The sequence below is a fragment of the Taurulus bubalis genome (assembly GCF_910589615.1).
Source record: "Taurulus bubalis genome assembly, chromosome: 11".
In the NCBI taxonomy this organism is placed as follows: domain Eukaryota; kingdom Metazoa; phylum Chordata; class Actinopteri; order Perciformes; family Cottidae; genus Taurulus; species Taurulus bubalis.
In genome coordinates this window covers 16,555,731-16,620,030 of record NC_136599.1, presented here as the reverse complement: position 1 = coordinate 16,620,030, position 64,300 = coordinate 16,555,731, and the positions used below count along the sequence as shown (strand labels likewise).

Here is a 64,300-nt window from a genome sequence, read left to right as displayed (position 1 = left end):
AGAGGCTGCCAAAGTGCTCCGGCCCAGTCACACATAGCCCAGTCCACTTGGCAGGTTTGTTAATGGTTCTCGAATCAGCGGTTCACATAATGCACAATGTCTGATTGCTTAAGAAATGAAATCCCCCCCCTCCCACCCCCCCACAAACAAACAAAAACCAAACCTCTAAGTTGACAGACAAACCAAGTTTAGCTTTACACAAATGCTGCTAAAAGCCTGAGCTCTGAGAGGTCAATAGCCTCCGGCCAACACCGAGATGGAAAAATAACTAAGAAGTCAACCATTGGCTGCGCCAACATCCCAAACAAATGTGTGAGAAACTTCAGTAAGCTAGAAGTCTGCCAACAACCTGGCCTGGTTCTGCAGCTGTGTCACTGCAAGTACACACGCACGCAGTTTATCTTGTGACTTAAAGAAATCGTGTAACGAAAAAATTGGGGTTTTAAGTAATGATTATTTTGATTATAACTGTATCTGTCACATATTTAAGCAATCAATCAATTATTTAGTTTTCAAACAGTCCGAAATAAATTGACATTGCTGTAAAACAGATAAAGACTTAAGTTAGAACCACTAAATGACTATTTTGCTTGATAAATGATTTCTGAAGAACGATAGACAATCAAAATTGTTGACAATTTATTTCTGTCAATCGACTAAATGTTCAAGCACAAGACAAAATACAATCCTACGATAGTGATGTAGGTCCTATCACATAGTCTCTACCCATCCAAACCTGCAGGAGACAGAATGAAACCATTTGACCAGCTGGACACCCGGCAGATTGTTTTCCTCTGGGGTCGGGGCAGCTTGGGGTCTGGAAACAGTGCGAGCCAGACGGGTGGACGTAGCGGACCAGAAGCGCTCTGGCTTGGACTTGTTGAATATCGGCATGCTGTCTTTGTGTGAAGCCATCTCCTCACATGTACAGTGACCTCAACAATGCCTACAGTATTTGGGGACAATGGTGATGAACTGGATTGTGAAAACATGATTGATAAGTAGGTCATGTCTTGTTGCCACCACGTGAGGCATGAACTCAAACAATCCTGCTTAACTCTACAGGCTTAGTTCATAGACGGGTTTCTGGGTGTGCTTAACTGCCCTTTGACTATTTATGTGCCACATTATGTAGATACAAGGCCACATTACACTAGGCAGGACGTGACATTTGACAAATTTGTACTGTAAGCCACTCGGTAAACTTTTCCCCACACAGCAAAACAAGATTGTGCTCATTATTAAGTTTCCATTAGGCTACACATAATAATCAGTATATTTGTAATGCTACCGTTCAATTAAGAACATGCATGACATTTAACCAAAGAAATTGATTTGATCCAGGCAACCTGATCTTGCAAATGTTTCCACAATACCAATTTTGATACAGAGTTTTTCCCACGCCCATGGATGCTATATACACCATAATTAAATCTGCTCTATGATCTCATAACATCTTCGCTCACTCCTCAGGGTCCCTCAAAGGAATTGAAACAGAAGCTGCTGCCTTAAGCTGGTCCCTTGGGGGTGCGGCTGCAAGATTTCAAAAGCGCCAACGTCAGGGCAGTGAATTCAATTCTTAAAGTTATAGGATTTGTGTTATGGAACAATACAACGCGTTGCAAATTTGCACAAAAAGACAAAGAACTGTGAACAGAAAAGATGGCTATGCACTTAAGTTTGATTCTTTAAAACAGTTTGAAAGACTCTGTGGTCATCTGGAGGATTTGGACTAGGTGCGTGAGCCACAAATGGATCCAAGGAGCTCTGGTATCATCATGTCAGGCCACAACAGGCCACTATGTGGACTGAGTAAATGCTGACATACTGACAAGCGTGTGTGCCAAACACAGAGCAAGAGGTTGTGAGATGAATCAGCACTCCCTCCCAAACTTTGCTTGCAGGCAGCTGATGAGGTCCCCTTGGGACTCAAGCAGCCGCTGAAGAGCACCTGCTCTGACTGTGAGGAGGCGATGGACGCAGGGCCAGGGGTCCTAATCTCTCTCCAAAATCCACCCAGTGAGGGGGAATGTGCAAACTAAGGCAGCCTTGACATACTGTGGTCCGTGACCAACTCCGCGAGTTGCCAGGAGGATTCAGAACGCTCGCCTGTGGCCAAACCCTGAAACCCACTGACTGCAGCACTCATCAATGCCCCGCTGCCGGCAGGGTGCCATCTTCACCACTCACAGGGTTGTCAGCTATCTGACATACGGGGAAAGCAGACACTGTGAAAGGCAGCGTGGCACAATGCATCCATGGGTGATCCAAAAATAGAAAACCAATGAATGAGTTATGTGGAAAGAAAACTTGAACATGAAAACCAAATTTAAAAGAGAGTGACCACATAGTACAGTAGCTTCTGTGTCTGGGCAGCAGTGGATTGTCCTCCCTAATCATTACCTTGGCGGGCTGGGAGGTGTTAGGTGAGAGGGACGAGTGGGTCTGCAATTTGTATTGAACACTACATAAAGAATCATGTACACGAAGTCTGCTACATCTGTTATGGTGTCGTCATTTAAGAAGCGTACAATGTTACCACGATACTGTTGGTAACGTTACAAGTAGACCAAACTAACACGGTGACGTTTGTCTGCGAAACGTTAGTTGAGCTTTTCCGAGTTTTATTTTTTATGGGGGGGTGGAGGGGGGTCACGTTAGTTTTCTTCAAAGTCTTCTTCTTTTCTTCATTTTTTTTTTTTTTTTTTTAAACCTCCTACTTGAAAAATAACCCCGCAAACAAACACATCCGGACGCCCAAACGAAAGCCAGACCCGCTGGTTCCCTCGGAGATGGACACACATCTCGACCGAGCGGATCCTGTTCGTGTTGCGGGACGCAGACGGTTCCAACTGTAGCAGCGCTCGTGCTAGCGAGCAGCAAGCCTTCAACGGATTTTCGACATGAATCCTAATCGATATCCGTCGTGGTGAAATATATGGACGGTACACTCAATGACCTTATAAGTCACGTTGATTTTGCCCTGACACTAATTTAATTTCGTCTCCACCAAACCTTACATTTGGGCAAAAGCAGCCGATGCTAACCAGCCGAGCTAGCTCGCTAGCACGCCCGAGACAAAAGCCTGAATGAAGTTCCTATGGGTGCAAACACCATCCAGGTACCGCTGCGCTCTGCCAGGAGTGGAGACGCCGGGAATCAAACACACGGACCGTCTCAAAACCCCCCCAGACAGTGTGCGCCTCGTCTAGAAAACGGCCCATGTACGCTTACCCCTCCTGGTCCAGCTTTTCTTTCTTCTATGCTCTGTTTGAATGGTGTGTTGTTGTAGGAGGGCGTCCTGTTCCGGGGTCACATCCCTCCAGTCGGCAGAGCCTTGCAGAACTACGGACTCAACGCAGCGAGAGTCCTGCTGGGGGCTCAGTACCGCTGCCGGCCACAGGGGGCGCCACCGGTTAGGCAACACGCTGCATGAGCTCCATTTACTAATTACAGAGTATACGTCGTTCAAAGTCCTACACAGGTACAAGTACCATATACGAGCAGAAGTAGAAATATTCATTACACAGAATGGCCCTTTTCAGAATACTATAGTTCATATCACTGGATTATAATTGGTAATGCCTTAATGTGTATAGACATTGGTAATGCCTTAATGTGTATAGGCATTACTAATGGTCCTGCAAGTGAAGGTTATGGGGCTAACTTGCTTTTTTGCATTTTCTTTATTATTTAATTTTCTTAAATGTAATATGTTCTGCTCTGCTATTTTATTGTATTGTATATATTGAGTATTTTTCATACTTAATATTTGTATGTTTACTCTGTAACCTTTCTTGCTGCTGCTACAAACAAATGCCCCCCTGGGGATGAATAAAGTATCTATCTATCTATCTATCTATCTATCTATCTATCAAACTACTATCATGTCTGCTCCATCCATAATAATACAGTATTGTATTCATAATCTGAATCTGCAGAGTAACTACTTGTACAATAAATGTAGTGAAGTAAAAAGTACAACATTGCATCTAAAACACAGTGAAAGTAGTAATATAAAGTAGATTAAAATGGAAATACCCAAGTACCTTACAGTACAGTACTCCACCACAGCAAAAATGTTCCTGTTACTTTCTTTATTGAACTGACTCATTGGATTGGTACACTCTGCTGTCTGGGGGAAATGGTACTTATACACCTACTCCCTTACTTGTCAAATATTCATCTCCAATTTAAAACGTTTTTGTGAAAGAAGATTCTTCTCCTACCCTGCAGGAATATATAATGACGAAGTGGTTCTGTGTTCAATAAAGAGAAAGAAAACTGCACCAAAAACAATGACAGTATTATACAGTCCATACGATATTGGCCAAAACCACCCTGCGTTCACTTTATTTAATAAACATGTTTTTGTGAAGTGTAAACTCCCAGACTCGTACAAAAGGCCATTGCTCTAAAACACTGGCGTTACTCAGGAAACAAATGTAAATGATTGAGTGGATATGGTGGCTCTTGCCTTCATCCACGATCAGCCTTTTTTTTAGGCTGTATTAAATTAAGTTTATGGCTTAGATCCTAGAAAGCCAGTGAGCTCTGCTGTTGCAAACTGTTTATTGGGTGTATGTTTCCCTTCCAACAGCAAGTGAAGCAAATGTACAAACAGGATGCAGATAAAGGACAGGTCTCCATCGGACATATCATGAAAGGATGATTTATCAGCTTTAGCTGCGTGTAAACAATACCTGAATGTTATAATAATTGTACCATTTGATGGTTTTCATGAATTACAACCAATGCAAAAGGCAACAGCAGAATATTTTACAATTTGCAAAAGTAGCTCATACACTCAATAGACGCCTGGCTTAAAGCAGATCGATGACCCATATTTAAAACCCATTCCAGTGTTTTAATTCCCTTCAGCGCCTGAAGGGAATTAAAACACCTTGCTGTGTAATCTACAGCTACACTTGCTCTTCTTCTTCTTCTTCTACAATGATGACATCATCATTGTAGATCATTTGAACTGTTATGTAAAATAAAAAGGCGATGAGAAGCACATCTTCTTTGCATGACTGACAGCGAGATATACAGCATGTAAAGCATCCTGAAAGCACCATAACATGAGATCAGACAGCACACCAGTGGAGGTGTTTGACAATACAAGCATGAAATTCTCTTTCAAGGCACCTGGCACATCAGTTCAAAAATGCAATGGAAATCCCAGTGCAGTACTTAAATATCAGAAAAGAACACAGGCACATCATCTGAGAGAGATCACATTGTCAAGATTTACAAGTCGGTGGCTAGAACAAGATTCCTATTTGGGTTGTAATGCCTCATGTTTTTAATATTATGCTTCTGATCCTTGACCAAACAATGATATCTTGGCCTAGCACCTGAGATCTTTTTTCGCCTTCTTTTTCCCATACTCATGGAAATTGAAATTAAAGGAATCATTTAAAATGTTGGGACATTTGCCATTTGACTTTCCTGCAGAGAGTTAGATGAGAAAAGCAATGTCGCTCTAATATCTGTCTTGTTAAATATTAAGCTGGAACTAAGAGACAGTCAGCCAGTTCAGGATAAAGACCATCTGTTTCCGGTCTTTAAGCTATAAACTAAAGGCTACTTGCTCCAGTTTCACAATTAATGAACGAGAGTGGTGTAGACAGCTTATCTAACGCTATGCTAGAAAGCCTATTTGTCAAAATGTCAAACTTTTCCTTTAATGTGTAGTAGCTGTTTAGTAAGGGTCTGCTGGGTCACACACTTTATCAAAATAAAGGTCCTATTATTTAAAGTTATTTTCTCATCTTACAATGAATTGTAAATGTTACAATGCTTTGTGTCTACTGGCACTCCAGAGGCAACATACTGCACTTCAAGGCAATATTACACATCAAAACAGCAGTAAAACAAAAAATCCTTCATGACTTTGTATAAGTACTTCAAAGCTACCGAATTAAATAAAATACAATAAAATTAAAAAACAAGACATTTGCAAGGAGGCAGTTGAAATGAGAGGAAATGACTCCACTGTCATTGCTCGTAACCGTGGAAAAGACTTGAGATTAAACTGCCGCCCTGTTATTGAACTCCTTGACTGAGCGGTGTCGTCTGAAGTTGTCATAAAGTTGGTTTGCAGTTTGCTCCCTGCTAAGCGATGCAGTCGGGGGATGAACTTTCAGTTTCTGATTCTGTTTCAGTGATTCATGACACTTTTGCACGTGCAGGTGTTTTTTTAGGTAGCACTCTAACACATCTATAAAGCTTGTTTATTATTGTTGTCGACATGTCCTTGAGTCTGATGGGACAAATATGAGTGTGATGGATTTCCTTCATTGTGAAAATATATGTGTGTTGAGATTGTGCCCCATGGTCGTATCATCTTTTGGATGCCTCCACGTCATTATTTACCACAGACAGGCCAGTCCAATGTAAACATATGCTGAGCGTTTTTGAATGCAATCAATACAGTCAAATATTTGATTGAGTTTTCTTTCCTTTTATCTTCGTACATTAAAATCCATATTTGTTGGTCTCTCTTCAGGTGTCCTTGGTGCAGTGTTCTTCATGGTCTATTATCTTTGGCCAGGGAGTGCATCATCCAGTTAACTTTCGTCTTCCAGCTTTCCCGCAGAGCTTCGTCGAACTTCACCTTAAAATTCTTCAGTGCCTCTTCCTCCGTTTTGCCCAAAGCTAGAGAGTCCTTTTGAGAATAAAATAAAAAAACAAATTAATGATAATTTGTTTTTAGATTTTATATTTTATATTTATCATCATCATCATCATCATCATCATCATCATCATCATCATCATGATTCGCAGCAGTATCCTCATTGTTGCATACCTTGAGATACTGGATGTCTTTGCAGGAGGTGAGCTCTGGCAGTCCTGCAGCCTTCATCATAGCAAAGAGGTTGACGAACAGCGTCCCGTTGCGACAAAGAATCTTATAGGCCCGCTCGCAGTACTCCCTGAACCTGACAGCATGATGGGGCAATCAGTCTCAGGTTATCCAATAAGCACACAGAATTCCAGATTGGTAAACAGGCTGACACACAATAATGTACCTCTCAAACTTCTCACTGTTGTTGGTCCTTCCTTGTTGGATCACATGGACAAAGTCATAAGTCAAGATGAAAGGCACACGCTCCCTGTTGATCCCCAGTTTCCGCTTGAAGTTGCCCAAGAAATGCCCAAAGTCGATGTGGAAGAGCTGAGGAGCAAAGGTGAAAGTGACTTCTGGGTTCTGAATCACTGATTAAAGTCACATTTGTTAAAGACTCACTAACTGGTGATGATTGACCTGAAGGATTTCACTCCAAAGTGACCAAATCAGACACACAGTTAAATAAAACATTTAAATTAAAAGTCACCCTGTCTTGGAACAATATTTTTTTCTGCTACATATTGTTATGAAGTAGATCACATTTAATTCCCACTTTATGTCTAATCACCCCTTTGTGGTAGATTTCAGTGTTGTAATGTGATGAAAAAATATCACAGTGGTGAACTCCACCTGTCCAGTTTCCCTGATCATGATGTTGTCGTTGTGACGATCTCCGATGCCGAGCACATACGTAGCTACACAGTAGCCAGCGCAGGACAGTGTGAACTCTTCTATTGCTGGATCCAGTTTGTCCCTGGTGACAAAAAAAGATCATAGAAATAAGGAAGCAAAGCATGAGGGTTTTGTTCTTACAGTACATTTACACTACTTCATCATATAACCTGCATAACTACTATACACACGCAGAATTCTTCACTGCTATATGAAATATTGACAGCAGGGGTTCCTGTGGCCGATTAATGATTGACATGTCCTTTCACAGTCTAGACAGGCACTGAGGTTCACTGTGTTAAGCTTGTATTAATTTTCTCCGCTCCCTTGCGGGCGCTGCAGCATTTCAAGCTAATTACCTTTCTGGTCTGTCGTGCAGTCAGCTGAGCCTGTCTTGTCAACGTGACGTACAAAGGCTTATTCATTGCATTGAATGGTTCTCTCTCTTCAAGGAGCTTTTAGAATAGACAAGACCTTCAGACTGTCTGCCACTAAATAAAGAAAATATAAACCCATAGTCACAGGCTGCACTTTGTGTTGCTCTGTCATGATTTTAAAAGGCTGCACTGAATACATACTTTGAAGTAAACTCTTCAAATCACACACAGAGACATGGGCATTTCTGAAAACATAACGTTTAAATGAAAAAAAAAAAAATCTGGAGATTTTTTTCTCCATACTGTCAGGAAAAACATCTTGATACATAGATTGTTTCAGTTAATAATATAATATTTATTATTAAGTGAAATTTAAAATGTTTACCTATTTCTGAATTACATAACAGAGAAAAAATAATCCCCAAACTGTAAAAGTACATTGAGATTTTGATTAGAATCTTAAACTAGTCCTATATAATGTTTTTTTTCAATAAGCATATCATTACAACCACCACCCCCTTAGTATATTTTAATAACAATGTAATAAATGGCTTAAAACACTCTATAATGTTGTTTTAAGCCGATATTAGAACTTTTAAATGTTAACTAATGTACAGTATTTCTCACTTAATTATAACATAACCTCTTCTATGAAGACGTACAGTATACTAGTTATAGTTAATGACAAATACATTAATCAACAATTAAAATGACCTTGCATCTGTTTACACCAGGGTGTGTGTTATAAACTTGCTTTTATACTGTTATAAATAATATAAAAGGGGGAGGGGTGTTACTGACGCAACTAAAAATGTTTGTACAACACAGAGCCAGCGGATGTGACACATTTCACACTTCACTGTGTTTCAATTTCCTATACTATGAAAAAAAAAATTGGGTCGTATTGTTGTTGCACTTTTAGGGTATGTCTTTCACACATATTGCGACGCACTTATCATCTGTGGTGTAGTTGTTGAGAAGAAAACAAAATACTTTAACATTTTCAATTAACAAGAAGTAATACAAGTTGTGCTTCGAGGGACGTCAACAAAAATGCACAAACAGGAAGTAGAAAATGTGTTTGTGTTTGTACACTACATAAAACCAAAACATGATTAGAACTAATATCAGTATATATATATTTTGTGATACAGCTTATGACAGAGCTGGCCTGGCAGCAGTTGGGGAATCCCCCCATAAAGAGGAAAGTTATTGGATAAAAAGGCCATTTGGGTGTTTTTTGCTGATCATGACAAACAATTTGAAACTGGATGGAGGGTTTAAACTCTGTGGCTCTAAACAGCGTTAGTGTTGTTTTCATGTGGTTAAAGAGGGTCATCACTCCTGGAGTATCTAGATCATGGAAGATGCAAGGCGTGTACCCATTATGTCAAAGTCGTTCATCCTACTCACTCAGGATTCTTAGATTTGAGCCAGTTGAGCAGGGCATCCTTGTTGAAAGCAGCGGTGGCGGCACTGTTACTGTTGTTGCGCTGGATGTTGGCGATGGTGTCGGAGTTCTTCACGACCTCAATGAGCCCCATCTTGTTCCCAGTGGACAAGCAGCCATAAGGGATCATCCTGTGAGTGCGTGACAGTATTAGGTTGGTCTAGCGGCGCTCATTGTTAAAAAGCATCAACAGCTGCTGCAAACAGCTGCTTCCACTGTACCTGAGATCGAGGCCCTCTCTCTTCCATAAATTCTCCATGAGCTGGATCATCTGGAGGGTCAACATGTCTTGTCGAAGATCTTAAGGTGATGAGTGAAAAAAGGTCACAAAGATGTATCACATTTATGTTTCATGGGAAGTTCTACCCTGGTATTGTTTGACTTTCAAACATCCTCGTTATTATTAAAAGGACATATTTTTTTAAACCTGCTGGGTATGTTTTTCTACAAGTGCATTTTAAAATAAGACCCTCCCTGCATTTTAACGCTTCAGTGTATTCCCTTTGTGCTCAACTAAAGTGAACTACAGCATAAGTCTTGGCACTATCGGCTACTGCATGATGTGTACTGAATGTGTGCTGCCAGGTCGTCATATTTTCTTGTATCTCACCATCTCCCTTCTTGAAGATGATGCCCACCGTGCCTTCTTGAGCCCTGGGGTTGTACATCAGCCAGAGCGGCTTCATCTTGGAGTCCATAAATCTGCACTTGTCTGCACTGCAACAGTAAACACAGTCAGTACAAACACATAATCATCAAGGTTCATAGACTGAGGACTAAGGAAAATGCCTGTTTTACAAAATACATTGCTATTTTTAGGTTTTCACCCTGTTGCCATTTTACTTATTGAGTTGTTAAATGTTTATGTTAGAAATGGGAAAAGTCTGCCCAAGACAAAATCAATGCTACAAGGTAAATAAAAAAAGTCCAAGTAAGGACTAAGGGTTAATTTGTCAATATGCTACGCAAAAGTATTATTTTGTGATTCAGTAAACCTAGAGAGCGACCAAAACTGCCCCTGAGAATCCAATTAGGGAGTCAAAAAATGTAATTCGCTGTGTGTGTGTGGCACTAACCAGATCTTATCCAAGATGATGCTGGGGTTAAGTGGTGACAGCAGGTCAGACAGGGCTTCCAGGTAGGACTCCTGTCTGATACACATCTTCAGGTCGTCTGCTGTCATCTTCTGGGAGCCTGACTTGACAAAGTCACTCAGGGCCTTCATTTTGCCCAGAGCCTCATTCTGTGTGGGAGAGGTAAGGCCGGGATTTAGCACAAAACCAAAACACATCATTTCAGATCCTGATGTCAGTGTGTATCAGTGTGACGAGATTACCTGTTTGGTTAAAAGCCTGATGTGGTGGATGCTTCCCCTGCAGTAGGCCTCCAGAATCAGGCCAAAACGCAAACTCACAGATGCCACGTGAATCTCTGACCTACAATAAACACAAATTTTCCTGTCAAGAAAAACAGGCTGCAGGTGCACATGTGCTAATCTTGTGTTTTCTGCTGGACTGCGTCTCACCTGAGATGCCAAAACAAAAAGTGTCCTATCCTCCAGTTGGACAAAGCCCGTTCAAGCAGGAAAGTGGTGAGGCCACAGTCTAGGTAGGACTCGTACTTCAGCACCTGGACCAGCTGGATTAAGTACTGGAGCAGTTCATTGTCACTGTGTGCAGAGAAAATGGTCCATACGTGATTATGCAGATAAATGCGCAATGTTCCATGGATGCAAGTAAAAACCTGAACACGTGTTTACCTGAGCTTCCTGAGGCATCTGATTGTGAAAGAACGGACCGCTGGGTCGGGAAAACTGTAGTCTAAGAGCTCCAAGGCGTGGATGCCTGGGAGGTCCCGCCAGTTCTTCAGTAAACTAACCATCTGAGGAGAATCAGATTACCAATTTATACCATGATGAGAAAAGATGAAATGTGTTTGATGACAAATATCTCTGCATTTTGGGCTGATGGTTGGATGAAATGAGTACGACAGACTCTGGTGATTCCCTGACTTTAACTTTATGACAAAATATGTGCAAAAGTAACAACATTATTCCCATCAGCCTCAGCTGTACTTGTGTTCAGTACTAATCGAACAAATGTTAGCATACTGGCAGGCTAAACTTAGAAGGTGAACATAATACACATCATCTGCAGCATGTTAGCATTGTCATTGGGAACATGGTAGCATGCTGAAGTTAGTATTCAGCTAAAAGCACTAGCATGGCTGTACACACACACAGTCTTGTTATAACATTTTACACACTAAATCAATTAAACCAATCAGCTACAAAACTGTCGAACTAATTGCTCCAATTAAATAATATAATTAGCTATAGTCCAACTTGTTGGATAGTTTGCCATGACACACTATGTTTATAGTGGTTATTCAGTAAAAAAAGAACGATATTAGAATCAACACATATACAAATATAAGTGAAATGTGTGAAATTACTGATAAACAAGCAGGTCAAGTCATTTATCAGGGACAATACAGATACTATTTTTGTATATAGTGAGGATTAAAATATATGTTGGGCATGTTTAGAACTCTAAGTGAACCTCTACATTTTCTTAAAAATTAAGACAAACAAATTCAAGATGATTAAAAAGTAAATTATTGTCCCGAACTCTCCATTTATACCTGAACTACGTCCTCGTGCCGATTCCACTTGGTGACGAGGAGCAGCTTGGACAGACTTTCATGATAATGGTCACGGACGTCTGTGCGGAGCTTCCACAGGAGCTCTTTTTCATCCTCGAAAAACTCAGTGTGGTTTTTGTTGTCCATGATTTCTTTTAGTTTCATGTGCTGTAGAGAGCAAAAGAACCCAAAACATATTCATAAAAATATGTGGTCAGCAAGTAACAGCAACTGTTTTTATGTTTTACCTTTAACTGTGTGAGAATTGCAAAATGTGAAATTTAGAGTCTTACCTCCTCTTTTGTGGCAATAGTTGCATCACCATTCTTCTCCATGTCGCCACTTACCTGAGAACAGATGAGGATATTTTCACTGACTGTAATACAAATGAAAATGTCCCCATGTACTCAAATATAGCCTTTTGGGAATAGGTACCTTATCCAGTGGTGGGTAGTAGAGAGGATGAGGCCGGATATTAGGGAAGCGAATGAGAAGCCCGGCGGCACTGTCCACATTGGGGTTCTTCTCAACGGTTCCCATTGGGTTCAACAAGTCGCTTTTGTCTGTGATGGAACAAATTGTACATGAATTGTGCCATTTGGTAGATGCTTTAATCTACTTAGTAAGAATATTTTCATATTCAAATAACTCCCATATATCTAAAAGCGACAGTGCGTGTTATACTTACTGCTCTTCCAAACCGCAGAGAAATATATAATCAATTTAGTAAGAAAAATGGCGCCATAATTGACAACAACAGACATCTGTGGTTTCCAAATCTTGTGCAACAGAAAACGCATAATGTGTAAATATGTGGGGTTTTGACGGCGCCACGTGTCATTTTCAATGTGGAGGAGGCCGTTAGCATGTGAGGTGTTTTTGAAGAGGAGGAAATGTAAGAATAGAGAAGGCCTGAACGTACCAGGAACAGATGGCCATGTGGACAACAGGAACTCCCCAGTCTTCAGCTGGTCCTTGTAGTCGAACACCATGGTGTTCACCCAGGCTATCGGACAGTCCTGAAGAGAGGGACAGGGAGGATCAGATCTGTTGACATCTTGAAGACCATCTGCAGGCAGTAAAACCATGTGGAGGCAGCAGAAGAGCGACACAGGGAGTACTCGATTGTTCAATCAAAGTTACATTAAGATTTGATCATCGGATCAATAAAAGTAGGCTTTTTTTTTTTTTTTTTTTTCATCAATAAATCTAAAAAGTGTTTTAATTATTAAACCTCTGTTGTATAACCTCTGTTGTAGAACATCTGCTTCATTTTAGGCGTTTAGTTTATTTGAATTTAAATCAAATAGCATTAAAAAAAAATTAATATTTTATCGATATAAAAAAAGAGTGTTTGTGGCAACTTTTTACATAATTTATCCTGTTAAATTATAAAGCGAAGCAAGGGGTACATTTTACATTTATAGGGTCTAAAGTTGGAATATAAAACAGCAAAAGGGGAAATAACATTCAAGCATAAAAACTACTTGGCCATTCAATGTGTTAAAAACAAAACACATTTACGCTGAAAGCAGCCAGCTAAAAAAAGAGAGACGATACACACGTACAAGAGTGGCTAAAATAGCTCAACTTCTGTCTGTCTGCAGAACTTCTCTTCCAGGCAAAAGAAGTGAGAAGTGGCTCAGAAAGCAGAAGTGGCCTTGATACCCATAAACACACCTGGGAACCTCCAAAACATGTTGCCCACAGTTTCTGCAACGCTTTTACACAAGAGAGGCTGAATAAAGGGGATTTGTTGTTCACTGTACTTGTTAGTGTACAATGAGTTGGTGTGTGCAGTCGTCCTCTCCTCTCTCAGTGGCATGATGTAGCATATTCCATTTTAAATGTATGACTGTAATTATGGCTGCAACTGACAGTAAACTCTTATTAATGATTAATGATCCAATTATGTTCTCTGAAAGGTCAAACAGTTGGGAAATTTCCCCATAGCCCAACATAAAAAAATCGAGATAAGCAGTAAATGTTTGTAATTTGTGCTAAAGAAATGCTGATTTATATATGATTAAAATAGTTCCACATTTTTCAGGCTTCTACTCCCACCTGTCCCCATGACAGGCCTTAAAGACGAGGAGCGCATTTATAGGTAAAATGCTCAATGAGTGGCAGAGTTGTAACTACGAATGGTGACTGTGAACATGCATTTAGAATTCCTTGAAAATGTCCCTTCCTTCCTTGGTGTGATGTGCAGATAAAAGCGTTGAAGCGGATGAAATGCTAACCACAGCATTGCCACTGAACACACTTGCACAACCAGACGCAGCAGCAAAACACACCCACACAGCACACACTACACAACAGAGAGGAAACAGATCTGTTTGTGCTTGCTAACAAATTATCACCGTAAAACGGCTTGAGTTTCTGACAAACTCACCGCTTTCTTATTCTTCTTTTTAGTGCCGCGGGGTTTCTTGGCTTTCTCAAGGACTGCATAGAGTGCGAAGCACAGGCGGCTCATGCGAGGCAGGTCAGCCACGTTTATGTCGAACTCCAGCTTTTGATCCCACAGCGGCTCAGAGCACACCGTCACCTCCGAGGTTGTCACCACCTTACAGAGGAGTTCGCTACCATGGAACAGACCGGCCTGCACCACGAGCTGGGGGGAAACACACATACAATGTTGTGATTAGAAGAGTTTGTGAGGTAGATTGTTTGTGAAAGATTTACAGACTTCAACAGAGGATTCAGAGTTTCCTGCTTCACTCAGGCTATGAGTCAAAGGGTCGACACATTCAAAACGCAAGCAGGTCGCGACACCTTTCAATGCAGAGTCTGTCCAAAAATGATAAACAACCACCGGAGGCTAAATTCAATACTGTGCGGCTGTTAAGCTCCTGCCTTTTGCCAAATCAAGATAGTCTGAATCTATATTCACAAAATATACGAGTGGCTATTCTCCCCAAGGGTGTTTTCAAACCTCTGCCTGCCAGCTGCAGACATGACTGATAATTATGTCACAGGACAAATTTGCCATGAGTCATGCTGCGCTCTAAGGCAGCCGCCGGAAGTGCACTTACACTTAATAACCCATCTAAGTAACATAGTTAGTTATGAAACTGAATCACAAACAGAGACACACATTTACAGACTACCGTACTTCAAATTGGTTGAGGAAAAGAAAAAGAAAATTGACAGAAAAAGTGAATATGGAGTTTTAGTGGATATTTCTATACGCTTTTGCCAGTCATTTACTGAGAAACATCCCTTCACAAACATTTTAACAAACATCTACCTGCAATAGTAACTACATGCATGCACCGTCTTCAAAAAAAGAGGTGTGCTGAAAGCGAGGAAGGGAAAGACAGCATGCAGTCTGTCAGTTTTCTTAGAATCTAGGCCTCAGAATGAGATGTCAAAAGCAGATAGTCCCTCCCCACTTCCTGTTTTGAAGTTTCAACCAACCGCCTTGATGAGTTATGGGAAACGTGTGGTCTGGACCATGTGACCCCCTGTCATTTTCATGTCAACCCTGCTGTTTCTACAACTGAAATTGAGATATTGGGAAACAAGTGAATGTCACATTTCATTGAGCATCAAACCCACGCAAAACCACACCAACCTTCATTCCTTCGCCTGCATTGACTCGGCTGCCCTGCAGCAGGTGAATGTAAAAAGGCTCGCTGATGGCCCACAGAGAGGAGGTATTTTGCTGTGAGGAGACAGAAGAGAGAGCATCTTATTTATTTGTTTACCCCCATTTCTTTCCATAAAAAATATTCATCTATAACATTCACCAAAGTCTAAAGTCATGAAACTGTTGCTACAATTTCCTGTTGGTCAGCATGTCAAAAGATAGATACACGAGAATGTGCACTTAAACAAAAAGTTAAAAAGGGGAACAAACTGAAAAACAGTCCATCGGGTACTTTGATTAAGTCTAAAAATGTTATTGTTCTAATAATAGATTAATTTTGCCAGTGCAGTTTCAAAGTAGTAAATAATATGTGCTCTATGTTAAACTACAGTAAATGCAAGCAAAGACGTAAATTATCAACATTTGTTGCACTGCATGTTTCAAGTGCTACAAAGTCTGCAGTCTGGTTGAGGAACAACTGTGATGAGCAGAGAGAAAGAAAGACTTTCGGCTCTGTTAATGAGAGACAACAGTCGTCCGCTGAACTCTCACCTTCTTCAGAGGCAGTGGAGGAGGTCTGGACAAGGAGCGACTCTTATAGACCTGGCTGCACATACTGTCCTGCTCCTCCTGATACTTGTGGATGGTGGAGTGGTGCACCATGGTTAGGAACGGGTTTTGTCCGTTTCTCAAACACGAGAATATGTACTGTAAAAGAGGACAGAGATAGATAACAGGAGGGGGGCAGAGTGTTTTATTTTTGTGCAGCCATCAGCTCACCCACAGATATTTCCCAGTGGTCTGATAGCACTGGTTAACTCCTGGAGGCTGTTCATTTGCTGTAGGTTAATGCAACCGAAATCTCATTATGTGTGGATAGATGCAGTTCCTTTCTGCGGGGCTGCTAGACAGATATGAGTCACTGCTGCAGGTAGTCAACAGTGGAGTCTCCTGCCACCAAAACCTTGACTCACCCCACTCTTGATCTGACAATCATTTGAGCTTGTATGGATCACCCGCACAGACAGAATGTAGACAAACAACATGGAAAATGAATAGTAATGAAGACAAAGGAAGATTGTAAACACCCCAACAGTTTGGTTATTTTCTTAAAATTAACCAGGGGGAAGAAAGAAAATTTTCAACACACTGAGTATTCTAAAGTTGACCAATTGCTTAGCGAGTGACAGCTTTGCGGTAAAAAGAAAGCAATTGTGTGTAAAAATGGAGGAATATTTTTTTTGGTCTGATAATCGTAGCATTTAGCTTTTTGTTCATCATCCTAATTACTGTAGAAGCATTATGTTGCATGGATGCTTCTCCGTAACAGGTCCAGAAGGTTTGTGAGGGAAAAGTGGGAAAAGAATGAGGCAAAATATAAAACTATCATGCAGGAAAATATGCATCAGCCTGAATGAGAACTGGGAAAAAAAAATAAAAATGAACAATTTAATAAAATGTGAAAAAGACACTGACGCCGCTGCTGCGGTCACTCACTTTAAACTGGCACAAGGGATGCTTCCCATAGAGGAAATCCCACCTCCCGTTGACCTGCAGGGTGTAGTCTTCGGGTTCCTGTCGCAGCGAGCGGAAGACTGTGGCCTTCTTCTTCAGAGCGCTCCTCATCAGAGCCACTGGGAGGTCTTGAGGGTCCTGCTGCAGCATGAAGCTTTCCTGTGAGAGATACATTAATGCCAATAAAGGTACCCGCACAAATGTAGCTATCATGTCAATGGCTGTTGTTCCTGAGAGATGTTTTGAGGGTGGTGTTTGTGGTGTGGGAGCGGGATTTCCAAAGGTGCTCACATTGACTTAAAATCCTCCTTTGATTTGTCTCAACCTTTACAAATATGACTCATACAAACTACAGATCAGATCAACTCACATCACAAGCCTCAAACTTGACATTGATGAAAATCTTCTTGTTGTTTTTTGACTTCACACTCCCACACGGCGGAGAGCAGCAAGGCTCCAGGTCACACGGGAAGCTGTACTCCATCCACTGCTGCCATGGCAACATCTGTCTCTCCTGCGCCTTCTCTTCACAAAACATACGCATCTTTGTCCGAAACTCATTCACTTCGTGGTTCTTCTGGGCCTCGAACTCAAGCAGACCTGAAAAAGCATGATGAAAGCGTAAACAAATACAAATACAAGTCTTTCAGAGTGAGAGGAACGCTTCGCTTGATGGATCACCCTGAGAGCCGGCCATGTTTTTATTAATAGAAGTTAAAGAAGCATCAACCTGCAGATTTACTGGCTGAAGCCCAGTGAATAAGGCAAAAGACAATCTGTTATGAAGTCAAAAATGTTACTGGAACTGGAAAATAGAATTAGCATTAGTTAGTCTAGCTGTGCTCTATTTTCAAATTAGCTACATCTGCTCATAGCCAGCGAGTAATTTGTCGACCTTCCAAGATGTTGAACATCAAGAACCGACCGTCATCAGGATGCCTCTGTTCTGAACCGTCTCTGATGATGGATATGTCACCACTGATTGTTTAATGTCACACAGAGAACTGCTGACATAAACACAATAATGTCAAACTGAATAATGTAGTAAATTGGCAATTGGGTTAGAAGTTGCCGGATTGTTTCATTTCATTTTTGTATTCAATATATTTTATATTGTAATATTATAATTTCATAAACTATTCATTCTATTAATATAATCTGTTTGCATCAATGACAGAAGGCTGGAACAAGGCGAGACAAAACTCCCCTCTTCTTTTTGATGATGACCGAGGACTGCTTCTGATCTAATACTTAGCAAACCACACAAAACCTCCTTATAGCACCCGCTCAGCAGGGTGCTGCTCACCTTTGCCAATTAACAGGCTGATCTGGGTGTTGGTGAGTTTCTCCACTCGGTCGCCCTCCCTCGCCACCAGCCTCAAAACGCCCATGAAGGGCCGCACGTCGCTTATGCGCCTCGATTCCTCTTCCAGTTCCTCCCTCTCTGCCGCCTGGTTGATGCAGGTGAAGACGTATGCGTCGGGCTCACCCAGTGCGCCGAACAGGGCCTCGCTGCTGGCATTCCTCCAAACCATCTGAAACAAAATACACCAGCAGTACATGAGGCTGGGCGTGCAGCGCTGATGTCCTGACGTGTACACCGCGTTCTCGGGGCCTGTAAAACTATCATGTAAAACAGTTATTCAAAACCCATCGACCAGCGTCATTCCTATTTTCAGAAGAGCTGTGGAAGAATAACACTCTGATTTCTCTCATTTTTCAGATGATGATGATGATGATGATGATGATATCCAAGTGTGCAAACAATGACCCTGGCAGTTTTTGTAGAGAAAAACAATTGGAGACACATTTAATCTCTTAATCATTTTAAATGCCTCCAATAGTGTCATTACTTAACACCGCTAAATCAAACAGCCTGAAGAGGCAGAGCTGTTGGCATAGAAACTGGCATATTCACGTTTAACAGCAGATCTGCTCCAGCAGAGAGCTGGCCGTGTATACCAAGGAGGAAAGCCGCAGCTCCTTCTCTAATAGTTGCATCAAAACTTCAAGATGCATCAAAGCCAGAAGCGAGGATTGTTCAGATTGTGTCATGTTTTAATTAGCTTAATGGCTAAAGTCGACCAATTTGCTTTTAAGCATATTGAGTAAATATTGTAACAACAGCGTTTTGCAATTGTGGTCACCAGAACTACTGCAGCGCTGTACTGCAGCCAATCAAATGTACGCTATCAGAAACACAGATAAAATGCAAAGCATGAGTACAATACACATTATGCGTCAGTGGCGAAAAATATTCTATGACGTGTTTTATGATCTCCAGAAGCAGCTACTGATAATTAACTAAAGGGGGATGTGATGGGACTTACGCTTTTGATGCTTTTGATGGTATCGTTTGGCGATACAGGGAATTTGAGGAAGATCCCAGTAGGCAGCAGGAAGTCCATCACTATCTCCTGGTCCCCCTCCTTCTCCCATTCCTCCTGCATCCCATACTTCCCCGGGGGCATGGTGACGGCCTCTCATTTACCGTCAGCTCCTCTGCTGCTCACCGGAACACAAGCCAGCCGTCCAAGCAGAGGAAACACAGCCGGGGTTAATATGTCTACTATTAACACGCTACTTTGCAGTGTGTTTTTTGTCGGTTCCTAAAACCCTGAATGATCTATCTTTACAAGGTTGTTTATGGGGACCAGAAAACACATGCAGAGTGTGTATGACATGAATGAATGATCAACAGTAGCTTGTTTCCTCCACCTCTTCAATGGTAAGAATTTCAATATAAGATATAATGGTAAACCGTGGCGACGGTATTGAGATTTTTTCATGTGTTTTGGGAATGCTATCATTTATGATCTGCAGTCTAATAACATTAGTACTTAATTCATACATCTTCACCTTAACAGACTGAATGTTCTGTCAGAAAAAGGTCAAATAAGGTGAACACACACTACAAAGAAAATTCAACCCACTGAATTATTTGGATTATATGTCCTGCTTCCTGTAAATCTATTCATCTTACTGTGCAGACAGAAAACATTGCATTTTGAGTGTAATTTCCAATAGTTTGCCATAAAGTAATTCTACACTATCGATTGTGGTAAGAGGAAACTTGCCCTGCATGAGCTGAATTGTCTGTATCTTAACGACAGATGTAGGCTGATTTACGCCTTTGCATAACATATATTGTAATGTGTATACCCACAGTATATATATATATATATGTGGATAATTTAACATTTTATGTTTATATTTAAGAAAAAAATGTTTAAATCAGCGACGGGAAAGAAAACAACAGGTGCACAGACAAAGTCCGATAACAAAAAACGTGATATTTAGCTCATTGAGTAAAACTTGACAACATATCCGTGCCGTGCCAACCTGCTAGCGCAAACACTTGCCTGTCAGCTCTACAAGCCGGTTATCTCCTCATGGTTTACTTCCAGCGAAGATGGAGGCTGTAACATCACCGTGACATGTCGCGCTCAGGCGGCTGCGTATCCGTGAAGTTCACGCGAGGTGAGGTGTCGTGAATCCAGCTGCAAAGGGACGAGGCGCTCGCGCACGGCTCGCGCCAAGCGGTGAAGTGTTTCCCTACGTCGGCCAAGAGCGCCGTCATTCATGCAGTGATGGTGTTGCACTGACCCGCGCCGAGCGGCTGCGCTCTGCCTCTCCAGCTCTCCCCCGGGGGCCAAGGGACCGTCCGACAAAACTTTAGTTCCTGCGAAGTGAAAGTGAATATTTCTCTCTAACTCCCGCCCTCCGCCACTGTTTGTTGTGCCAGATCCAGCTTCTCAAACGCGGCGAGCTGCTTTCACGTTGTATTGTCTTAATCTTTTTAAAAAAATTTTTTTATTGTATTTATTAATCTTTTACTCACACAGTTCAACACAGCAAGCAAACAACCTGTAACAGTTGCTCTTTATATGACGGTTGCTTGAATATCTCTGGGTTTCGGAATCGTTTAGATTTTGAGTAAAACTCTGTCAGTTGTTCTCAAATGGGGGAAGTATACCTGGGGGTACTTGAGATTTGAAAATACATATATTTAAAATTAGCATAAATTCGTAATTTAAAAATAGTTACCGGTATTTAATAAATATTAAACAATATAAGTGTAAGTTCTTAAACTGAATTGTATATATTCTATATTAAATCACACTGATGGCACTGTGTATAACATGGTTTTTTTTTCTGCTGGAAAAAAATTCCACAGGGGTACAGCACTGAAAAAAGGTTGAGACCCACTGGTTTAGATCCTTTTGAGTAAAAGTAAAAGTTATGTTTTGAACAGGTCACCAGGTCAAGTAAAAAAAAACTCAATGCAGAAAACATAGCCCCTGTGATGTTATTTTATTATATATTAATACATGTACATTATTATTACTGATACTTTCATGTAATGCAATGTGCTGCTGTATTCTCGAGGTGGAACTTCAGTTTTTAATCTATTCACAAACACATCAAATATAATGAGTCATATTCTATAAGCTCATATGTTCTGTATGTACAATATTTATAGCTGAAAAAATATATATGCAGAGAGAAGTGTAATTAAACACAAGTATAAAGTGGCATCTAATGGAAATACTCAGGTAAAGTACCTCAAATTTTAAGAACAGTACTTGAGTTAAGTACTTTCTTAGACTTTATTTGGACTGTTTTTCAGATGAAATAAGAATTGTGTCAGTTTGGAAACTGGGAAATTAGAATCGGTCTTGTCACTTAATATAAACAAAATGATTAATAGATGAACCAATAAAAAGCTTCATAATCAATATTGAAATTGTTTGTTAGAGCACTCATTTTATGTTGTCACTTTATTTCCAATTCAAGGACACCAACGTCGAGCCCTTTGTAACATGACTGTTTTTAAATCAATAAAAGAAGGTTGATTTGTGCAACCTCTTGTGCATAAGAAAATGCACAAGAGAGAGAAAAAAAATATTTTATTGTCTTTTTCAAATGTTAGTTATAAAATCCAAACAGTAGATTTACTAAATATAAATACGCTTTTGTTGTGAAAGATTAAAATGCTCAATAACAAAATAGTTTGCGAGTTACTGCTAACGTTCGTAGTTAACCTCAGTGCACTTTACTTGTATGACAGCCTTCATTTATCTGGAGTTTTCCAGGAGTGGATGTCTGTAATCAAACAAACTCTTCGACGGTAAAACCTGCCTTCCTTTTTCACATTTCCATGTGGTAATAAGACCAGGGACAATTTTAGTTTTGCAGCAAATGGTGAGCAATATCACCACTCTCATGGAAGTGGAACACAAACCACAGTAGTACTATCGTAGAAATGGGGAAATGCAGGTACCAACATCAACAGCATGACATTACAAATATTTACTCTCAGCTATTTGATGCACAAAGTACATCATTCCGTGACTTGAAATCTACGCCAGAGAAACACACATCCCAGTAAACAAAAATATGCGTGATATTTGTCTATTTGGTTTGCAGGTGTTAATCCTTCATGTGAACACTAGACTCTTGGTGGTCTAGTAGCTCTGGTGAAAACAGGAAGTGAGTGTACAGAAGAGAAACTTTTGGCTCGAGCTGCAGACTGAAAGCATGAACCAGCTGCTTCCCATCCTTCAGTCAGTGAACCTATTGTCAACAATAAAACCCTGTCAGTAAACACGTTTTGCCAGTTAAGTGTGTCAACTCTTCCTGCTTTGATAAATACTCTGAAACCACAATACTGCTTTTATATGGGTCAGTGTTCAGATCACTTGTGCATAGGTGAGGCATAACTGCAATAAACACAGGTAAACTGGAAACAAGCTGTATTGTAACACAGCAATACAACCATCACTAGAGTAACGCTCATCAGTGCAGGAAAACACCAGATATTTAAAACAATATTTATATTTACCCTGACAATAAGTGAATAACATTAATAGGTTGGTCATGTGATATTTAGATGTGCAACCTATTTATTCTTTGAGCTCACCGCACTGCTGTGGGGTGATTCCTGGATGAGCAGCGGTCTCACAGCCACACAGAAAAACCGTCAAAGGTTATTTTTTTAAAGTACTTTTTTTTTTTTACATTTTATTTCTTCTGACCATGATTGAAAAAAATGATCCTCGATTAAAGGAAACTGGACCTGACAGATAATTTGAGACCCACATAAGCGCTGATTGACATTCCCTAAATCCATGCTGTGAAATGTATCAAAGACTGGGACTTTCTCTGAAAATAGGAGAATGAACCAAACAAATTTAGTATATTGCAAAGTCACGTGGCTTTTTAGCCATGCTGCTACCACTGTGGTTTCAGGAAGGACAGTATCAGTCTGTCGGTCCATTGCTTTAGAGATATCTTTAGTTTTTTACAACTAAACTTACCAAAGGACGATCTTTCATAAAATGTTGTACATACATTTGTTCCAGAGAGTGAAACCTAATGAGCTTTGTTGATCCTCAATATTTCAATTATTCCAAACAAAAAGGACCAAATGGTTGAAAACTGAAGACATTCCCACTCGCCTCAGCTGTACTTGGTGTTTAGTGCCAACAAGCTAAACTCAGATGGTGACAATGGTTATATTCATCATTGTACACATGTACCATTGAGCTCAAAGCACCGCTGTGGCCGAGCACATCCTCACTGAGCTGCTAGCGGGGCTGTAAATTCAAGTCAACTTTATTTATACGGCCCAATACCACAAATCATAAATATGCATATTGTTCAGCTAATGCTGAGTCTGAGGTTTCCGCCTCCCCTTGAGAAGGACAACGTGGTTAAGAGCGGTCAAGCTGGAATTTCCCAGCACAAAGTTACAAAACAAACTGAACAGAGTTGCGTTTGGAAACTTAGTCAGAGACGTGGCGGAGGGCATTAGAGGGCGCAAATCTGTGACAATGTGTGAAAGCACCTCAACAGTTTTGTTTTTAAAAACGTAATAATTGTGTAATTTATCCAACAGAAGCCGTTGGTTTGTCCTTAACCGTTCGGTCCGCAATGCACTGATAGTTGCTCTCTCATCATCTGTGTCAAATTCCGTCCACTATTGCTATGGAAACGGTTTAGATGTCCGACTTCCCTAAAGGCTTCAATGTGAGCTCGATAATGCAAACTTTTAGATTACAAAACCAGCCATTCGACTGAAATGTTCAACAAGGACGCTCATCGTCGCACTTAGCACAAACGTAAAGGCGAGGACATTTCACAAAGCTTGCAGAGCATCACATCTAGTTTTCACACATCATCTGGTAATAATAGACTTATGTACCTGGATGAATAGTAAACACTTTATTTAAAAAGTATGGGTCCAGATGAAACAAGCCGATGCTGCTCCTTTACATTCACACAGACTAAACAGCTGCTGCAGACAAACATTTGCTTTTCTGAACAGTGACAAACATTAGTGAGAGAATCGACATATATACTTCTTGTTACAGAGTCTGAAATGGACAACTTTTGATTTGACATAAAAGTGATGTGAAGCCTGGAGAAAAGTCACAATATACTTTCAAAATAAATACATTTTAACTTAAACAAAGTTTTGTCTCGTTCAGGAAACTCCATTTTGTTGAAAGAACATTTACATTTCAATATACACACGGTGGTTCAATGAATGAACCTTCTTCAGAGGAAATACACACACACACACACACACACACAGACACACACACACACACACACACACTCATTAAGTGGAAATGCACCAGTCTGTACACAGAATGTCAAATGGTTACAATACTAGAGACAGTTTTCTTAACCAGACAATTAGAGTTCTTTCAGTAGCACATTTTGTTTTCTTTGAAACTTAACGGTTACATTAGTCTAATTAATTATTGTCCAGAAATAGCCTGAGCAATGTGACAGCCGTGCTCAAAAACAATATTCCCATGTCTTTCTCCCAGATAGTCAGATGATTTGGCATTCCATAATAGAACAATTTTCACTGTTTTTAATTTTTTAACCTCAGCTTCACTTGCATTCAGAGATATTTAGTGACATTGTTTAGGTAAAATAGGCCTTCATCAGGTTACTTTACAAAACAATAGGAGAGCTTTTCTTAAATATGTTGGTAGACCCACGCAGACCAATCAGGTCACACTACAAAATGGCATCACTCAATCAGGAATCATAACCATCACATCATAGCACCAAGGGCCTACATATAAGCATGAAAACACAATTTCATATAGAAAGAGCATCTTGAAAGAAAAAAAAAAGATCAAAATGCAAATACACATAATGAAGGAAACCTAACCCTAACCTTCATTTAAAAAAGAAAAATGCCATGCTCTTCTCTAACTCCTAACTGGCTGGAGGACTGTTTTCATAAAGGCCCTAATGAGCAACTCCAGAAGTCAGATGTATGATGCATTACTGCCGGTGGCGTCACCCTCCTTGGAGCATCTCAAATGAAAATGGGAGGAAGACCTTGGTGAGAAGATCTCGGATGAAATCTGGATATCATCTAATGTGATGATCTACAAAACCTCCATAAATGTCAGACACAGTTTGAGCCAGGATTGGGCTTTCCTAACTTGTCAATGTTGCAACCAAGACCCAGCCGTTTTCATTCATTTTGGGCTCAAGACTTTGAAAACCTCTCCAACATGCCCGACAAGGCCATGGACCCAGAGCAACGTTGTTTTTTTTAGAGATTTGAGTCCCTCCAGGCGGTTGCTTTCTATTAGCTTTAAGACATCTCATTATATACTACAAGAATTATAACTGGATGCCTGTAACTTGCAACCTTTCTATTCCATCGATTTATTTAATTTTACCATGAGTTTTGTTTTCTTCATTAATGTCTAGTCTTACATTACGAGTATGTCTTTCCATTTATTTTATTTCCATTTGTTACTATTGTTACTACTAATATTTGTGGGTGTGTTGGCCGAACTCCCAGGGGGTGAGGATGTTGACATACCGTATATTGTGTTAATGTTTGAATGAAACCCAAAATCATTTGAGTATAGTTTAATTATTACTTTAGCTCAAGGTAAGAACTTCAAATACACACTTTAAATGACCACAAATTCAAATTAGACATTGTCTGAGAAAAAAACAAAAAAAACACATAACCTAGTAATTCTGCAGTGGCCAAAATGATTCCTGTCTAAAATCAAGTGCATGGTCATTCAACAATACAATACTTAACAAGTAAAAATAAAGACTTGAAAGCCAGACACGTTTACACGAGAAGCAAGACAAGCCAACTAACGTGATTAGAAACATCTTAAAATGTACAACTTTTTTGTAACTCATGTTTCTCTCTCACTCACACACACACCTGTTCTTCAAATGTAAAAGAACAATTTCAAATCATCAAAACACAACCTAACACAAAAAGTGGACATTGAATTCAGATGTTTGATTACAAAGTTGTCTCTATAAATTAGTTCACAGCTCAGTTAGGAGTAAAACTTTAATCTAAACCTCTGTGCCATTTCAATGGAAACATTGTGTAAATGTGAATGTGTTTTAAAAAAAAAAAACCCTTACAACCTGGGAACCATCAGAGAGAACTGCAAAATAAATGGTTTGGTGAAAGAGAACCACTTATGTAGTGAATGATTGTGACACGCGTCACCTTGGAATGAGACATAAAAGACCATAAAATAATTGACTGTAAACTGTATTTAAAAAAAAAACAGGATAGTTCCACACACTCTTTGACAATGGCAAACATCAGTACTGTGAAATGACAATGTTCCAAAGTAAAAATGTGCATACAAATTTCCAAATTGCGGCAGAAACACAACATGCTTTTTAATGTTGAGTTTTGGCTATTGTAGAGAACCAAACATGTTATTCAGTTTGGAGAGGTAATGCACTCATCACAATCAGCATCAGTAGGTAAGACATGAACCTCTGCGTCCAAGCAGCATCAACTAAACAGCACATGTTTATTGCACATTTTTTTAGCATCAGTGCAAGAATTAAGCCTTTTAAAATCAATTACACATGTGCCTTCGTTCATGTGAGAGGAAACCAAACCAAACCAAAAGACAAAACACAAAACAAGGCCAGATCTCTCCCTCTCTCCCTCCCCCCCCCAAAAAAAGCAGTCTTTAATAACATTAAATCAAAAGGCGTAAGACTTGATTTCACCACAGTTTTCTTGTAACTTTCAAGCAAACGGGAGGTACGCTGTTGAAAATCTGTCAGCTGACATCTGCATTTCTCTCAGCACCAGCAAACAAGTAGCGGGCAGAAATTTGATGTTTTCTGACATTGCTTAATGACCTCCAGGTCCACAGACGCGTCATGGTGGCCAGAGGCCAGAGGCCAACTCACTGTGCAGGTCGCATGAGAACAGCAGCAGACCCATCCACAGTTCATCTCCAGTTGTGGTACATGTAGAGGCCGGTGAAAAACAGGTTGGATGTCAAGCTGACCAACAAAAGGCCCGGCCAGATAAGACGTTTTATTAAACCTGGAGAAGTCACAGTGAAAGCAAATTAATTTTATGAGAATCGTCATCATTGCATATCATTATTGTGGAAAGAATGATTTCCCTTTCATGTAAAAAAGCTTTACAGTCTTACTGTTCATTAATTTTCCTTTAGACTGATACAAGTCTCAGCTAGTTTAAATGTAGGGGCATGTGTATAAGAGCATGACAGTGTAATCTGAGACCAGTTGTTCTATTACAGTTATTAGTTTAGACAGTTGTTTTAGCACCTCCTGGTGGCTGTTTCTGGTACTTGGCTATTGTGCTTGTGTCATGTCAGGAAGTTGATGTTCTGCCTCAAGGGGAGTAAGGAGGGGGCGGGCTTTCCTAGCACATACAACTGTGGACAAACTTCTCTCTCTAGAGATTCTTGGTGGAAGAAAAGGGGTTTACGTACATAGCTCATGCATAGAGGTCAGGACAGTGAAATGACTGTTGCAGTGCAGAACATAACACATACTAGATGCAAATACTGCAGGCACCCCTCAGCATAAGAAACAGTCTACTTCCCTGACAGAACAACCTCCATTCCTAAGCACTAAGGAGGAAAGAGAAGACATCTATACTAAAAACCATGTCCCACGCATCAACCTCCTTCCGAAATGGCCAGGACTACAGCAGAGGCAGGTTACCAACTCAACTCTGACGAGTTTTGTCAGGTGCGTCGTTTGCCAAGAGCTTGTCCCAACCGGTCTGCTAGAATTCAATGACCAAGCAGAGAGTTACAGAGCTTGACGTCAAACTTTTCTCAATTCAATTAGGCGCTTAGAATTGACGAAATCCAAGTCTTCATTACCATGGTACTGCATGGGGTGTCAACTCAATAGTCCAGAAGTTACCATATGGCCTTCTTTTGATTCCAGCTACAATCAGCAATATCATCCTTTCACTGTTTTTTTGTTAGCTGTCAGCAAGGATCATGACAGATCCACATTTCAACCTCTCTGGCCAAGCTGATTAAAGAGAGAGAGAAATCTCTCAGGCCAACCTGACACAGATGGGCATTCTAAGAAGATTGAAGATCCAAAGCGGCGCCCTACACACAAAAGGCCTCATCCACGAACCAAATGCCATACCTCCTGTGAGAAACCATTTGTAGAACGCAAGGTATTCCTGAAAGAGAATGGTATACGTGTTATAATGTTGCTTGTCTCCATCACACATGGCCAAAACCTGCACATTGAGTGCGGCATGCTCGGAGTGTCAAAGTGACCATAGACCATAGACCAAGGTCCCCCCTAAGAGCATTGCAGGGAGTATGACTCATCACCACCTTCAGGGACAAGATTACATACGTTTGCAAACAATTGAATGGCCTTCATGATGCACCTTCTTCCCAAAAGCTTGACTTGGGGTGGGTGATTGTAGGCACCGTCCATTTAGGAAGCGTTCACAATGGAATGTGGATGGCCGAGCATCTTTGAGTCCTGCCCCAATGTCTTCCATGCAAGGGTCAAATATGAAGCTCAGCTGCAGCAAAGAAGACAACCACTGTGGTGCCACGGTATTCCAACAGGCACCAACCAAAGAGGGAAGCACCAATCAAATACTGGCTTTAAAAAGCAGATTGGAAACAGGCAAACCAATTCTCATCAATTACACATTTCTGTTTCCCACTACCTCTAATAATTAATCCCATGCTCCAAGTGTTCAGTATTAAATACAATAAATAATTTGTTGCTCTTAATTTGGATTTAAAAGTTAGCCTTTCAAAATAGCATCCTAATGATGTCCTTGTTTCAAGTCACAATTTCAATATTTCATTTCATAATGATAACTATGTTGATCTATTAGCACACTTCATGTCACTTTTTATTTATTTTTTTACACCCCAGCTCGTTCACTCCTCTTGGCTTCTGCCAATCAGGCTTGTAGCTCCGTCACTGCTAGCTAAACACTCTACAAAGTCACGACTATTTGCTGTCCTGGCTCCTCAATGGTGGAATGAGCATTGACATCAGGACAGCAGAAATTCTCTACATCTTCCGTCGCAAACTAAAAACACATCTATTTCGACGACAACTTGAATAGGGAAGGTAGCACCGTAGTAGCACTTTAATGGCACTTACTGATAGCACTTTATGGTTTAACTTTATTGAAGAAATTGTACTTTCTTGATTCTTGTTGTTCTGAGTTTGTACTCATGGTTGAATGCACTTATTGTAAATCGCTTCGGATAAAAGCATCAGCTAAATTAAATGTGATGTGGTACATTTCAAGTTTCATAGCACAAATTGGACCAATTTGCAGAAACCTTTTTTTTTCATAATGGGGTATTAAGCGGAGATGAATGAGGGGAAAAGTGAACGTAAACTACTTTAGCACAAGACTTGAACATAAAACCTGAATCCGTGTCTGCTTGGAACCCAATAGCAGTGTCATGGCCTTCTCTTTGATATGGTTTCTAACTAAGTTGGCTCCTGACAATGCAAAAGTCTTCTGACTCCACAGTTTTATCCACAGTTACATATATTTGCTCGTTCCTCTGTACCACATACTGGTTATAGCTACAGCTTCACTCTTCTCTGTAGTATTGGCAGTGTTTCCCTTAACTGGCAGTAAGACTGGACCAACACACTAACTGTTCTTGTGGATCAGGGATAATACAAAAGAATGATCCAAAAAAAAATTACCACTGTAAAAAATACCTGTTTAATATGAGCATTGCTTTAAAACAGATTTGACAAAAAGTGAGCCTATCCTTTAAACTCTATATTAGACCAGGATCACCGTTTGATTTAACAAGGCCTACTAAGGTCTTGATACTGTCATTTCACCCAGTTAAAACAGGCATAACACAACACCAAAATTAAATGTGATTTCTGACCGCATCCATATCTCTGCCATGTTTCAATCAGACAGACTGCTTACCTTTAGGAGGAGGGTTCTCAGGTCCCTGTGTAGTAGTGCCAACTAGGCATGCGGAAGAATCCGAGGAGCTGCCTCGCCTCTCTTCCTCTTCAATCACACTGCCGTCCCTCAAAAAATAACTCAAATCTGCAAAGCCAATGCATAAAGCCATGGATAAAAATGATCTTAACATTTAAGTTATTGATAAACATGAAGTCTTTTCTCTCTGTAAAGTTTTTCTCTCTGTATGTCAGGTTTCAGAATGCCATTTGGTGGAAATATCACGAATAACCCTGAGGTAGACAGCTATACATGTTACTAAAACCCCCATACAATGAACATTTTACCTTTATCGGTTTAACCTGTACTTACCATTTTGGCTTTGGAAGGGCGATACATCAGGTGAAAAGCAGCCACTGTAAACGGAAGAAGCCGACTTTACATTGAAATGTGACGAAGACACTGATGGGGACATGAGTGTGGGTTCTGGCTCCGTCGAGAAAAGCCGGAGTTTCCGACCACTGATGTTGAGGCGGGCAGGGCTGATGAGGGGGCGCCGCTGTCTGGCAGAACCGGAACTGGATGTCACTGACCCGGCTACTGAAGGAGTTGGAGAGGGACCAGGGGATGATGGGCGGCTACCAGACATCAGTGAAAAGTAATCTGTGCCAAAGTGCAGCAAAATATGTCAACCAAGTGTTCTGAAATTTAACAAAATTATGAGTTATGTGGAGATTACTCAATCCCCGGGTGGTTTAATACCTGAGGGCGGGGAGTCTTTGTATTGTGAGGCTGGTTTGCTTCCGCTAAACAGGTAACCAGAATCTGAAAATAAAGAAATAAATAATCCCACCATGAACCATGTCTTTCCTTAAACATGCAGAAACATAACTCCAAATAAAAGCTAATATTTTGTGTCTGATCAAGACAAAAAATGCTATCAAATTAGGCTATAACCATTTTAAAAAGGTTAGTGAGATGGGGTGCTGATCTATCTGTAAAAAGAAACAAAAAATAAATCTATAAAACATCCGCCCCCTAGTGGAAAACAATTATAAATGCATAGTTGAACGTTTTCGTTACTGATTAATCTGGCAATAATATTCTCAATAAATGACTCATTTATAGAGTTAAAGTGAAACATGTCAATATTATCTTATTCCAGATAAATCTGTATCTGCATGCATGTTGGCCAGTGAGCAAAGAAATTGCAGTCGGGGGCCCATTAATGTCTCCATTACAGAGTTTGTCCTCCAGAGGGCATTGACAAGATTTATTTAAACTATAAAATGTTGTGCTTTTAAAAATATACATAAAAAAAAAAAAATGGCATTGGCATAAACCATGTAGTCCATCTCTGACACGAAAACACCCCTCCTTTACACACATCTTTTCTAGAAAAACAGTGAGTCTTTCCCATGTTTGGAAAGAGTGATAAGACCCAATTGCATGCCAAGCAGCAGAAATTGAACGTAAATCTGCTGAATCTCATCAATTATAAATCTTGTCTGTATGCAAAACAGCACATTGCTCGAGCAACTCAAGATCAAATGTCAGCAGAAGTGGGCGTAACATTCCCACCTATCCCGTTAACGGTGACCAGCTACTTGAAAAGGACTTTTTTTCTACTGTATCAATTGTCTTGTATGTAAAAGACTAAATCTAATCACACAAGATTATACCAAAAGGCATAGAAAGATCTGCTAGTATCAGATAAGCAATTGCTAAATTAAATCATGTTAATGTTACCTGTCCTGGTGAGGGACGGGTTGGTGCCGAGGCAGAGGGCTCTGCTGAGGCGCCCAGGCAGAGAGGAGGGGGACGCCTTGCGCTCGTGAGGAACCTGCTGGCAGTGGATGAGCTTGAAGAGGTTGGGGGGCGGGGTCAGGACAAAGGAGTCGGCCAAGTCCTGATAGGGCAAAGGAGGCTGGCTGCCGAAGGAAGGGACAGCAGAGCTGCCTGCTAGGTATCTGCAACACAAGAGCAACAGAACCGTCTACTAACTGAAACCAACATTTTAACAGAACTCAAAAGGTTTTAACGCTACAGATAAAGCATACCAAAATTGGACTGTTTCCGTAGATGGCTCCATCATGCGCTTCACAATTAGAGCTTAAAGGACACTGAATAATTATGAATTTATGATGTGTTGTAGAAAGAAAGTAGCCTTCAAATGTGATTTATCTGTTCGACACCAATGTCACAATACCATTTTTGACACTTAAATATCAACTTAAATTATGTAAAACAAGTGCATGTTGGAAATTCGTTGAAGCATACAGCTTGATACCCATTTAATGCGACCACTTTATTAATGGAGGCTGTCGCTGAACTGTTGCTGCAGCTGTCGGACAACATGCAGCAGCTGAAGGCTCCTAAAGAACAAAAGCTCTCGGCAGTACAGCTCAACTCTCTCACATTCCACAACAGACAGACAGTGGCCCATACATGTTATGTGTCAAAGTAGTTTGTATTCAGCAATTGAGACTGTTGATAAAGTTTGTCTTTCTAAAAGAAAATAAAGATCTTGTCTAATAAGATGATATTTTCCCTTTACTCCAATGCTGTGTAATGAGGCTTTTTCTTAAAAACTGGGGAGAAATATACAGAAATGAACAATATAAAAAAATAGAGGCGTATCCTTTCAACAGCTGTTTATTTCATTCCATGTAAAGCAAGCATTCCTACAAAGTCTTCAAATTGGAGCCTTACATTAAAAGAAAGATACCCAGCTTCAGCATAAGAGCACCCAAAACGTGGTACGTTTCATTGGGTAGTTTGATATGTTGCAGGAAACTGTTCAGAATGGACGGAGCGCCATTTCTGAGGTTAATACACAATATATAAAACATAGTGATTCAATTCAGATCTATATCATTAGCTTATTTAGGCTATAAGCATTGCTTTAATAATACCCTTTCATTTATTAATTACGAGTTATTTCAGTATTTCTGCAAAACACACACCCAACTAAAACATTCAGGTATGACACAATCTCCTTAACTACATATGCATAGTGAAACAGTGCAGTAAAAACATTTACATTCACAACTCCATTAGTAAAAAAGGTAGTTCTACAGCCATCACTGTTAAAAACACCACAAAATGTTTTTGGCAATGGCATAATGTTGCATTTCCAGTTATTATTAACGTAGTTAATGTAGTGTACACTAGACGTAGACACATAGAAAGGTCAACAGCCATACAACTTATCAGGTAGATAACATTTTCCCAAAAAAAAAAATATATATAGATATAAATACTCAGGCTGGATATTATGCATATATCATAGCATAACAAACTGTTTATAGCAAACCCAAACTTTCTAGACAATCAAATTTCTAGATAATAGAATCTACCTTACATGTAGAACAAAAAGGTGAAGTTACTGAAATACTATGATTTTCTTACTTTCACTCACATGCTGGTATTATAAATCAAAAGTCATCACATTTAAAACAAAAAAAACACCATGCTAAAGCACTATATGTTGCAATATATGTCAGAACACAAAGAAGTTAAATCACATCTTTTGTAGATTACTATGTAGGTTATGAGAAAAGTATGTGTAGTGTCTGACATTCGGTAGCACTTTTTTTTTAAACAATTTAAAGCTTTGAGACATCTACACCAAAAGGCGCTAGTTTGAGAACATAACTCCAGCTACAGGAGAGAACAATATGGAATTTAAACTCAGTTAAAAGTACTCTTTCCACAACACAATCTATAAACAAATTCTACAGCTATTAGTTTTTAAAGCCTTTTCACATTACTGTCAAATAAATATCCCTCGTCAGTCAATACATTCCAATAAATAAAACTAAACAGGTTAACGGAAATAATTTGGCAAGAGGTGAAACGTTAGCGCATGCAACTAGTACGTCTGTCAGTGTTGTTAAGCTCAGTATTACTGGGAGTGATAGAGAGGTAAGTGCTGAAGAAATCCAATATTTCCGGCAAACATGAAAAAGCCGAAACCCCGACATCTCACTTGAGACTTACTTGAAGCTATTAAAATTGTATAAAGTTAATTCACATAAACTACATCAAGTATCATAACTTCACTTGCTTGATGCTTGCAGTTTTCGACTAAACTATGTCCTTCCAATGGCCATATTCAGTTGCAGAGTTAAGCTCTTCATAATGTCAGCATGTTCGGGCACTGACCGACACAACAGCGTCACCAGAAACTCTTACTTAGACGTGATCACCTCAAGCTAAAGCCAAAACAAGCCAACAACCTGACAGGTCAGCACTATTCTTAAGCATCAGCTTTTGGCACGGCAGAGCGTGACAAAAACATCATTAAATAAAAGTATATAAAGTAAAAAAAAAGTATATAAAAGCTCAAACGTTTTTCAGTAACTGATGTATAATACAAATGGAAATCACAGCACGAGTTGACAACAAATAGGACGGGAGAAGAGCAGCACACAAAGGGCCTTCGAGCCAATGACAGATTTTGGGGGGAAACATTAATGAACAACGGACTGCTTTTCCCAGGTAGCAACGTGTTTCGATGTTTAAATGGCAGTATGCTCATTAACCTCACATTGCCATGTGCATTGTTTAAAAAAAAAGGGCAACTGTTACAACTATTAATCAAAGTTCACAGAGTTTGTACTGTCCGAAGCCTTGCTTCATCACACATGTTGTGTTCCCAAGAGATTCCTCATGGACATCAGTTACAAAAAAAAAAAAAAAAAAAATCAGTGGCTTCAAACGACTAACGCTGGATCACTTTATGGAAATTAAAGTTAATTCTTTGTTCAGAAATTGTATACGACTCGGTGCAATACAGGAGGGATGTGATTATTAAAAAAACACAACTTTGGTATAGCCTGCAGTGCCTCCACAAATTAATACTTCATGCAATGAGCTGTAGTAAGTACATTATATTCAACCCACAGCTAAACCAGTGTTAATACATTTGAGGATACTGAAAATGTTATAAATTACATTGTTTAGTGAAGCACTAGTCTGGTTCTAATGTTGAAATCACACATTTGTTATAGAATAGATGTAGCACTGTAATCATACATGCATAGATTAATGTTTTTGATTTGAGAGAAAATATGGCCCAATTTCCAACAAAACACCTCCTGTGAAGTGTTCTTGTTGATTTCTTAATCATTCTTAATTCTTTTTTGATTCCTGAAAGACTCTTGTCAGTTTATTTCATTAAACAGTGCAAAAATAATATATTATTGAATTAAGCCAGAGGCAATAAGAATTTTTAGCTGTTTTTCTTTAATATGATGCATTATTTGTTTTAATACCATTTACAATGGTTTACAGAGGTTAATCAATGTTAACCTCTGAAATGTTACACATAAACAACTGTAGACTATGTGCATATGTGCTTTAACGTGAGGTTTTGATGTGATTTAGCAAGTAGTTCTAGTGTTTTATTTCCATCATGGTTCACACACAACCATATGCTTCACATTTTCCGTTTGCATCATAACCTCATAGTCATTCGCACACAGAAATAAAAAGGAGGGTTCAAGAGTAAAAAATGGACAGTCAGTAAAACAGCATGTTCCTTGTTCTGTTACGGACCACAAATAGATAATAGATTGTGTTTTAAACTGGTTCTAATTACCACAAGGCTCTCATAGAAAGATGAGCCTTTATATAATCCCATATTTCAAACACAACTTGCACATTACTTCTCAGATTCTGACCTTCGATATCTGGCTCTTCTTGGACCCAGCGTTTTGCGAGTTGCCACAGCAGCGGCAAAGCTGACTAGGCAACATAGGGAGACGGTACCAAGCTTGGCCGTGTCCATCCAGTCCGAGGTGTTGGTCAAGTAGCTCTCAGCCAGGTGGAGGCACAGGATGAGGAGCCACAGGACGGAGGCTACAGCATCAATTCTCCTCAACCTGAAAATAGAGCCACACATAAGTTTGCAGAGTTAGTTTTGTTTGAATTAAACTTGTCTGGGATGACTTTCCCAAAAAGGCCAATAAAGAGGCAGTGACTACTTACCTAACAGGTCCAGCTAAGCAGATAGCAGTAAGACAAGTCAGCAGGCCAACAGAGACTACAGCCAACGGGTTTTCCTTTCCATGCTTCCAAACCAACTTCCCATGTTCTATGACCTTGTCGGGGAGCAGCTCCAGCAGACCCTGCCACACAGGCACGTCTCCACTGGTTTCGTTGTTGGGGCTGGACTCATTGTGAGGTTTCGGCTTTGGAGGAATGACCCCACCACTTAGTGTCTGTGGGCCACTAAGTGATGTGAGCTGGTATGGAAAGTCATACAAAGATGTAGCAACTAGGAAAGTACATATCAGGAAGGCCAGAGTCCGTAACAGTATGACCCCAGTGGGAGAAGACGCAGAATAGGAGCTCTGTGGAAGAACAAAGATGTTTTTGATATGAATCCTCACATTTTCATAACATACCTAATAATAATAATAATAACATACATAATCAATAAGTTATGCAGAGGCTAATGTTGACAGAATATAATGAGAACAGACAGCAATACACAATGGAGGGTGACTCTGATTCATGATTTCACTCTGAACAAAGACTCCACCAGGGGTGTGAAAGCCAAATAAATTAAACTAACTCCTTTTGCACCAAAACTCAGAAACTCAGGGTGCTTCAACTGTCAAAATGTGTCAAAAAACTGTAGTACTTAGGAGTGTAATTACTGCTGGTGAGACGGAGGAAAACCAAAAACCTATGCACTCATAAGTGATATACTTTCTTCATCAAAAGTATGCAATATCAAAAGGAACAAACCTCCACTTGAAAAATGGAGTTTAATATTCTTTCTTTAGGTTATAGAGCTTTACTAGGCATGACATCAGTGGTGCTCTATTGGATTTACAAAGCAGGTTTACAACGGGTACTTCCAAGTTTATCAGTTCAGCTTTGGGCATTTATAATGACAATCAAAGCACATACTCATTGAGGTGGCATAAAGTAAGATAAAGCAAGATAATAACATATACAGTATAAATACTATACTAGATTAAGAAAAATAGAAGCGTGGAAACATTAGAATGACCATATAATAACATGGCCGGCAACATATTAATTAGTTTAGATAAATGCTGAAAATCAAGAATTTACTTTTAAACTCTTATTATTTTGAAAATGTTATGCAATAACAGAACATCATACTAAAGTTCAAATTGAATCGGGTTCTGTATGCCAAGCTCAAGTGGTAACTTTGCAAATGCAAATCTTAAAGAAAATAAATAAATGCTCGAATAGGTCTTTTTGTTGGAAACGTATGTATAATGTATTAATAGCTACAAAATTAAACAAAGTAAGGGCATCTTTTCTTATTGAATACTCGGTTGGCATACCGTTTTACTTCCAATCACCATCCAAGTGAGTATGTAAAGATTTTGCATTCACGCTTTCCACTGAGCAACAGTGATGAAGTAATTAATGATCTGACAGAATACGAGAGAATCTCAACTCAATTTATATACATATTGTTCATTGGTATGAAGTGATTGTGTGACAATTGTGTTCTTACATCATTTAAGCCCTTGGCTGTAATGTAAACACTGCACAGTGCATCACAGCACATGGTTAACCATCAAGCCTCACTGTGTTTCATGTAAATGAATTTCATTCACACACTTTGCTTGGTAGGTGTCTGCAGTTTTTTGCACTGACCTTTATGAAGCCCTTTTCTGATTCTCCGCTGCGTCGAAGCGGGTGGTTTAGGAGCACGTTTCGAAGTTGACGGTTTTGATATTTGATGTAGTATTCTACCACAGTCTGACAGGGCCTACATAACTTATAGGTCTGCTCCAGGTGGTGCTTGTATGCCTCGATTTCCTCATCGTAGTTCTCCTACAAAGACGACAACATTTCTTTTTATAAATCTAGTGTTTACAGTCAGTTATGGTGACAATAAAGACATAAAATAAAAAAGAACAAAGTACATACATCATCCCGTGGGACAAAGGAGGCCAGCTGCTTTACTAAGACAGTCTGGTTCTTATTGCACTTTCTGCACAAGAGCATCTGACTGTTAACCGCTTGCTGTGTCTTTGTTGTCGAGGGAAGGCTTCCAGATACTCCGTGGTTAAGATGCTCCATGTGCTGAGCTGGGATGGGTTTGTTGTAATCCCCATTCTGAAAACAAGACAGATCAACAAAAAGAATAGTATAAAAACACACATCTTGCAGGACAGGCAAAAATAAATTAATTACTATTAAATTGCAATTTTTCGTCACGCAAAAAATGATTCACAGGTGTGATGCACTTTTGAAACTAACCTCCTGGAAGCCATTGTATTGATCACAATTGGGACAGTCCCAGCAGTTCCTGTTCCCAAAAGGCACCACAGAATTCTGATTACAAAACCAGCAGTTCACATCGGCGTGGGATGGCTTCTTCCTGTAAAAAAGACATGGACTTCTTACACGATGCAATATGATACTGGTAATCAAACCTGCTAATGTATCTTTGAGGTACAAATATCACTACTATATGAATGAGGCACTACTTGTCTTATATACCGAGTAAGTGTATAACATGGTTGATTATTATGTGAATCTGTTTGCAGGTCTTTGATGTGCAGAAGACTTGATGATACTTTAGAAATGGATATACTTGAAACAATCATGTTCGTTCAAATGTGTTCATTAGGATTAAAACCCTTGAGATGTACCATCTCGTTTTCAAAGGGGGGTTCCCAACTTATATCACAATGAATGCATATCAACAGTGGTATAATAAATTAAATGAAAAATATACATCTATACAACAAAGTACAAACAAAAAAAAACATATACATTAATTGATGGAACCAATATAACATTACAGAGGCCAAAGTGACCAATAAAAGATAAATATTAAAGTAAAATCAGGTACAAGATCAAAGGGCAGCATACTATGACAGCTTACTTTGAGATGGTAAGACTACCTGGGCAGAGTGACTTAATATTACTTGATAACTGATATTATAATAAAAAATACCTGACTTTTATAAAAGTATGCACGCGGTTTTAAATGTGCATTTAAACAGTGAAAAACTATATTCATACATCTTAAGTTAGTTAGCTACACAGCTAGCAAAGTGAGCCCTCTGTCCACCGTAACGTTAAGAAATAAACGACTCTTGGAAAATGGAAAACATATCACATTATTCCTTGAATATCACAGTTATAAAACACCAATGCAAATGTTGAACGCAGTTTGCTAACTTGCACTAATGTCAAAGTAAATCCAGCTAAAACACACGCAGACCCTTGAAGTTACCTGGTGGCAATTTTGTATATCAGCGCTCCGACGGCGACCGACGCCGTAGCTCCGACCCCACTGTACATGATCTCAGGATACTCCGACAGGAGCTGGTTTAACGCCTCCATTTCTCAAGAAATGTGCAACAAAAGCTAACAAAACACGGTAAATGAAACGTTTGGGTTCGGTATCGCAAAACACGGCGCGGGAGCGCACGCGGCAAGCGATCCCTTTTGTTCACGCCCATGAAACGGAAACGGAAAGCGCGTAACTGTCTGGACGCATTCCAATATTGGTTATTCATTCCTCCTCGTTTACTTTAACGTTCTTTAAAACCATTCACGGTTAAACTATTACACAAATATAAATGTTTTCACCACATTTTGAGTGTCCTAAGTGAAATATTTGTTTGTATTGAAATCAATGACACTTTTGTTTGATTCTAAATGAAGCGTAGTGTAGTGGACGCGGAGTATGATAGTGTTGGAATGCGAGAGGGACAGCGTTATGTCTTTTTCCCTTTCATCATGTTTTAAACCTCAAAATACTACTGTGCATTACGATTCTTAAAAAAATACATTGATTAGTATTTCAACTGGTATGCTGTCAACTAATGATTGCCTTCTGAAACGTGCTGCATCCTGTCACTTAACGTCAAATGTCATGCCCAAGTATCAAATGTCATGCCCAGAGGTGGAAAGCAACTATTTAGTCAGTACACAATAACTGAACAAACAACTGGACAATATTTCTGCTACTTTATTATTCTACTCCACTACAAGTCAAAATCAAATATTGTACATTTTATTCAACTACATTGGTTTTATAACGTTATTTACTAGATTAATAAACAAACAAATGTATGATAATGAGATAAATAAAGATTTACAAAATGAGCCGTAATTAAATTGAGCCCCATCTAACCAGCTGTTACATCAACTTGATGTAATGTATCAATAATTATAGTTCAATAATATAATGTGCGTTATTCTGAATTTTACTTTTGGTTGTATTATTGATATAAATACATTTTTACTTTTACTTCAGTAGATTTTTGTTGTTGCATGCATGCCTTTTAACAGTTTATTTCTAGAAGATCTGTAGTCTACTTCTTTCACCAGTGATCATGGCAAGATACTTTGAAAGCTGAACACTCTAATAACGTTTGTACATCAGTCTAATAGCGTTATAATGGATGAATAGATGAATAGCATGTACAGTAGAAGAGAAAAACAATCAATAAGAGCATTTAATGCAAAAATAACATTTTATTTGAACAAACATGATGTATTTTACATCAAGTGACCATAACTTATAGTGCTTTGATGTCTCCAACGGTTGCATAGCAGCACGGATAATTGGATAAAACCAGATAAAAGAAATAAATAGCATAATTACAAATAGGTTTATCCAAAATAAAAACATTACAAAAAATGTTTTAAAAAACTAAAACAAAAAAACAACGTTTGTTTGGTTTCAAAAGAGGCATAAACTAAGCCGTAGACTCAAATCAACTGTCTTCCTGAAGTTTACACTTGATAAGAAATATTTCTAAAACAAAATGTGATGAGCAACGTTGACGTCACTGACAGACATAGGCATTTGGAACTGTGGCCTACCGATAAACTTAACAAACAACTTATTAAACAGTTAATTCACACATTTCTGTACCTTAATTAACAAACCAACAAACAATTAATGTCGTCTGGCGAGTGACAGCCCAAAGTGAAACAGATGAACCTTGAGTCGGCGAACTGGCTGTCAATGGTCCATAACTCAACCTCTACTGGTCGTATGAATACGCTCGCGGCGCCACCGCTTGTCTCGCATAGGAGGCGAGCTGCTGGTAGTTGCATCCCACCGACACGGTGCCTCCGCTGGGGCTCATCGGCTGGGTCACTGCGCCGTAGGGACACCCGTTGTGCGGCACCAGCACGGGCGGGTGTTGGTGGCAAGCGCCGTAGGGGGAGGGATGGAAGTGGGAGGGCGAGCAATACGAACTCACCGGGCCGCTCGGGGACACGCTGCGGGTGTGCCCGGGGATCACCTGGGGTGCTGGGTACACGCTCGGTTGGGACAGACTCCAGGAACTGCTCACGTAAGGCTGCAGGTAGAGCGGCTCGGGATAGTCCGCGGAGCTCCCGGGCAGAAAAGGCACGCTCGGCGGGTTGTAGGGTCTCCTCACCCGCCTCCGCCGCCGGTAGTTCCCCATGTCAAACATATCCTCAAACGCGGGGTCCAACATCCAATAGTTGCCTTTCCGGCCCCCTCCGTAATCCCTGGGCATCTTGACGAAGCACTCGTTGAGAGACAAATTGTGCCTAATACTGTTTTGCCACCCTTTTTTGTTCTTCTCGAAGAAGGGGAACTTGGAGATGATGAAGTCATATATCCCGCTGAGCGTCTGTCTCTTGTCGCAGCTGTCCTTGATGGCCATGGCGATGAGAGCCACGTAGGAGTACGGTGGCTTCCCCTGCTGGCCGGTCTGCTCCTCGCCTTTGGGTTCAGACAGGGGCGAGTTGGAGCTGATGTCCAGAAGCTGCACTCCCTGGTCGGCGGGGGTTTTCTGCTCTGCATCCATGGCTCAGGTGTGCGTTTGTGCGTCCTGCTCGAGCGAAAAGAATGCAATCTGCACCAAAACCAGGCAGCGCGTATGATTGTGTCCGCAGGTGCACACACTCCTCCCACAGGTAGAGAGGGCAGCAGTTATCGCCTTCTTTCATCTCGCCGGGTTTCCCACACTGTTTATGTCACTGTACGTGGCCAGTGTGCGTTCTGTTTAGGTTGAAACGAGGGTCACGCGACTGTGTTTTAACAGTAATCGACATGTACACTTTGGAGTGAGGCGATCAAAGACTAAGTTGAGTTACATTGACTTTAGTTCAGCGTGGGAAAAGTCATTCTCTGCAGTCTACACGTTTTTTTTGTCCCCACTTTTTCTTTCCCTCACAAATTTATGTATTTGCTTTTTAGTATACAGTATCAGTAATGTGATACTCAACGTATCACTGTTTACAGTTTAAAAAAAAAGGAAAAAGTACTATAAATATAAATAACATTCACAATAAAAAATACTTATACAATAATAACCAAGTAAATATTAGATCGACAACACTAAAAGAAGTTAAGTTCACAAAGTCACATTTAGACTGATTTTGACAGAAGAACCAAGTGTGTGATGTTTGTATTAAGGCCAAGCACTTTATTTAGTTTGCATACCACTGGGTAGCTTGTTAATTTATAACGCCTTATCTTATAATAATAAATCATGATTCGTGTTTTTTTTACTATTTTTAATCTCAATCCACAAAGTAACTAACATTTAAAATACTAGTGGAGTAAAAAGTGCAATATTTGTCTCCTAATTGTAGAGGAGCAGAAAATCAAAACACTCAAGCAAAGTACAAATACCTCAAATGTGTACAGCACTCGAGTAAATGTACTTAGTTACCTTTTATTTTTCTTATTTTTTTTAACAGCTCAGAGCCATGTGAGAGTTGGGTATTTCCATCTTAATATGAGAAGTATTGAGACTTACAGGTATCAGAGCAGCACACCACCCACATACAGTGAGGCAGGAACAGCAGGCCTGTCTGTAGCTGAGGATGGTGATAATGCTCACCTGCTTTCAGCAGACAGTCTGTCTGGCCTGAACTGATTGGGAAACACAGATCTCAAAGAGTCAGCAACCAGTGGAAAGGCAACTACGTCTTTGGGACGTTTTAAAGCTTTTTGGGTTGGCCATAGTAATTACTGTAAGGGTATTAATTGGAATTACACTGAATACATTTCTTAAACAATACAAGTTTGGCAATTAATCAGAATCAAAGATAAAGTCTTGATTGTTTTTTTTAATAAAGTTCAGCACAATACAGAAATAAGGGACCATGACTTTGTCAAACACGGCCTTCAATAGTCCATCATTTTTTACTCAGACCCTAAATGAAAACTCTGTTATCTCGTTTGCCAATGACATCATATTATGCTGATATGAAAAATAAATGCATATATATATATATATATATATATATATATATATATATATATATATATATATATATATATATATATATATATATATACAAGACATCTGGAGTTTTCAGTTAACTTTAATGGTGTAGTCATAAAATAATGTCAGTTAAATAATCACTATTCGTCAATATAGGAACTCTATGCAAGGGCAGTTTCAGGCCACCCTGTACTGTTAACTAAATTATTCCCATGCAATAGGTAGAAATTATGAAAATGGTAGTCAATCACAGGATGTTCCTATCAATGTTCGGGACGTTTCTTTTTATTAAATGTAGACTTCATGGCCAGAGAAAGTCAATGAGCTACTTTTCCTGACTGGAGCAAATCCTGCTCTCACACAGGAACGAGTCCTGATAGACTTAAATGTCTCATCTGCTCCCTTGTACTTCCCTCTCTGATTTCTCAGTTTTTTACTAATGAAAATGATGAATGGAAACTAGACAACCTTCTGTCCTGTTTCTCACAAAGAAAGCTAGATTTACCTCCTGATGTCATATGAGCGAAGCGAGGCGCCAGGCTAAACACAATCTGTGTAGTTTGAGCTATCTGAGACTAAAGAAGAATGCAGCAAAACGGCCAAAAACAAAGATCAAGAATTCTGAGTTTAGACAAGGGAAGAAATAAGGAGTTGCAGTACTCATTTTTGTATGATAGTATATTATGTGGGATAAGTATCTTTTTTTGTTCAGAGTTTGAAAAAATAAGTAGCACATTTTCTGCGGTTTCCTGGTAGTTAAAGTAACTAAGCACATTTACTTAAGTACTGTTAGAATATTTTCATTTGTGACAGTACACCTGCAAACCATACCGTATGACGAGTTTAAAAACGTTGTTTATTTAAACAAGGCCACCTGAGCAAACATTGTAATGACACTCATACCTCAATGCAGCTTTCTTTTTGATGTACACTTTTGATTTATTCTAGAGGTACATCCGTTGCTTATACATGTACAAAAAAAAGTATGTACAGTATATTCTATGCGTTTTTGCTTGAAATGGTGTATTTTTACAATCAAGTATTGCTTTAGTTACCAGCAGTCAGGATGAGAACTTAAAAGAAAAAAGCATTGACTCTTGACCTGTAACAATCAGGAATTTCCCTGCACTCATGCCACGAATACCTTTTATGCACACATGGTGTCTACACAGCCGCACTAGTCCAGAACTCCTTTTAACAGATCAGGTGGCTCAACAACACCTTTGCTTCTCTTCTTCCTGCATGCTGTCAAGGGAAGACATGTTGAAAGTTGTGTGTGCTGTTGAAGTCGAGGCAACAGGATACCTGGCTGTTTGTAAGTGCCGAGTGATGTCCAGCTGCAGACATCTTCTCACCTCCGGGATTTAAAATGTTTGCTCCTGTGGCTTCTGAAGAATCTCACAACAGATTACATCCCCGAGCCTGTTGATTAATCCTGTCACTCTACAAATCAATTTGGGGTCATTACAACTAAGTAATGTCATCTCTCGCTTTTGGCTAATTATTTCACAGTAATCCTTCTTCCCAGCCGACTTCCTGACTCGTCAGAGTATGCTGCGGCGCTACTTACAACATTGACTATGGTTCCCGTGCATTCAGGTGTCCCAGTGAGCCACGGCAGTTTGACGGTGAACCAGCAAGCACAATACTGAGGCCTTTTTATACACACCTGTGCTTTTCAGTGTCAAAGAACAAAAATGAAATTCAAACAGAGTTATGAGTTAATGCTCATCAATAACTGTAATATAAACAGTACAGATCATTTACTATGGCACTGCTATAACATAACTAAACAATCCGTTTCAATAATGGATTATATATACTTTATAATATATTGTACAACTTGAAAAATGCTAAACATTTGATTAAACTTAGTTTGTTCCACAGGCTTTGAAGATCAGGAACTGATCACTGAACAAAATTAACAAGCAGAAAAAGGTGCAGTTGGACTGCAGTGGGACGTAGGTATGAAATCTGACACGCCAGGGCACCTGTAAAGCTGCAATTGGTGATAAAAGGAAATGCCAGTGTTGTGGCTCCTGTCTAAACACAAGTGCATGTGGCAGACCGCAGCCGACTCCTTGACTTACAGTAGTCATTTTAGGCACCACTCCCAACCCTCCCTATAATCCATGGATTACAAGAGACTGGATTTGACAGAACAAACAACACACTTGATCTAATGTAGTGGGCATCAGACAGATCCAAAAAGTCAACATCAGAGTAAAAAAAAAAGGTTTTATTTTTGGGGCATAAATGGTGTTTACTACATTTCACATTCCAGATACTAGTCTTAGAAAGTTGGTGCACGTGTGGATATTTCACATGCAATAAATGTGATAATTTCCTTCACTCCTCTGGCTCTGCTTGTTGACTACATTCCCATACTAGGTGCGGCTCTCTCTCAGGTGATGAGATGCTCTAGTTGTCTGTTCAGTTCATGATACCAATGACCCATGCCTCCTCACACAATGCATCCCTTTGTAAGGTTCTGCATGGCGGCCTGTCAGCCAGCCCTGTGCCAATCCGGCCCTGCAGCACATCTCCAGTAAACCACTCCCAACACCAACCTCCGCCTCTCTATTGTTTGCATAGGCTGCCTAAACTTAGTTTATCACACTAACAGAGACTCCAAAACTCATAGAAGATGATACAGGTTAGTGTGTGCCACTTTGTCTGATCTTTGTTGTTTGACATACATCTTAAAATGTAGACATTTCTTTTTATGAATTACTCCAAAACATATCCTCTGGATTGAATAATTTTCTCTGAAAAGGTATCTTATACCAGCTGTTATCTGTCTCAGGTTTAATAATAACATTGTTACTCTCTGAATCTGTCAATTGGCAAAATATAAACTCTGCCAAGACAAAGTTAACTAGGTGACAAATTGCATGACAGGGTCTTTATTACTTGAATGCTAAAAACCTCAGAGTATCATTTAATAATCTCATAGCATAGTTTAATCTTTGCTGATGTTCTCATAACGAGAATTATTACTGGACCGAATCAAACTGATGATCCTCCTGTTTGACTTGTTTCCTCTTGATCAACCTGTTGCCACACGTGTGTTTCCTTGAAGCTATGATGCAAAGTCTATCTAAAGTATGCTTCAGCCTCTTTCCACAGAACTACTGGTAGTACTGATGTCAGATAGCAGTGAGGCTTGTGACATCTCACTGCCAAATTATTTGTGTACGGGTAACTCACTGCAGCCTCTCCCAGTTAGCACGATGAGTTCAGATTGCATTTATCTGATAAAGACACTGCCAAATACCAACCTTGCCTGAATTAACACGATGCACTGTGTTCTAACATGAGCGTATTTCTCTATTTTCTATTTGTTCAGCTCCCTCATGCGTTGTTACTGTTATTGCAGTTATTAAAAACACCCACCTTTTGCTAGGGTTTAAGACCTGGGATATGATGCATCCTTAATTCTCCGGGAGGTAAAACCTTTATATTCAAAGGAAAATGAGAAGTTGTCTGTGCACTGAAATGTTCCAAGTTTCCAAGATTTCAATTGATATACTGTTTCCACCTACAACGTCTTTGTCAGGCAAATACTAATGTGAACAAAAGCAGGTTAAACAGTATAAACTCAGACAAAAAAAATAGCTTCACCTACAATTAGTAGATGATGATGCAAGATAACACCAGTAACCCCAAAAGATATATGAAAGAAAGACCTGTGACCCATGCAGGTCATGTGATACACCATTTATATATCTCTTTTGATATATCACTTTTTTCAGGAAGAGAAATATGCTCTACAGTCCTCCCTGTACCCAACTACGGTTCGATATGCACACTATTTACCTTCTGTTTACCTTCTGTTCTAGAAAACTCAACGCAGCATGCACTCCTGTGCCATCTTCTGGAGGTGAATGGTAAACACAATTATCATTCAGTTGAGGAAGGCTGGAATTTGAACACCCCTCACGCTGATGAGTGACACATGAAATAACGATCATGAAATACAATAAATCATCATAAAAAAGTTCAAGTTTACCAATAAGATAAGGATGAAGTCTAGATATGCCTTTAATGATCAGAGGGGGAATTTGGGTGTTGCAGCAGCACAAAGACAGAGAAGTATGTACAGATTAATAGAGAAAAAGTATAAAATAAATAAATATGAACTATGATGAAAATGATATTATAGCTAAACATAATAAAAAGTAATAACTTTGCAAGATTAAAAAAAGTCAATATTACAAGGCATGTAATACAAACTCAGTACTCACGACCAGTGTTGCACCTTAAATTCATAGTGTAGAACTGTTTCAATCAAAGTGACATTGTGTGCTTAAAGCAGCAAAGTATAGTATACTAGTCTGGTATGATGGGGATGGATGAGAGGATGACACATATTATATTACATCTATTATACATCTTGCTGTCAAAAATACTGTCATGTATCACCTCAAAAGCACATGCCAAGATATATTAATAAAATCATTTAAATAGTTGTATTTCTAAATTCTGGCAGCAGAGGGCAGCAGACTGACACTCTTCAAGGCTGCAGAAGGAACGCATGAACCTTCACATTTGTAGAACCTGTTGATGTTGAATGTGAGGATGATTTGACACTAACATGTGTTTGATATATTTAAAATATAGTGTAAAATGTCTGTTGTGCATGTAGTTTGTCCTCAACCACAGAGCACAATATCTCCTAAAAACCAAGGAAATCATAAATCATATTTGTTTGTCACTTTATTTTAATTTTATATTCTATTGTAAATTTAATTGTAAATGTAATATGTTCCTATTTCTTGCACTGTGTTTATTGTCTAATGTTATGCACCACCCGCCATGACAAATCCCTTGTATATGAAGCATACTTGGCAATAAACGGTTCTCATTCTGATTCTGAAGAGAACAATTTAAACATTTAGAAAACCTAAACACAATGGACAAATGCATGTTGTTATTACTATTATTGTAGTTTTGGTTCATCTTGTGGTACCAGTGAATAGTGCAACACAGATATACGATACATAAGGCAGATTTTCATGTTTTACAATCTATGAATAAAATCTGCAGGTTTATGCCCTCTCAACCCCATACCATGACAACAGACATCAAAAACAAGGATTAAGTAGACTGGATGATACTATACATGCTGATACACTGTGGGGTGTAACCCATGAATTTAAAGACCATCAAAACAAAGGGGCCTTCTTTTAACTCAGGCAAAAGCAGGAGGAATGTTTTGCCCATTACATGATCACAGAACTAACAAAAGGTCAATGCTTGAAACATGTTTTGTGTCGCCCCGTGGGGACTCCATAGTTTTAATGTTGCTTGACTTGGTGAGATAGTTGGTAAACAACATCCAGTGCTGGACCCGGTGACCCCTTTAGTTTCGTCATTCCGACACGTCCCGTTCCAGATAACTTTGAAGTCAAAGACAAAAAGAGGAAAATGTATCCCCAGGGTCTTTGGAATTCATGTGAGGAACCACAAAAACAACACTTCATCAGGGGCACCATTCAGAATGGTGATCAGCAATATATGGGGAAATTCAAATGAGAAGCATTGTGCGAGGGTAAAGCCAAAGAGATTTGTCTCGTCCATGGCCCCTTCCTCCTTTTTACCGTCCTCTCATGAGTGACTTTGATGTGGACAAGATGATTGAAAAACAAAGCGGCGTAGCTCGGTTTAATTCCAGTGGAGAATAGGTTTGTGGGATGAGTGGGTGGAACTGGGAAACGAGGGGGAGAGTGCAATTTCATAAGAGAGACACAAGAAAATCACATTTCAACCAGTGTATCAGTCTGCTATGTAAAGGAGGGGAGCATAGAGGAAAGAGGGAGGAAGAGGAGGAGATGCAGAGCAGGGTAAAGTGAGCGGGGTGTGAGAAAAGGAGCTCCAGTTGATCGCTCTTTAGAAAAGGCCCCCTACTCTCCTGCTGGGTGCTGCTCAGCTCTTGTCCTCCTGGTACAATGCTGGTGGAGGGGCTGCCCCCATTACCACCCCAGAACCCCCACCCTGTGTGCCCCCCAACTGCCCTCCATGTGCTGGAGCAATGTGGACAGCCTGGACCACAGACCCCAGCATATGGAGGCCAGACCAAGAGGTCTGCTCTCCAATGTGCTCCGCAGCTGGGGATCTGCTGGAGTGGGCAGTGGAGCTTCATGCAACCACATGCTGTCTTCACTCACAATGTTCAACTTCCTGATTGGAGAAGACAAGCTGAAAACAGCCAGACTTATGAAGTCAGTGAACTCAAATTGTCAAAAAAGCCTTACTTCTTTTTTACAGCAGACATTTCAACTTGTCATAGAAGATCACAGGATAGATTACACTACTGGTAGCTTATTGCTTTTGGTTACTTTTTTATAACTTTTACTCAAATAATCTTTTGGTTACTTTAATAATTAAGTAACCAAAAGATTATTTGAGTAAAAGTTACAAAAAGGCCCTTTTCACAGCACTTTCACTTGTCATAGTCAGAAAAGCACAGGCTTGGCTAATAACCTAAACAATGGCTCTGTTCTATTTATGTGTCTCAGTAGGCCATGACAGTTAACCAACAAGGAAGCAGCAGAATGAAATTCAGTCAACATTAAATTTATGTTTTACATCTGTGCTTTTCCTATTGTGACATGTTAAACGTCTGTGAGCAAGGCCTGTGGAGCTGAGTGGAATTTTGTTTATGGTGCTCAAAACATGGGAAAAATACATTTCTAAACTGTGGTTCTTGTTCAGTAGCATGAAGGTATATTGTTGACAGTATTGTTTGAGCCTCTTCAACCCCACTGGCCCAGTACATACAACTTGCATGAACAAGAAGTGATCAAATCTATAAAAGCTTATTGAAAATTCTGGTCCCAAATTTTCTCCCAAAGCTTTGATTTATGTAATGCTCCACTACAGGGAAGTGTAGCATATCAGATATGTTTTTAGATCCAAGTTTAAGTCTTCATGAGCCAATTCATAATTGATATCAGCTAAATTGGACACGTACAGGGAATGTAACCCCAGTAGCTTAAGTTAAACACGGTGCAGAGGAAAAATGTTGAGGACAATACAAATGCAGCCATACAAAAACACAAAGACTACAAGCTAAATAAAGAGAATACAATCTAAATATGTAGCTATTACACACAATATAAGCTGGCCAACTATATACTGTGTGCACAGGGTTGTGGAACAGGTGGTGCCAGTATGACAGTGTAAATATTTCTGGAGAAAAGAGCGCTTCAGGCAAGTCAACGAAGAGGTTTTGAGGTCTCTGCTGACCGTTTAAACTTTGAACGACACAGCATTTGAGCATCTTCTGCTCAAAGCTGTATCAAAGTATGGGCCTCATGATTTAATATGTAACCTGTGTTGCTATGCATGACCTGCCTGCCATCGTTTTATTGCATCAGGACTTAAGACTGAATTGAGTTCAAGTCTCAAGTCTCAAGTGCACACCTGCAAATTAATTTGTTAGTCAACAGGGCTTTCGCACGTTCAAATTTCACATTAATGTGTAACTGCAGGCATAAGATAAATAGCTTTCATTTCAATATCTTACTTAATATAACTTCATTATGGTCGCAAATAGGCACAAACAGATGCAGAAGAATACAGTACATTATGTGAATTGTGAAAAGTTGTCCTGCTGAATGATTGTCAGTGAAACTTTAAGGGAAATATCAGTAATATTTGTGTTGAATATGAATATACATACAGGTCCATATTCACTTAAAATGGAAATTACTTTCATGTAACCATCACTGTCACAACCCCTGAGAGTCCACAGGACCAACCCGCAAACTGAGCTCTTTTATTTACACTTTACACATGTACAAATCATCTAAACCCCATGAATCAAATGATGATCCAAGAACAAACTATATGAACTAAGTACACTTGCCGGTTGCAGTGACAGCTTTAATTTTTGGCCCGTCCTCGACCCCTCAATTCTGACATGAACTAATGTTGACTCATGGCAGGAATATGTGGCCATTCTGATGCTAATAGAAGCTTTAACCACCTACTTAACAACACAGCCCTCACACCCTATACAACTCCACTCAACCTGATCCCAGTGTGTGTGTGTGTGTGCGTGTGTGTGTGTGTGTGTGTGTGTGTGTGTGTGTGTGTGCGTGTGTGTGTGTGTGTGAGGGAGAGAGAGAGAGAGAAATAGAGGGAGAGAGCCAATGAAATGTCACTCTGAAAGGCAATAGTTACAGGAATTAGATCCAACATTCTTTTTTAACGGAATAAATATTAAAAGAGCGTATATGTACTAATACACAGAAAGGAATAATTTTTCCAGCAAAAGGAAAATTACTCAAAGGGATATTTTTGTTATCCCCAACAAATTGAAATAACTTAACTATAAAATTGTATATATTATTTATCACCCCAAATGTCACAATATTTGTGTTAATTAAAATAAAAATAAACAAATATCTCTCTCTCTCTCTCTCTCTCTCTCTCTCTATATATATATATATATATATATATATATATATATATATATATATATATATATATTATATATATATATATATATATATATATATATATATATATATATATATATATATATATATTTATCTATATAATAATATTGTAACAAAAAATATAAAATTCCATAGACCGTCAATTTATTAATCATTTACTGGAAAATATCACATCCATAAAACAGCAGAGATTAAAAGGGGGAAGTAAGGTTTTGTGGGAGGAAGCACTTGTTAACTTTTATTCAGAATAATGCTCAATATAATGTGCATCAGACAAGCAGAAGACACTTTTGTTCATTGTTCTGCATCTTTGTTTTCATCGCACAAAGGGTTGTGGTGATTGTGCTCGTTACCTGTCTGGGTGGCTTTGACTGTCAGGCTTGTGTTGGTGGAGACAAGGGTCACCAGTTAGCAATATGACCCTTTAATACCATGCGGATGCTTGCTGCTTGGCCTGGCATGGCACAATACAGTGCTGGAGCAAGGACAGGTGGTCATTAAAACTGCTGTAATCCCCTCACGGGCAAGAAGACGGAGAGCAAGCGAAGGAGGGAGAGATAGGGAGAGAAAGACAAAGGGAAAGAGACAGACAGAGCAACAGGGAGAGGTGAGGGTGGGGTGCGTTTGATGCTCTTTAGCACAGTCTGCGGGCCGTGCTTCAGAGCGGATGTGTTAACAGTTTCAGGCTCAATGGAGGGAGAAATCCCCACAAAGGGAGGTGTACAAATATTGTGGGAAATCCGTCCGCTCTTTAATATTTCATGAAGGCCCACAATCTATTCATGGGACTCCATTCCTTTGGAGGGGCCCGCATTCAGGCTCACTCCGCAGGCTCAATGGGCAACCCTTAATTGAGTGCCCGCTCATTCTTCATCTCCCTGGCAGATTGTTCCCCATGAAAGCCCTTGCCTCTTCATCCTCCTCTTCTTCTCCCTGAGAGTGGCCAAAGAAAAGGGGGCATGCCTTGCTGGTGGTGCATGTGGGAGGGTGAAATGAGTAATGGGGGGGGTAGTTGTGGATCAAATATGACAATAGGGCAAGAGGGGATGTGCGTAGAGAGGTGGGGGTATATGGGGCTAATTCTTGGGGAGGGTGATGTGTAGAGGGCGAAAGGAGGGGGTGTCATTCCCCTGGATGGCAGAAGAGTGTGGGGTCGTGCAGCCGTGCAGCCAAACTCCCTGCTGTCCTCCACGGCGCGAGTCAGCGGCGCAAGCTAGCCTAGCTCGCGAGAGGTGGGTGCCGGCGGAGAGCCAAGCGGGGGGAAAAAACAAACACAAAAAGCAGAAAAAGCAGTTAATTCACGAGATGTTGTTCACTTAATAAAGAGAAAGTCCATCCGCCTCTCTTTGTTAACAAACAGTTCAATGACGTGGTTGTTCAGTTTATCGGTGCGCTTCATGGACGCCAGTGAAGATCGTCACTGCCAAACATGCAACCCTCCTCCTTTCTCCTTTCTCCTCCTCCTTCAGCCATTGAGTGTTAAAACAAGCAAAACATTAAACATGTCATAACTTCTCTTTTGAATCAGCCCAAACTCTTCTGCTGCAGCAAGGTAGCTTTCTGTTGTGTTGACAGAAGTCACGCTGGCCCACTGGCCAATCACAGCGCATGTTAAAGGTCACGCTGGGCCACTGACCAATCATACGTCAACGGCAGTTCGCGGGCGCTGGCACCTCAAATAATACACCCAGCTAGTCAAACTAAAGATCTGATTTGTTGAAGTCTATGACAATCAAGGACAACGTCTACTATTTACTTTAATCGGCAAAGGCCTGCTTAAACTGCTTTGCTTCCATAGAGACACAGGAGGAGAAAATCTGATTGGATGAAAGCTCCCCTTAAAACCAGCTGCACTGTAAGCAGCAGGCTGGAAGCATAGCAACAGAGGAAGACAGAAGCTGTCAATGAGAAAATAAGCTAATAGGGAAAAATAATTAAAAAAGTGAATAAAAGGTTCATCCACATGAACACTCATTTTCATCTTTCATAGTCTGTTGCTAAATTAACAACAAACGCCCTCTTAGACAAATGGGTGTTTGGGGTTTTGCTTCCTCTGTGCATTTAAAAGGGAACTCCATTGACTATATACAGTACTTGGTGATAAGTTTACTTGTTCGGAGGAGGCAGCAATTTCTGGGTATGAAAAGTGAAATCAATATGGAAGTGTCTTAATCTTGCATTCTTTCGAATGATCAGCAAGGACGAGCGAGAGTGAGATCTCTGGAGTGCCTGTTGATATTAATTTAATGAAAGAAGTGTAGAAACAAAAAGTGTGGCAAACGTCTCTGGCAGAACAGAACTTGTGTCCGTGGACTGTGTGGATGAAGATCTTGCAGATTAATGTTAAGACTCCGTCATAAATGTACACCTCATGCCTGCACTGAGCGCTTCATCCGGCCTAAGGCGGCCTCAGTGGCCTGGCTCAACGTTGTGACCAGCTGGGAGTGTGACCTGGGGCTCCGGCATAATCAGGGTTCCTTTGGGCCTCCAGCTGCAGCCCGGGCTCCTGATCCCTGATTAAAGGTCATCCTGCTCCTTCTAAAGGCCTGTAAGACCCTGAGAGCTGGGCTCGCTCCCAGTGACTCCCCTCCACCCCTCCGATGTGTGTCCAACAGGCTTATGCTAGCTCATGGAGGACGAAGAGGACCTGCAGAGAGGAGTCCAAGAGAGAGGAAAATCCTCTACATCCACAGCACAGACACACACAAACATGCATAATTTATCCCAGCGGTACCACGCCTTGGTATCCAGCCCAAGGCACCCCCCTGGTGGAGTGTGGCAGAACCATGCTAAATGGATTCGGCAGAGGAAGAGATTTAAAGCTTTCATAGCGCCCAGTGTGTTCCAGGCGGTCGCATCTTAGGGCTTTGATGGATTGTTCTCAGGTTCATTTCTGGATTTTCTGAGAGATTTTGTAGTGGGGACCTGGCTGTGATTCAATGCAGCCTGGGTTTACTGGGATTTGTATGAACACAGGATTCAATTTTGTTTTAAGTGAATGTCCTGTATGTAATCTTTAAAGGGTCCAGCCACAATCGTAAGCGGTGGTTTGCTGGAACTTTTGAACTCTTTAAGGTTGCTTTCTTTACTCCATGCACCTTCTAGCAGGAGGAGTAAGGGGGAAGGGGAAGTTGTGCCAGAATTCCTCGCTCTACTGTTAATGCAAAGTAGCTGATCTTACCTGTTAAAGATACACATAGCTTATTTATGATTGAGAAGTTCCGCCGAAATGTATGTCTTTTACAAGCCATCCATAAAAATACTGGATGAAAAATATAGTTTTTACATGAACAATATTGAATCAGATGGGAAACAAAGCGTGTAATGCTGTGAGCTAAGGTCTGAGTTCGCTGCTGTGCAAGTGCCTGGAAAAAAGGACTTTGGCTGAAATTTGTAATATGATTGTACTTTGCTTGTTAACCTAACAAGTGCAGATGATTAAATTCTCTGACATAATCCCTGGCGGCCCATGGGCTCAGGAGGAAGTGGTTCAGGAACAGTCTAATCCAGCCATCTCCGGATATGGGACACCCTCGCCATGCCGCTCCACTGGGCCTTTGTATCAGCAGGTATTAACGCCACAAGTGCCGCCTGAGACTGAGATGGCCACATGATTAATATAACTACTGACCGGCTTTGCTGAAAGCTCTTAGAAGGGGGAGTTGGCGGTGTCTTTCATTCATCAAGGCATAACTTTGCACAACTTCTATTTTCCATGACTGCATTTTATAATATAATGGAACTCACCTAATCAACACTTTTTACTTTTTATTTCTTTATATACTCTCTGCTGATTTGATTCATTTTGCCTCTGAACAACAAAATTAATGCTCAACCTTTTCATTAATTGCTCCAAGTGTTAAAAAGCTTGACCTGCCGCATCCCTGGTCCATAAATTAATTCTGTTAAGTGGCAGCACCAAAGCCCACAAATTATTTATACTTTTACTATTGGTCAGAGTGTCACTTAGATAAACACAGCGGAGGTTCATCTCATCTGAGCCACAAAAAGCCAGAGTGTGCCGCTGCCAATGGCTCGGCTGAACTTTGACCCCGATGGGTCACAGAGAGCATTTGTCCCTCGGTAATTGGACAGAAGGGCCCTTTCGCTCTTCATTTAACCTTTGGGGTCCAAATCTTTCTTCCCTGACTATTATAAAGCCCCTGGTCCTGACCCAGTGTTTTCAGGCCTATCTTTCCACCCCCATCGCAAGCCTTTGAAAGCCGGAGAAAAGCTGGAGTGTGCTTGCCCTGTCAGAGACAATGGCAGAGTTAGTGACCCCTGACCCCACAGGCTGAGGCCTTTCTTCCTGGATCAGGCACTGCCTTTCGCTACGGTAGGTTATTGCTCCACAGCTTGGCAACAGAAAGAGGGTAAACACTTGTTAAGATTCTTCTTCTCGAGGCTCACCCCCAATTTCTTTTCTCTCTTGGATGCCTGGCTTGTATTTTTTTCTCTTTTGGGGGGTTTGTGCGTCTGTTTAAGGATGGACGAGCGTTAAGGCAGGTCCCTTGTTTGAAATTCAGGCAGCAGCTTCATAATCTATCATTCTGACGGCTCTTTGTCACTAGTCCAAAGGAGACTGGAGTCACAGTTGCTCTGAGCTTTGAGGAAAATACACTAGCTAAAGTAATGTAAATGGTTTAGACATGCATCTGCTTGTGTTTAGAAGCATTTGGACATTTCTTAAAAAAAAAGCTCTTGGACAAAAGCTCTTGTAAAATCACAAAAACAAAAATCACTAGCATCTTGAGGGTCAATTTATATGATATTTTGAATTATTTTATATAACGCTGACATTAACTATACTTGTGTTTGTGGTAGACTGTGCGATTTGGTTTTAAAATGTGCAAATGTAAAAGTGCATAAACATGTCAATCTGTAATGTGTACAGGCTAATACTGGTTATATAGTTCAAATTATATTGAGTAAATATCACAGTGTTAACTCAAAAGGCATTTATTCAGCACAATAGAAAAATACTTTCTACAAAGGGTTTAATCGATGCATTGGTGAGCTTTTTTGAATGACCCAAGCTTGTTATGCACATAGGGTTAATTCTGGTCCCAGTTTTTGACTCCTGGTGGGACTCTAAATCCAACAAAATTGGGATTTTACTCCATCCAGAAGTACTTCCTTTCCCTAATCTCTTGAGTGCTGCCTTGAATCCTTGTGAATCCCTGCAGTGTTACCAGGGAGACCCTGTCGCCCTCCCTAATGCTGTAGTGTTCACGGTGGAGAGACGGTGGACCTCGTGTGTCCAGATGCTGAGCATGCGGCCGCAGCGAGAGGAGCATCCTGTGAGGCGGCCACAACCATATGGGCTGAAAAGGAGGACTCCTCTGGAGCTGCTGGCCTTCTCCTCGGGGACAGAAGCCTATTGTCCCAGCCCTGCCCTCCATGCCACTTAATGGTGCAAAACAGCGCTGTACAGTATTGTAAGCTGCTCTCTGCTCCTTTCGCCCTGTCGGACCCTCAATAGCAGGGCCCTCTCCCTCTTTCCCTCTCACTCAGTGGGTGTTTTAGTGCCCTCTTCTTTCATCCCTTTCTTCAGCTGCCTCTTCCTTTTGCTACTTTTGCTGGGTTGCTCAATGTTCGCTTGAGTGATGGTCTAATTGTCAAGGAACAATTAAGCCATCTGATTTCTCCCCTCTCCTCTTGTCATGTGTGCTTTGTTTTAGAAGGGGGCCGCCTGAGTACAGGAAAGGGCTGGAGGTCACATCAATATCAGTCTGGGCTTTAATGTAAACCTCCCTCCATGTGGTCCTCAATTACACAAAACGTCCCAGAAAGAGGTCCATTGGAAATATGAGACATTCATTTAATTTCTTCTTGATATGACAATTTGCTCATGAATGACCTGCTCTAATGATGAGCTTACAATTCTTATTCATATCAGAGTCAAACCTCCCAAAACAACAAGACAAGTGATTTATTGTCCCTTGTCTAATATTCAATCCACTTTAAGATCTGCCCCTTGTAGGCCCAATAAACCTGTCTCTCCTTCTGTAGCCAACAAGAAATATGTTCCCTTTTAATAGACAGGTGAACCAAACAGCTGGGAGACAGCTTTGCCCAAGATGGGATGTCTACACTCTTTTACCCCCGCCACTTCTATTGTTAGTGTAATGTCACATCTGTGACCCTGTCTGCTCCCTTCTCCCGTTTTCTCTTTTATCCTTTTCTCGCCTCATACCTTCCGCTCCATTTCATACTGTCTGGGTTCCTCCCTACGCGTGGAGACAAGGCTCTGCATCATAGTACTGCAGTGAGACAACAAGACCATCATGTTAAATCCCTCCTCCACAGACATGCAGCCATTCCCCACATTGAAAAACAGGGCATGTAAACCCACAATTCAGACATTAGGTATGCGACTGCACACGTGCGGTCTGGGTGATATTTTTGAACGATCTTTTGATCCTGCAGCTTCAGTTACACACATTCAAAGCAGTAAATTAGGCAGTCATAGTGTGAGGTAGGATTCATTTGTAGATTTTCCGTCTTGGGACGCATCACTGAACTAGAGGTGAAAACACTTTCTGTAAAACTTTGTCACGTGACTAACAGGTCTGCAATTTTGTCTCATATCTTCAGAGCAGCACTAATAATAGCAAAGTGAGAAGGGATATAATGTGAATGCAGATGCTTCCATACAGGGCATGAGGGGTTACATGGTTTATTAATAGGTATAAAACATGTTGTGACTCATATGCTATGGCACTACCATCACAAATACACCAAATGTGGGAATATTTTTTGGGAAGAGTGGTGTTCGTCCAGTAAAGAGCTCCAGGGACTCAACGAATCTCAGACAAGGAGCACTTATTTTAATACATCACCCATCTGTAAATACACTAAATACTCTCTGTTGGATTTGGAGTTTGGAGTCCTTGTTGTTCATGAAAGCAATATTGGATTTTTGATTTTATGTTCTACAATCGGATTTCAGAACTTTTGGTGTGGACTCTTGTGGAAAATCAGGGATTCTTTCCAGATCTAACGTATGCTTAACTTAAGGTTAATGAAAACGTTCTTCCAAATGGTTCTGAAGATATCCGACATAAAATGTAGTCTACTCTGCACCGCTGAAAGTCAACACATGGAAAGATTTCCTTGGATACGCCGACGGGATTATGTTTACTTTATTTACTAAGTGTCAATGCATTATTTTGTTATTTGTCTTTGATTTGGTTTGGTTTGAACTGTTAAACTGTTTTACGTTTTGTCTAAAATGAGAAAGGGTCGGACGGGATGTTTTTACCTCGATTTTTATTTATTTAAATCATCTTTTGGGGAAAAATAAGATAATGCACTTCCACAATAGTATAGTGGAATACTCTTACAGATGCAGAACTGTTGATCTTCGGAAGCAACGCAAAAGCGTTGGCATTTGCCGCACTGGTCATGAGAATGGCTGGAGAAAATGAGTAATGTTGATGTAATATTCCTTTTCACAATCCACAGTTGGTAATTTTTAAGATGAAGCTATTCCAACATAACAGCACTTTACAAAGTAAAAGTAAGTAAGTAAGCTTGATAGCTAAGAATAACTTTTTTTAATTTTTTTTATTGTCAGAGTATTTTTCACATCCCAGCTAGTGGTTAATGATCAGTCTGTGAGGGCTCGCTGTGTGACAGCAATGCAGGGCACTGTGGTGCTAATGAGAGAAGAGGACGGCCAGGCCTCCCCTACCACACATACAGCCCTTTGTCTCTCCCTCTGCCCCCCATCATTAGCTTAATGTGGCCCTCTCTCTCAACTAAAAAGGCCACTGCCAGTTTGGCAATGGGTTCACAGATGCAAATCTCTGCCCGGTGCTAATGGGAGTAAATGAAAATTAATTGATTCTCATTCAAATAACTTTTCAGTTGCCTGTTCTCCCTCTGTGTTTTCTTAATATTCTCAATATAACAATACACGCTTGCCCCACCACCTCAACAATTCAAACATATTGCAATATGCTTTCCATTGCTATGCAGAGTGGACGACACAAAAGCTAGCCAGGGAGCACATCGTTCTGACACCTAGGTATGTATGAGATGCGTACCTTCGCTCTTTGAACCAGACCATAGTCTGGGATGTGGCCGGCTTCTTAAACATTTAAAAGGCTGGGTTGTTTCTTTTTGCTCACCTGCAAAGTAATAGCATAGAACTCACAATAATTATTTTTGCTTGCAATCTCCCCCAATTTCAGAGTTAGTTCTTCAGACTCTACTGAAATGTTGCTTTTTGCACATTGGATCAAGTTTGTAATCCAACCAAGGCTTTGACAATTCATTTTCTCCAAAACAGGATGTGGCAGGCAGTTGATTTTTCCATCAAAAACTACTTTTACTGACATTTGGCAATAGTCAAATGCTAATTATAGACACCTTCATCAAGCAGTATCTATGAATACCATACATATAACTGAAATGCAGCAAAAGCAGTTATCATTCTCAGGTTAAACAGGGCTTCACATCAGAGCCTGCCGTGGTTTCCCTAGAACACATTAAATGAAACACCGGCTATCATGTAAGTCTAAAAATAAGTTTTCTGGATGCTTGAGCAAGACATTAAAGGAGCACACCAATTGTATGCATGGTGCTGACTATGACAACTATTTAGCTTTCCAAAGTTTGATAAAACAACACTGAAGATGTTAAAGTTATCTTGGGCTCAAGACTTAACATTTTAACAGAAAGCCTGCATTTCAAACAAGAGGTGTGACCATTTAGGCAAGGGTGGTCTAATTAAAGATGTTATCCAGTTGCATTATAGGATCTGGTCTTTTGGAGCCTGATCCAAATTAGAGACTGAAGGTCAGGATAAATTGGCTTCCTCTTCTCTGGTCCCCAAACCAAAAAACGTCCTCCTTGTTTTTTACATCTTGAGATTTGATGTCAGGCCGGTAATCAGCCCCATCAACACCCCTTCATACGGCTGTGATAACGAGGGATGATCGATGGAGATGTCACATTTGGAAGATAAGGAAGCTCGGCCCATGGGTCCCTTTTGCTCTGCCTATCCAGCCTGTTTGTTTACCAATCAATCGATCACCTCCTATTTTCCTTTTGTGATTAACCAAGCCTCATTTTCCTTCTCCCCCTCTCTTGCAGGCCGAGGAGCAAAACACAGAGGACTAGTGAAACATTAACCAGACGGAGGAGGAGGGACAAGGATGAAATGAGCCTGGAGGGATGATGCTGTTGTTATCTACCAATGGGATGATTGTTCCTGAGCCTGTAAAGTGCTGCCCGGGGTCAGCTGAGGGGTCGCAGTAGACTTTCAGCCGGCTTTATCTTCTGGATGAGACAGGGGCTCATTATGCTGATAAACATGACCATATTAGACAAGTATATGACTTTCAAACTATAGGGGCCAAAAGTAAAAGCAGGGGATTTTATGCCTTTTCTGAATGAACAGGATGTCACTTGCAACAGTGACGAAGTTTTAAGAAGCCTGAGAGCATCTGAGTTGACAAGAAAGGACGCATAGTCGTTATAACTGCCTGAACAGTTATATCTGTGTATCAGGTTGAATTGATGGAAAGCTGTGAAAATTGCCCACATGGTGTTTATCTCACCGAGTGAAAAACATCACGACCTCCCAGGAAGTGCTATTCATATAAAACTGAATCACATTCCCTGGCTTTGGCCAATGACAGATAGCTTTACATCACTCCACAGACCATACCGTGAGACCACAGCGCTCATCAATTTAACAAGCAAAAATGTACAAAAATACACCCCCCCACCCCCCTCTAAAAACCACACACACACACACACACACTCACACACACACACACATACACACACACACACACACACACACACACACACACACACACACACACACACACACACACACACACACACTCCCTCGCCCACCTCCAAAGTGCACACATACAAAATCACACAAAAACCAACACGTTTCAGAATCTCAAACCAATCAAACCCAATAAAACTAACAAAGCTGGGCAAGTTTTTTGAGTAGGGTATGAAAGAAAACGAGAGATGGCCCTACAATGAAAGCTAGTGAAAGGAGGGCCATTTGCTAAGCTATCATTCATGAGGTATGGGTCCCATGCCTGTACAAGCTTGCTCCCAGCTCTACACACTTGTTGCCATTGTGACACACTGGCAGAGAGAAGCCTCTGTAGTCCCGGGGATCAATTCAAACCCTGACAACACCACACTAAACCAGGGTGCCATTTGTTCAGAGGAACCCCCCGAAACCCCTCCCCCCCCCATCTGTCAGGGGGCCTCCAAGGCACTTTGTGTCCATGTGTATGTGTGAATGTGAGTGGGTGGGAAAGGGGGAGTGGGAGAGGAGGTTAATCAAGATTTGGATGCGGACGGGAGTGGGAGGAGGGCCCGCACGGAGATGGAGTGTGTGTATGTGTGCGTGAGAGAGTGAATGTGAGGTAGGGGAGCACGGTCTTTATGCTGATTTTCCTTTTTCTTTCAAGACGTTAGAAGAATACTTTCTTTTACATCCCCTTTTCCTTCAGCCAGGCGGTCCTCTGCCACCTATGCTGCCCACTTTTATGCTCCTGCAAGGGTGGTCATAGGGACAGAAATCTGGGAATCAGGTCAATTATGGATGGTAGCTTGCTGATAAGAGAGAAAGAAATTGAGCAAGAGAATGAGGGAGCAACAGGGAGAGGGAGCAAGACTGCTGCTTTTATATCGTTTGGTTGAATACTGCGCGGTCACAGCAGCAAGTCTGGCCTGACCTACTCGCCTGTTTTGTCAGATCTGTTGTGACGCTCCTAACTAGATCTGTTCTCACACAGACCTCCCCCTTGAGTGCCACATAACTTTTCTTTTTTTTGCATGGTAGTACTCCCTCCGGTAGTTTCACACGCATCCATGCACACCTGCAAATTCTCAAACCACAGCTTTGTTTTCTATTTATGTCCATGCCATTGATGATGCAGAAAAGACGCAACAAAGCAGGACAACTATTTGTTCTGTGCTTAATTAAGTAACCGTAAGAGTCCCTTTCAAACGCTTCCGTGCGGCAAGCCGTCTCAAAGCAGAGCTCCTGTTTAGTTCACACATCCGTGGCCCTAAAAACCAACCGGGCACTGTTTCCCGCTGACCGCACTGTTCGATTGGGGTTCATGTTGGTTCTTGCTCACAATGGGACAAGTGCTGACCTCTGGCCTTGGTACTGACCCCCTCTCTTCCAGAGGTTAGGTGCTGAGACAGATGTGGGTAAACTTCCCCGTGTGAACAAAAGAGTGGGGCCCACTTGTTAAAGGACTCTGTTTTCTTCCTCGTCTTGGAGAAAGTAAACCTCAGAGTGGAAGGTGGGTCTAATTGGGAAAGTCTGGATATGAGGGTTCAAATAGCAGTGGACCAGCTGAAGAGTACAATGGATATCAGTGAGGAAATGGGAGACTCATGAAAAGGTTTTGGTATGTCCATGCTCCTAATTGGCGTAATGAGCATCAAAAGAGGCTTCTACTAATAAGTGCAACTAGTTACACACCTTTTTATTGAACAAAACAGGAGCATTTAGAACTGAAATTATCAATTAATAGAATTAAATAGTGTCCACACATATATATTTAATCAACATTACAAACAAATGCATATTGTAAAATTGCATATCTTTCCAAGAAGCTAAAAGATTAAACTAAACCCAAAATAAACCGGGTTTCTTATATCTGATAGCTTGAAATGTATTTTAAACACTGAATCTGAACAACTCAGTTTCCCCTGCATGCTTTTCTGATGAGGAACCAGTAGGTGGCACTCCATGTCTGAAGGCAATTAGGTCACACCAGTGAGTTAGTCTCAACCACAGGTCTTAACACAGAGCTGCAGGCTGAGCGATGCTACATAAACTATCATCAAACAATATCCATCAGCATTTACAAATGATAGATTACAACTTATGCTAAAAGTTGTCTCCAGCTTGTGTTGTAAATATTGTTTATTTCACGTGTCTATCTTTTGCATAGTTGTTGCATGATTCTCAGTATATTCACATTACAATTCACTTGCATTTAATGTAAACTGAGTCATGTCAATCAGTTCCAACGCAAAGATAAATGTTTTTAACCCTCAATAACGTGCAGAATTAAAGATAAAGTAAAACCCAAGTGGGCTGTGAGGAGGTCAACCCATCTGTTCCTCTATTTTAATTCACACATAGACTTTGTGACTACAGGTTTTGCAGGATAAGATTCTGTAAACACTATAGATCATTTATATAAATGTTGCATATATTACTATACAATAGACTTATTGACCTAA

At 40.4% G+C, this 64,300-nt stretch overlaps 3 protein-coding genes across 3 annotated transcripts; all 3 read right to left on the bottom strand.

Moving 5' to 3' along the window:
- Positions 1-6,532: 6,532 nt before the first annotated feature.
- On the bottom strand, positions 6,533-19,576 carry pik3cd (phosphatidylinositol-4,5-bisphosphate 3-kinase, catalytic subunit delta; the record flags this gene model as incomplete). The annotated part of the gene is made up of 22 exons (XM_079225626.1): positions 6,533-6,670; positions 6,812-6,944; positions 7,035-7,180; positions 7,484-7,607; positions 9,316-9,483; positions 9,574-9,652; positions 9,963-10,069; positions 10,429-10,595; positions 10,689-10,788; positions 10,878-11,021; positions 11,112-11,233; positions 11,996-12,163; positions 12,289-12,342; positions 12,431-12,558; positions 12,918-13,014; positions 14,391-14,612; positions 15,576-15,665; positions 16,143-16,298; positions 17,088-17,264; positions 17,476-17,705; positions 18,412-18,640; positions 19,436-19,576. The coding sequence occupies 22 exons, from the start codon at positions 19,574-19,576 to the stop codon at positions 6,533-6,535; spliced, it is 3,120 nt and encodes a 1,039-aa protein (XP_079081752.1).
- Positions 19,577-27,379: 7,803 nt separating this feature from the next.
- On the bottom strand, positions 27,380-39,699 carry tmem201 (transmembrane protein 201; the record flags this gene model as incomplete). The annotated part of the gene is made up of 11 exons (XM_079226398.1): positions 27,380-27,477; positions 30,367-30,492; positions 30,718-31,008; positions 31,108-31,170; positions 32,095-32,315; positions 36,033-36,233; positions 36,340-36,704; positions 37,996-38,175; positions 38,272-38,460; positions 38,605-38,725; positions 39,590-39,699. The coding sequence occupies 11 exons, from the start codon at positions 39,697-39,699 to the stop codon at positions 27,380-27,382; spliced, it is 1,965 nt and encodes a 654-aa protein (XP_079082524.1).
- A 1,655-nt stretch (positions 39,700-41,354) lies between these two features.
- Positions 41,355-42,152, bottom strand: foxl2l (forkhead box L2-like; the record flags this gene model as incomplete). The annotated part of the gene is made up of 1 exon (XM_079225820.1): positions 41,355-42,152. The coding sequence occupies one exon, from the start codon at positions 42,150-42,152 to the stop codon at positions 41,355-41,357; it is 798 nt and encodes a 265-aa protein (XP_079081946.1).
- Positions 42,153-64,300: the final 22,148 nt, after the last annotated feature.